This window comes from Anser brachyrhynchus (assembly GCF_964034855.1).
Source record: "Anser brachyrhynchus genome assembly, chromosome: 1".
Taxonomy (NCBI): Eukaryota; Metazoa; Chordata; class Aves; order Anseriformes; family Anatidae; genus Anser; species Anser brachyrhynchus.
The window spans coordinates 163354004-163422227 of NC_137694.1; the positions used below are offsets into that span (position 1 = coordinate 163354004).

Below are 68224 nucleotides of genomic sequence, written 5' to 3' on the forward strand. Positions count from 1 at the left end.
CCCCCTGCTACCAAAACCTTGCCATGTAAACCCACTTCATTATTGCTATTGCTATGCCTATTGCTATTACTCTTACTGTTACTGTATATTACTATTACTATTACTATTACTATATGACTATAACTCTTACTGTTGCTGTTACTGTTTATTACTATTACTATTACTATATTACTGTTACTTTTACTATTACTATTTTTTTGTAAAATAACTTGTGTCCTTTTTCAGTGAGTGAATGACATTCTATTACTTTCTTTTTTTTCATGAAGGGATCTTTTTTTTTTTCCTCCTGTAAAACCATGATTTTGATTCTCTGATAATTAATATGCTGCATGCCTTGAATACTTTTAATAAAGTGTTTGTGTCGTGTGGGTTTTTTGGTTGGTTGGTTGGTTCGTGACATTTTTTGTTGTTGTTGTTTGGTTGTTGATTGGTTGTTTTTGTTTTTTACTGTTAGCTTTACTGTGCATCCTAAAAAGATGATGGACAACTGTGTTTATCAATAAATGAGAGGATCCCTATAAAACATGTGATTCATTACTGAGTGCATGTACTGTTATATTGGGTTATTTAAGAATTTAGGAATCTATTGGATCTTTATTTTTCTATGCTGTGTTTTAAATTTTTTTTCCTTAGGATTCTTCTCTCACTATTAACTTCTTATCATTGGAGCATAACTCTACTAGGATAGAGGTAGATTCATACATACAGGCCAGTTTCTGTAATTATCTTTGAGTAGTATGTACTTCTCTAAGCAATCCCATAATTTCTGTAAGATAACTCGATTTATTCACAGGACTTACTTTAAATTGACCTGAATTATCCTAAGAACAAGCTAAGAGAATGTAAAATGAAACAAATAATAAAAGCAGTACAATAACATAGAATTACTGTATCAGTGCTACTTTTATCTCACTGACTTTATTTTCTGACTCAATTGCCTTGGCTTGTCTGTGCCTCAAGAGCCAGAGTGCTACACCACATACTGTGAAATACACGATGATTCTAAACTTGCTGCTACAGTTGAGTTCTTGTATCATACTCATATTTCCATATATGGTTTGTCTTATTACATTGTATTTTTGTCTTGGGTCATGCACAGTTAAGTTATTCTCGTAAATATCTTCTTCTAATAATCTTTTTCCTGAAGTTTGTTTGCTTGTTTTTGTTTGTTTGTTTGCTTTAATTTTGAAGTTTAGATCTGTGATCAGTCTGAGCAAAGTATGTATCTCATCAAAGCACCATTTCTTTTCTTTGACAGGTGGAAAGTGAGCACTGTGTTAGGTACATTGCTCTCTGTTTTAGATGCTAAATGTGACTGAAGAGGAAGAAATGGCAATAATGCATTAGTAGATAGGACATAGAATTTAGGCAGGTTCCAAAAATCATAGAACATCATCACTACTGCATTTCATAAATAGGCTTTTTGTCATTTTCACTGACTGCCAATTTCCTTTTTATGTTTGCTGTTCATTAACACTTCATACAGCACTACTCATTGTCTTGTCCAGCCACTCCAGAAGACGTATATTCTGGTTCTGCTGAAAAACTATAGAAAAAATGTTGTTCCAGTGAAATGGAATTTCACTTGAGCTTAAAAGCGTAGAGTAGGAAGAAAAGGTAATGATGGTTAAAACAATGAACTATTTCTTTTCAACTTAAAAAAAAAAAAAAAAGGAAAGGAAAGCCAATGAAACTATGACTAAAGAGGTAAATAATCTCTAACAATTTAAACAACTACTATGTTTGGATTCTTGGATTAATAAAATATAGGGTAAAGAAGCTAATTAATGTTAGTAGTGCTAATCCTCATGCAGCCTATGACAGTGATGTATGTCAGATGTACTCTCAGATAGAAAAGCAGAGGAAAAGATGTAGAAAATTGGAATGCAGAGTAAAAGTGACAAAACACAAGCTGCAAAGCATCATAAATTACTCCTATGACAAACAGTGGAAAAGAGATATCTTTTCCTGCTTCTGTCAGAACACTAGCAAGGTTGAACATAACTTCTGGAAACTCATTTGAGATTGTTAAAACATTTTCACTTTTACCAGTTGTGTATTATCTCTGCATACTAGAATACAGACAGCTACTTACTATGATGTAACTTCTTTCACCTTCTAAAGTGTGTTCTAAAGAACTGTAAATATATGTCCTAGACATATCTCTTCTGGGACACAAATGAAAATAGAATGAGACAGATTTCCTCTCTTTGCAAAAATTTCCAAATTGCTTAAGGGAGTAATATTTATGTTTTCAATAGTGTTTCCCTGTGTCTTGCCACAGACGTATTTCCTCAGTGAAGGAGGTATTCTGTAATATATTCTGGATGCCCAATGACAAGACATTTCCTTCAGCAATGGTTCTAGAAAGAAAAAAATAAGTGAGTCATAGAGGCTATGGAAGAGAAGATCCTTCCACTGTACTCAGCACTGGTGAGGCCACACCTGAAGCACTAGGTCTTGGTTCCTCGGTAAAAGAGAGAGATTGAACTACTAGAGAGAGTCTAATGAAGGGCCACCAAGAAATGATTAAGGGACTGGAGCATCTTTTCTATCAGGAAACACTGAGAGAGCTGGGATTATTCAGGCTGAAGGAGAGAAGGCTCAGGGGTGATCTTAGCAACAATGTATATAAATACCTGCAGGGAGAGTACAAACAGGTTGGAGCCAGGCTTTTTTCTTGCCTTGCCCACTGACAGGACAAGAGACAAACAGCACAAGCAGAAACAGAGGAGGTTCTATTTGAACATCCTGGAAACACTTTACAGTGAGCGTGACTGTGCACTGGCACAGGTTGCCCAGAGAGGTTGAGTCTTTTTCCTTGGAAATATCTAAAAGATGTCTGAACATGATTACGGGCAAGCAGGTCTACGTGGTCTCGCTTGAGTAGAGGTGTTGGAGCAGATGACATCCAGAGGTCCCTTTCAGCCTCAGTCATTCTCTGATTCTGTGAAACTGGGAAATCTAGGACTAATTTTGAGCTGCTGAGGCTAGAGGCATCCAGATCTCCTTTTAGTATGAGACCTAAATGTGCATCTTACACCCTCCTTAGATTCAGCTATAAGGAAAGTCAACAGTACAAGCAGGTATGAACTGCAATGCACTAACTGCTGTCCACGTCTAGAGGATCAGGGACACAGATTTTAATAGAGCATTCATGATCCACAGTTAAGATGCAACCAGAGATTTAAAAATAAAATAAAATAAAATAAAAATTATAAATTAAAATAAAAATAATAATAATAAAAATAAAAAATTGAATGCATAAAGGCCTTCAACTCCTTCACATAATGATTGGTACTACTAAGGAATCTAGCCCCAGATGGAATAGGATATTTCAGAAAGCAAATATTCCTACAAGAAGGAAAAATCTACATTTCTATTGTCTGGCATTTACAAGTTTCTATATATGTGAAGGAGGATAATTTCCCATTGCTGGATAATTATCTTAATTAAGTATTTAGAAATACAAATGAGAGCAAATGCACCACAGTATCTTTTTAAGAATACAGATATAGAAAACATCAACTTGTTCTTAATGTGAACCACCCAGCACAATGACTCACTTTATGATTCATGTAGTGCTCATTATGTAAGGCTGTTTATATTCTCTTCCAAACTCTTGCTACTTTTTTTCATGGTCTTCTATTTGGACTTCACTCTTAAGGAAACTACTATAATTTATTATGTAAGACATTCAGATTGGGTGGACCAATTAAAGGTAGAACACTAAATCTCTCTTTGTCTATTTCTTTAGGTAGTGAATGACTAATTCAAAATATATGGAGAGAGTTGTATTGACCCTAGGGCTCCCTGCTCCCAAACAAATATCCTAATCATCAGACAACAGTTAGATGTTGCAATCTCTTCATTCTATATGACTCCTACATTCGTGACTGTAGTGACCCAGCTTCAAATAAATGAAATGGTAGAAATTGTTCCCAGAATATTTTCTAGTCTAATGGCTGAGATATCTCCTGGAGTCGAATGAAGCTGAATATCCATAAGGTTCTAGAGAAAACTGGACCCCAGGTTTTGCATGTCTGAGCACAGCACCCAAGCAGCTTTCTACTATATAAATGATGGTTACCAGTACTGCCTACATTTGATAAATGGATACATTTAGTTCAGTGTCTACTGAAGGTCTCTAATCATTGTTGAGCATTTCCTTTGGCTAGTGCTAGGCAGTGATTATTGAACACATCAACTTTTTTTTTTTTTTTGCCTATGCTTTGGAATAATCTAATGTAATAGATTATCAAGGGAACTCAGGTGCATTCAGCTCACAAGATGTCATGAATCTCACTTGGCCAAATGCTAAAGCTAGGCTAGTTATTCTTTTAAGGATGTTTCCAAATAAGTGTTTAGTGTTCCCTAAAATCAATATCCAAAATAACTAAAGAAATTAACTATTTATAATAACTGTTCCCCTTTTTAGCTACCTAAAATTAACAAGCATGAATTGCAGTTTTTCTTTCTTTTTGGAATTACAATGCCCAACATATGATACAAATTTTGAATCAAAGTGTAACCTTATAACCCTAACATATCTCAAATGTTAAACCAAAAACAATAAAAGGGCAGTAATGATAAGCAAGATCCAATATAATTTCAATCATGAGATAGACATTGACTAATTTACAAAATAAAATACAAATACAGAGTAACAAAGCAATATAGGATAGATATGATTTAATGTAGCTGATTGTTCATAACCTCAGGCAAATCTGGTGAGAGTATTAAGACACAGACCTCCAGTCTTAAGAGTTCCTGCAATTTACAGAGTGTTCAGTACCTGTTTGTCTGTGCTCAGATTTTCTTTATGTTAGTTTTGTCTTCTAAATTGCAATATTAGTGTCCTATTGACTATACTTAAATGCCTTTATTATGAATGAATTAAAGTAAAAGCGTTTGCTTAATTGCTACTTTTCTGATTAAATTCTGAATCTGTGATGTCTTTTCATTGTCTATAGTATCAGCCAGGTCCTCATTTTACATTGTCTCACAACTGCTTAGAGTATCCATCAATAGTAATCAAAGGCCTGATAAAATGTGCATCTCTTTGTTTGAAAATTATTGTTGTTGATGATTAAAAGAGGAGGTTAAGAAAGCAAAAGAATCTACTATGTGATTTTAGCACTTAAGAAAAATGGAGTCTTAAGAGACAAAGTGGGTTTACTTTGTACACTGGAACATATATATATATGTGTGTTTGTGTATACGTGTGTATATGTGTGCATAATTTTATTTTTTTCCGTATTGGGCTTACATGGCAAGGTCTTGGTAGTGGGGAGGTCTGAAGGGTTGTGATTTTGTTTGTGTCTATCACAGTCTCTTTCCAAGCTGTTTGTGGATTTTTTATTTCCTCATGTCCTACTGGAGGTAATTTACATTAACTTATTTTCTTTGTATGTGAGCAAACACCTACCTGTTACTAAAGTTAATTTTGGTTCACAGGATTTTAAAGGAGACTTTTTCATTATTTTATAAATTTTATTTTAGATCTCTTACACCTTTGGATCTGACAGCTCCTATTCACCAGCGAACAGAGCTTAAGCAGCCTTGGTGGTTCTGCTGCTATGCAGTGGTAACTTTTATCTGAAAAAGAAAAGAAAAGAAGAAAAAAAAAACACCATCATTTATATTAATATTAAATTCACTATCTAAGCTAATTGAATCCCCAGGTGTTTAATCTGGTGAAATGAATCCTAGAAAATGACTTTTCCCTTCCCTTCCCTTCCCTTCCCTTCCCTTCCCTTCCCTTCCCTTCCCTTCCCTTCCCTTCCCTTCCCTTCCCTTCCCTTCCCTTCCCTTCCCTTCCCTTCCCTTCCCTTCCCTTCCCTTCCCTTCCCTTCCCTTCCCTTCCCTTCCCTTCCCTTCCCTTCCCTTCCCTTCCCTTCCCTTCCCTTCCCTTCCCTTCCCTTTCCTTTTCCCCACAGATGTTCTGCGAACTGAAGGTTCAAGGAATTTGGGAAGTGGATAAGAAACAAGCAAACTATGGAAAAAAAAAATGGTATCTATTTATCTCATACATTTTCTTTCTGAATAAATTTTTTACTAATTGCATTAAAAACAAACAAAAAACTTTAGGGATGGGATTCATTTTTAAAATTATCCATAGCCTATACTGCTTAAGATATTATTGAGTACCCAAGATACCCATTCAGGATTTGTAGATATGACACAAGACCCAGAAGAGATCCATCCCTTTCTGAAATGACAACTGGCAAAGATGAAACAACTTTAATCATGTAAAACGACATTAGACGTCTATGATTAGACATCTGGGTGAGATGCCTATGTGGAATTCAGCTTGCCCTAATATTAGGTATCTACAATGCAGTTATCTTCATGTGTTGCTTGATCTCTCATTCTTAATCTCCCAACAGATTAAGGGGAGAAATCATATAAATAATTATTACCATTTTAGAGGTTCTAGCTTATGCTAGAATCAGTTGATTTGTGTCACATCTTGTTGACACAGACTTTAAAGGAAAGCCATACCTTCTGAAGTGGAAGAATACTCTAGAACAACTGAAATGGCAATTAGATTGCAGTCATTTGATTAAGTTATTAACGTATATGTACATATATATGTATTTATCTGTGTATATACATGCACATATATGGAAAAACTCTCAGAATAACCTAATATTGTGTGGATCAGCAGAAATATTTATATTTAAGTAAGACAGGAAAAAAGAATTTCAGACTGTGTCCATGTGAGTATATGTTCCGGTATGTTCCTCTATGTATGCAGAAATTTGAGTATTACTAAAAAAAAAGTATGGATGAAGAAAAAATAAAATAAAATAAAATAAAATAAAATAAATAAAATAAAATAAAATAAAATAAAATAAATAAAATAAAATAAAATAAAATAAAATAAAATAAAATAAAATAAAATAAAATAAAATAAAATAAAATAAATAAAATAAAATGTAGCTCAAATTTATATGAAAGATTATTTTTACACTTCTTCCCACCCCCTCTTTTTATTGTTTCCTGATACATTTGAATTCATAAAAAAAAAATAAATTCTCTTGTATACTGTCTCTGTTTCTGCAAAGCAATAATTGTACCCATGGGTAATATAAAACTAATAAATGACAGCCTTCATGGACTTCAGTAGAAAACAGTCATACTGCTAACTATAAAACACTCTGAAGAATGTAATCACAACCATAATTTCTATCACTATAGAAATACTGAAATCCTTTATCATGTTCAGGAAGGACATAAGCTTATGTAAAAGAAAAGACCCAGAAATTCTTTAGGAGCCTTGTAGAATATTGATATGGTTTTGAAACATTCAATGCATCAAATGTGTTTATCAAAGAATTCTAAACAATTATTGCATCCATTCCAAATAATACAAAGATATGGATAAAACATATCAACCGACATTTTTTACTTTGAAGTTACAGACTACTTTCTTGTGCTTCGTGGGCTTGCTATTCATTTATTTTCTTATAAGACATTTTGACAACAAACATTAACTCATCAAGAATAGACCACTGATACTGAAGTAGGAATGGAACACAAATCTTTGCTTCCTCCAGTCTGTGAAGTATGTGTGTGTGTTTATGCATATGTATTTACCTATCTGTAGCTGTGTATTCTCACTTCTGAAATGTATTTTAGCAGTATTATCAATATCAGATTAAATTTACTTTTGTTTCTGTGCTGTGCATTCTACTTTCAGGTCTCGGCAAACACATTTGTCACAGCTGAGATATAGCACACCTCTCAACTTTACCCATGACACTTGTGATGATATCAGCTCTCTGTGGTTACTATACTACTGTTCTGACGAAGCTCTAAGAATGGTCCTCTATGTTCTTATAGTTGCAACAAACAGGTGAAGTCCTCCAAGAGAGGACTATCTATCCCATCAATTATACCCCCAGAGGTTGATCTCCATTCTGCCTCCTTCCAGTATGTTTATTAAAATTTTCCTCTGGCAATTTATCAGTAAAAATGACAGCATTATCTGTAACTTCTAACTACTGGGATGACATCACAAGGAGCACGTTAGAGACATCAGGAAATAAAATGCAGAGCGTGGCATCTGCTAAGCTTTTCATAAGTGGAAATCTAGAAACAATGGAGTCTTTTTTTTTTTTTTTCCAAAGAGATTGTTTAATGCTGGTGGTATGATTTTTACATTTGAACTTCATGGTACTGGTAACACCATTGTATGTTCAGTATAGACCTCTTCTTATGCCATAGATGCTTCCACAATTGCTGCTTAATGAAATCTTTTCATTATTATTATTATTATTTTTAACTAAAAGTAAAGACTTAAGTTCTACAAGATCTTTAACTAAATGCTTTGCTACTTATCCACATTAAAAATTAAATATAAAAACTGAAATTCCTTTCTGTACTGACAAAATGATAGAGGTTATTTTGAAAAACACACTTAGTAGTGTGTTAACAGTATTATTAACAGTAAAGTACCGTTAATAGTAATATATTTCCCCTGTGTTAACTTTCACTTTATTTATGAAATTCTAAAATCCTTCTTCAAGATATTGTATCAATGTTAACCACATAAAAGCTGCAGATTTTTTTGTTTGTTTATTGTTTTATTTTCTTTCTCCCTCAATAATTTCCTCCTTTCTCTGGCAGAAGAGATATTTCTAAGTAGGACTATTACAATTATTAGCTTTAATTTTGATAGCTAATCATATTATTTAATGTTACATTGACAACGTCAAGAGAACTACATAGGTCTAGTGTACAGAACGTATGAGAAATGACTTCAGAATAGCTGACACGTGCAGCACAACAGTTAATACTTTCTCCTTGTCCTCTCATGCTGTAAAAAGTATGTTTCCATATAAATAAATAAATAAATCTATGCATATTAAGGATAAAAAGATGTTCTTCTGCTTTGTGACAGTGGAGTGCAGCTAAAATATTTCTGTTTACAGTTCATGTCATATCAGTGTCTGATGATTCTGCTATGTTAGCAGATATATTTGGAAAACAGAGGAAGGGGACTCCTTTAAGGGAGGTTATCGACATAATAACATGTAAGTTGAATCCTTCTGAGAGGGTTGTGTTTGATTTTTTGTTATTAATAGTTGATCACAATGCCACATAAGCCTTAAGAACAGGGAGGAGAATCAAGCCAAAGGTCAGCAATATTCAGGTCATATAGCAGTAGCCACAGACACTTAGAGGAATGTAAGAACAGAAAAAGCAGATTCGATATCTCCTCCTCCCCCCCTAATATTCCTTTTTCCCATCATTTTCAGCTAAGAGGCTTTCTTAGGCTGGACTTTGTTTTGCATATTTCATCCCCTTAGTATTTTCTTTAGCCCAGTCTGTTGTTTTTGAGACCATATAAATTTTTATATCCACAATACAAAGGAATTCACAGAATTACTGTCTACTGACTGAAGAATCTATTTATTATTATTATTATTATAAATAATATTAATTATTCTAATTAATTATTTTAATTAATTAATAAATTAAATTAATTAATTTAATTTTAATTAATTATTAATAATATTAATCATCATCATCATCATCATCATCAATGTGCATTTAAAGGACACCATACCTTCCTAAAGATTGTAACTGTTTCTGTCCTATATGTTTCTTTGCTTCACCAGCATATGCCATTTCCTGTCATGATATTGTACAGCCATTTCTGAGATAAACTTCTGTAGCTCAGAATGCATACTGTATTTATTATCTGGCACATCTCTGTTGTAGCCTTTTTCGTTATAGCTCCAGGATCTGTTGGTTTCAAAATGTAGTTTAAATAAGTATTTTGGATTTTTTTTTCCATTGTGTTGGGAATGTTTCTGATTTAGTTTCTATTTATTCATTGGCTGTACATTTTAGGTCACTTTTCCAGAGAATATTTAAAATACTTTGTATTATCATGAACTGCTACTGGGGTGGTTGCATTTTTCTTTCTGGAATACTCTCAAAGCTTTGGTTGGCAGATACTCAGAATATATCCTCCTATGCATTCTGAGTCACAGCATGTTTTCTCACATGTGGCTCAGAAGAACCTTAATTTAAAAGAGCGTAAACTTCCAGTAGAAAGTACTCTGTGAGAAAACTTCAGTTCTGAAATAGATTAGAAAACTTATCCTTAGTAATCTTTAGAAAAATTTGTTAGAAAACCTGTTACTACAGGCTTCCATTAAGGTTGAGCTTTGCTAAGAATTGATCTTTGTAGCAAGAACTCAATATTCTGGTGTTCTTTGTTAACTTAATATTCTGGTGTTCTAGATTAACTTCTATTAAGTGCTTTTTGTGTGGATTTTTTTAACCTCATTAAAATAAAGCATTTCGGTGAAGCTTCAAGATTTATAGTCCAGATCCACATTAATTTTAGGCATCTAATTCTCATTACTTCTAACAGGATGAAGGTTTCTCAATCTTTGTCTCACTGTTTGTCTGTGCCTTGCTAAAGCACTTGGTAAAAGTCACTGCTGATGTCTTGCTTTTGAAGGAATTAGCTTTTCTTTTGGTGGAGGAAATATGTACCAATAGTACTTGTGATTTCAGTATTCTAAGTGCAAGCTGTTACAATTTCAACCCAATGGACATCATTAGCTCTAGTAATAAAATTTTTAATGGTAGTCAATAAGATGCTTTAAGAAGTTTTGAAGGGGTAAATGAACTGTAAAATGTGAATATCTGTTAGTGTAGGTTACAGTTTGATTAAGCTGTTTGATTAAGCAATTAATAACTGCTAGTCATTTTGAGGCAAAAAAGAGTATCAGTTTAGGCGCATGAAAAGTCAAAATAAGGCACAGAATTGCTCCAATAAACAGAAGTTATAATAAAGGATCCTAGCTGAGAGGAATTGTGTCTCAGTCTAAATATATATATATATTTTTTTTTTCCATATTGATTAAAAATATTTCTCTTTCTTCTTTTTCTTTTCTGTGTTTCTCCTAAACAATGATACCAATTATAACATCTATGTTCCTCTGTAACAGAGTCTTTCAGCCTCCTTCAGTCTACAGAACTCTATAGAATTTTGACTGGACCCCTTATGAAAATGTTAAACCTAACAACAATTAGATTATAAGATTTTTTTTCTCTCGTCTTTCACAGGCCCATTTTATATATTTCATAAACCCTTACACATTCATGTACCACTGTTTTAAAAAGCACTGTCCATATTGTTGGTAGTCAGATGAACCAAATAACTCAATCCCATTCATTATCAAAATTCATGTCTGGGGACATAGAATGCAACCTGATCCCTTTTGTCTGAGTCACAGTTTAGGATATGGGCCGTTCACCATGTGTACCTCCTATCTATTAGCCATTTACTCTTCATATCATCATCTAGGCTTTCATCATAGCAACATTGCTGTTTAATTTCTTATAGGACTATCAAGTATTAAAGAAAAAAAATAAAGTCTTGGTAGAAGGGTGCCTTATGTACCTAGGCACAAAAATATCTCTATATTAAACAGGAGGTAAAGGTAGATGAAAATAGCTAAAGATCCCAAGATAGCCTTTTCCTGTATGTGATATTTCTGATGATTTATGTTCTGTATGTGGGAGCCAGTGCCAAATGTGGCCCATATACGAATGACACAAGCTCTTACAGGATTTCTTGCTTCCCATTTCCCGATGTTTTCAGGCCTCCATGGAGATTGTGTCACAGCTGCTACCCCAACTCAAATGTAGGGCATCTAAAATGGAACCTGATCAAGCAATTAAAACCTGACACTTGTTCATGCACAAACATTTAAACACAAAAGATTAGCAGCAGGTAATAGGGAAACTGACTAATGTGCTTGAGTGGGAGAATCATAAACATGCTGGTGTCTAGAGGACTGGAAGCAGGCTGATGAGATGATGTGATGGTCCTTTGATCTTTTGTGCAGGCACCTACGCAATCAAAAAAGCTTTCATTTAAATTTTATTGTGCCACGCTATATTGCTTTCTGTTATATTTTCTATTATTTCATTTTATTTTTTGCTTTCCCTCTTTCCTCTCCTTCTCATATTCACTTCCAAACAGTAATTTACCTTCAGAGAAAATAGAAAGAAACAGGTTACTATAAAAGTAATAAAATGTTGAATTGTATGACAAGATTTCTTCTGGAGACAGTTCTTTATTATTAGAAAGAAATAAAGAAAAAATTAACCTTAAATAAATGCACAGAAGATGTCTTAAACCAAAACAGAAGTTTCAGAAACATTGTAATGATAATTTCAAAGCTGCAATGTGAGAAACCCTTACTCATGTGCTGTGTAATTTTGTGTTTGCCTAACTTCTGTATATTTTTTAGGATGAGTAGAAATCAGATATTTCAGCATGTTTCAGTAGTCTGGAATTAGAAGCCGTGACATTCAGTCACTGCGTCAAAGAAGCTTTCGTGTTTTTAATCCCATCTCCATTTCAAACACATACACTTCAACCTTTGTGGGAGCAGAGAAAAGACCTCAGATTTTATATTGTGCAGTACATAATATGTGCTGACTCTATGCCAGTGAACTTTCCAAGGTGACAGATGCATGCTGGTTTACGTTCATTTCTGTAGAGGGTGGAAAAGACCACCGGCTCACCAACTGCCTGCATCAGTGTCCTAACAGCTATCTAAAAAGACTGAGCCTTCTTTTTCAACTCCCTATAAAAGATCTCATCCAATAAAAAAGAAAGAGAGAGAGAGAGAGAGAGAGAGAGAGAGAGAGAGAGAGAGAGAAAGAAAGAAAGAAAGAAAGAAAGAAAGAAAGAAAGAAAGAAAGAAAAAGAAAAAGAAAGAAAGAAAGAAAGAAAGAAAGAAAGAAAGAAAGAAAGAAAGAAAGAAAGAAAGAAAGAAAAAGAAAGAAAGAAAAAGAAAAAGAAAGAAAGAAAGAAAGAAAGAAAGAAAGAAAGAAAGAAAGAAAGAAAGAAAGAAAGAAAGAAAGAAAGAAAGAAAGAAAGAAAAAGAAAAAGAAAGAAAGAAAGAAAGAATTGATCTATCTTAAAGAGAAAAACTAATCTTTGAAGTCTGTGTGAAGAAGATCTAACATCTCCTAGTGAGTTCTTCTATATACTGTTTCTACAGGTGTCTTTATTTCAGGATTTTTTTCACAGTATTCATTATATTTAAAATACCCACAATTTGACACCATCTTAAATCCCGTGCTGAAAAACACCACTCTGAGTAACTCTATTTCTGTATCTTATAAATCAGTGTTACTTACAGTTCTGTCTTCAACTTTGTTAGCCAGGTATCTAACCATGAGATGTTGCAGCAGCTCAGTTTTTACCTAAATCTTATTTGGTATATGGCACTTTCTACCAAACAGATAAAAAATGGGCTCCATTCAGAAGCACATCTTGTCTTTGGAATGCTAGTAGAATTTCCAGACATGGTTTCATATATCCAAGTGCAATACTAATACAGTGAAAATTGACATAGTATACAGTTGATGCAGTTGATGTAACATTAATAGGGAAGGTGAGAGCTTTTTTTTTTTTTTTTTTTTTTTAAGCTTAGCTAACAAATTATGGTCAGGTTTATTCCATTTAGTGCTTTTTTTTTTTCTTTTTTAAGGTAAAAAATAAATTAATTAAAATTAAAAAAAAAAAAAAAAGAAAGAAAAGAAAATTGACAAGGCAAAGAGAAACACAAACATGTTGTGTGTAAAGTACCACACTGCTACTCCTACATAATGTTATAATAATTATATGAGGGAAAATTGTCCTGGGATGTGTAATTTATCTTTTAGGCTCTTATAGTCAAATATGATTTTTATGCTGTTATGTAGTCAGAAACTCCTTCATTATGTTGCATAATAGGATCATGAGAGCTCAGTAGTTTACTCGTGACCCATATGGAGCAAAAGAAGCATTCTTCAGGTATGTTTATCAAAGGTAGCTAAGAAATATATATATATATATATATATATTGTGCATGTCTACATGATCAATAACAGAAAAGTTAAGGTCAATGGTAGTAACCATATTTTACCTGTGATGACTTTGGGATCATCTGATATCTTTCTGCCTAAAGGGAAATTTCAGGTTTCAATTTTTGCTGTACAGTTTTCAAGTTTACTGGATATAAGAACTGTCTGTCACTCATGTTTCACTGCTGCCAAGATGGTCAGAGACAGTATGAATGAGTGTACTGTATGCCTAGTCACCTTTCAAAGTTGCTTATATGGTCTGAAGAAAAGACACAGTGGAAGGAAGTCCATCCTGTAAAATGTTATGTCAATCCAAGCAGGCTGGTAGATTTCCATATACAGCAGTCTGGTATCTTTTGAAAGTGATATAGTGTTGTAATGTTGCAGATATTAAGGAATAGGAATGAGGAAACAAACAAACAAAAAATATCAAACGAAAGCAGCAAAATACCAAAACCACAAAACAAAACAAAACAAACAAACAAAAAAAACCACATTGCCGATACTTTAAGTTATATGATGCATTTGGCTAGGAAGTAGACTTGTCTGTATTCAGCTTAAAACCTGGGAGAAAAAAACTGAAGACAGAAAACAAAAAGCAGTTTAGACAATAGACAACAGAGCCAGAGGCAACTGACAAAAATCTGTGGAGCTCACCATGAGGACAGATGCTATTGCTAGAAGAATAAGCTCCAGAGGCGGAAATGCAAATCCTGCGATGGCTTGGTGAAAAGAAATAGACAAGGTGAAAACAAACAAAAAACAAAGAAAACACACACAAACAAAAAACAGGGGATGTGTTTGTGCTTATTTTTAAACATATATGGCAATGAAATTTTTAGCCTGTGGCCCAGCTTCCACTTGTGGCCCTTTAAGTCAATTCTGATAAAACGACGACAACAAAAAATGTTTCTACTTTGAATGCATTCCTTGAGAATGATGAAGATTTCTTTGCAATCATTAAGCAAAATATTTTATTCTATCTTGCTGTTTGGAAATGAGACAATGAAGGATAAACCTGGACATCTCCAAATGTCTTTCACCAACTCTGTTGGTTTTCCGGTTTTCCAGAAACATCTATTCTGTGATTAAAATCCTGGCAAGTAACACTGGGGGATGGGGGTGGGGGGAGTGTTGTTGATAAATAAGTAAATAAATCGTTCTGGTTGTTCTAGTATTTTTTACTTGTTAGACTGGAAACCACAATTCAGCCTGGGGAAGGACTAGTAAAAGTTTACTTTCCTTCCTCATAGAATCACTGAAGGCAAACTAAAAATGTCATCCCTCTTTTTTTTTTTTTTTGTTTGTTTTTTGCACAGTCCTAATGCAAAATAGAAGGATGAAGGAAAAAGGAATGTTAACCTCACCTTTCAGGTATTAAGCATCATTCCTCATACATCATCTATTCCTCTTTCTTCTAAACGCCCCTCTACACAAGGTTTAAAGATGAAAGTGAAGGAAATATTTATGGTGATTTAGAGCTCTTGTGTGATGACTTTTACTTTCTTTATGTTTTTCGGGAAGCATTCCCAAGGTTCCTGTATATAATGTTTGTGACTTTTTAAAAGTCAGAACTAGATCCACAGACTGACACATCCTGGGACCCTCCATTCTGGAATGTCTTTGCACCACTTTTGAAGCATAATGATTCTTTTGTTGTCCTAGATTGGAAACAGATTTCTCAGATTGTAAAAAGCTGGTGCAGAATGAAATCTGGAAGTAGCCATACCAAAGTTAGCATGTCAACTATATAAGCTTCTTTGATATAGATGTGGATGGATATGTTTTTCTATTGCAATCTCTAAACAACTAGCTGTTCAGAGATATCTCAGCATTTAATCTTCACTTTGGTTTTGCATTCATTGCAGTTACAGGAAAATCACAAAGTCTTTTATTTTTTCTTCTTATTTTAATATAATATCATAGGGACTAAATATGATTTTTTATTTATTTATTTATTTATTTATTTATTTATTTATTTATGGGTGCGGATCCATCTAATGTTAGAACATTTATTTCAGGCTCTGTCTACTGTGGAGCAAATATGATCTCTGGTGTAACTTGAAGGCTCACTCCCAGTTTATCAGATTGTGGAAGTTGTTGGATAATCTGACAGTTTTCATGCAAGGATTTGTTTTTTTCAAAGAACACAAAGTCAAGGTGATAGAATGCTTATTTTTCACTGTTGAACTTCATGTTACACATGAAGATCAATGATCTGCCTAAAGAAATGTGTTTTCTTGTTATCTCTTTGGATTTTAAACTTAAAAGCTTAAAAAAATAAATGATTCCTAAAACAGTCTTTTTAAGACTACTATGTCATAGTCATCACAAGTAACAGACAAATTATTTAGGAAGACCAGCTGATGATATTTTTTCAAATTTTTTTAGAGAGAATTTCAGTGTAGGTGGGTTTTTAATTGTTTTGTTGTTGTTGTTGCTTTGTCGATATTTGTATGTTTATGTTTTAAATATGTAAGAATTATTTCTGTTGGTCTTAATTATAAACTTTATTTTGTGTTAAATACAAGGTCATACCAGCTATATTAAATTAGAAGCAGTGGGTTTCCCAATTACTGAAGCTTGCAAAATATGTGAAATTAAAAAAAAAAATAAAAGTCCACAGGTAACAATCAACCACAGACAGTATTTTGTGTGCCAATATCTATATAATTCATTGCCACAGGGAAGTGTTGTAGTACAGTAGTTATAAATTCTTTAAAATATTGTCTTAATGGCAATTAACTTTTTCCTCTGCTTTGATTAGAAATATGCTTCTGCCACCAACTGAACACTGTTTTGTTAACAAGCTGATTTTTTTTTCTCCTTTTTAGAGAATAATCAGAGATGTAAACACTGGGGATAAGACTGAGCTTTGCATTACAGCTCTTCTGCAGAGAAGTATGTGCACAAGAGAAGCTTGTCAGTATGTTTATTTTCTTAGTGAATGAATGATCACTTTTTCATATTCTCCATCAATAGATTTTAAAATATCTGCCTTAGATGTTTTCATGAAGTTTTTGTTTTTTTCTTGTTTTTTAATTGCCTTTTTATAGGTTTGTGGTCATCTAGACCTCTCATAGCTTTTACAAACATTTGAGCTGATAGCAGTTGTACATATATCATGTGACATTCATCACTGAACTGTTCATTATAGTTGATTTATTGCAGGGAGTATTTCAAGCTATTTAACTAGGAGTTTGCCAACTAAAATGCAAAATTATGTGGTGTCCTGGTGAGGGCAGCAAAACATTCAACATACATGTTTTTAATAAGCCAGTTGCTGTTATATGCAAACCAATTGATAAGAAAGTATGCTTTGGTTCAGAAATAGATCCTAAAGAACTTCTCTCCTTTTTTTTTTTTTCTTTTTATCAGTCACTGTCTGATAGAGATTTCTAATAAGTGACAATTACCTATATGCTTAGAAATTATTCTTCAAGCTTACATCCCAGATTAGAATTGACCTGCAGATGAAAACAGAGGTTTAAACTGAAAACCATTACTGTAATAATCTCAGAGGACAGCGAAAAGCAACCTGGATTCTTGTTTTTCTTAATATGACTTGATATATACTACAAAAATTAATACTGGAATTAGGTTTGGCTCTATTTTGATGGTTTAAAACTTACTGCTAAAATAATTATTTGAAAAAGCAATTCTGATTATCTGAAATTCCTGGAAAATATAAAATGAGAAAGAATATAAAAAGTAAATTTCAACAGCTAAGTAGCAGGGAAAAACAGAACAAAACAAAACAAAACAAAATAACGATAAATTTACTTAGCTTTCCTTCAGGATCAAAATTTTCCTTTTTAGTGATTCTTTGAATAACTCTAACTCACAACTCCTTATTTGTGTTAGAAACAATTACCAAAATGGAAGACTACCACCAAATTGACAAATACTTAGTGTTCTGCAAGACTAAAATGAATGGTTGTTCTTTTTATTTTTCTTTTTTTTCCTTGAAATGAAAAAGTATATTTAAGATATATATATCTGTATATATATATACAGACTCTGTAAATATCGATTCATTTTGCCCATATGTGACTGACTTTGGCTTCTATTTTGCCTGATTGATATCAAAATCTGAAATACATGTGATGGGAAAATGGTTTACTTGATATGTTTTTGTCAAATGGAAAAAAAAAAATGTTATGTTTCATGCTGAGCAATAAGCAGAAAACATTTTTAGACGAAACATGGACTGCAATTATTGTTAAGCATATTTGTTAGGTTTATGCTTGAAACTATTTTCGACATTCAGTTTCAAACTAACCTTGAATATGAATTGCACTTTATATTTCAGATCCATCTGTTGCACAGTATGATGTAAATGTTTTCATTTTGTATGGTGTGTTTTATTTAGAATGAAAGAAAAGCAGTTCAGCTTTTAAAAGGGTTTCTTTTAAAGACTATTGTGAAGCTCTGCTTTCAGAAATTGCACAAACTAGGAAGTTATTTAAAATGATACATATTTTTTCTTAAAATTTCACTGGGTAAGGGATTATTTATCTATTGCAAGTTTTATTTGGGGAGTTGGTTTATCTAACACTAAAAATTAAGTGTTTTTACATGACTCTGCTGAGGCGGTTTTATGAAGCTGTGGAGATGAATAAAGAAAACATATTTTTAACTATAGACAGTTCTGAAATAAATCTTGATACACCCTGGGTTCTTTCAAATTTACTTTTGAAATGCTGCACTACATTCTTCTTAAAGGAGGACATCTATATTATTTGGAGAATTAAGAGATTAACATTATACATATATAAATTAATAAGTAGATAGCCTGATACATACAAGATTGAGTGCTGATTGTTATTTTTTTATGCCAATATACTTTTTTTCTTTCTTTCTTTTTTTTTTTTTTTGAATAAGTGTGAAGTAAACTGCTGCATATTAAGTGTTCTTCAAATTTAAAAAAATGCTATTTTTCTATCTGCATTTCTGGCTGCTTTTCTAATCACTTAATAATTTATCAGAAATTTCAGGGTATATTTCAGGGAAAAAAAATGAAAAATTATCAAATTGTGAATTTTATCCAATTTTATTTTTTATTTACTTAAATTTTATTTGTAATTTTGCCATATACTTTTAAAGTCTCATTCATCCTTCTGTGCAGACTTTGATAACTGTTGGATGTCCCTTAATGCTGATAAAGTAAAGAGCAAATGAATAGATGCAATTTAGGATAACTAGTGAATTCGAATCTCTGTGGAAAGAAAGATGAACACGACAGAGGATTTTTCAAGGTAGTGTTGTCATGAGGTCGTCAGGGGAGAGTTTCAGAGAGGTGCAGGTATGAAAGGGATAAAGTTGTGTTAAGAGGCGAAAGAGTCCTGTCTGATCTGCTCTGATTTTTACAGTCATAGTTGTCAGGCCAAGGATAATAGTGTAAGGAAATATGGAAAGAAAAAGAGAAATAGAAAGAATGAGGAATTCTTCTAATAAAAGAAATGTTTTTATTTGTGAGAAGTAATAAAAGGCAACTTCCAGTGCCTTTTTTTTTCTTTCTTTTTTTTTTCCTTTTTTTTCCCATTAAGGTCATGGTCAAGATAGCAAGCTAGCTTTCTGTATTTTTGAAGGAGATTAGATAAAAGAGAGAAAAGTAAAAGAAAATCAGTCACTGTGGAACCTAAGAGAGAAAAGATATTCATTATTCCTATGCAGCCTAATGGAGAAAGTGAAAAATACAAATAGAAAACAACAAAAAAAAAAGTCTCTAAAATCTTGAAAGGAAAATAAATTCCCTCCTTGGCTATATGATCTGTCTCTGATCGACAATTTCAGAGGGATTTTAGTCAGGCCAATCTGATATTGTGTTGATACATATATCCTTTATTGATAAATATAAGAAATATATTTATTACTGTGAGAATTACATGTATTGCTATCCTATTTCTTGTTCCAAAATGCGAACACATTTTTTTTTTCCCCAAAACTTCTGAAACTGCCTCAGGCTAGGATTTGTGGATGATATGTACAATGTTGGTAGTATTCAGAAGCCCTAACTCTGTAATTTGTGTTGAGATTTTACTTTTTCTCTATTTCCTTCTTGCCAAGGTTAAGCTGAGTATGTTCAACTAGACAGAATAGGAGATAAAGACTAGAGCATAGCAATTATTGTTCTGTGAACAGTATTATAGTAACTAACCTGGCTAACCACAATGGCACATGCTTTTCTTGAAATCTACCAGACAGTGAAGCTGTCACCACAGGAAAATGAAAACACAGGGCTGCACTATATAGATAAATCCTTTCATTAAAATAATCTCCACATTCCTTTACTTCAGCTTCACCTACTAGTATGATATCTATATTTAGGTTTTCATTAGCACCCTTGGGGAAGTAAATATTCTTCCAACTCATTTGATTAATCTCTGCTTGTTTTCTACCTATCTTCTCACTCTATTTTTTAATAAAAAATCCCCATCTTAATTTTGATAGGATTGCATACTTTACACTCCAGTAACTGGTTAATAATAATGAATGACTTTCTCTCCCCTAACCCTCCTATGCTTGAGTTGATGAATGAGTGTTTTATAGGTCTTCTTGCACAGAAAGATAAGAAATTTTAACTTTAAATCTAAATTTATGAATAATCACTTCTTTGCATTTTCTTAGTTTTTTAATATATAAGTATGTGTCGCTATGTATATGAGAAAATGCAATGCATCCAAATCCTAATATGTAAGAGTATAAAGAAAGGGTAAATAAACACTTAAATTTGAGTTCTATAGAGAATGTGTTTAGATTTAGCGATATAAATACCCCATCTTTAAATCACCTGCAAGTAATCCAAATTGTGTAGGATGAACATTTCTACAAAATCAGAAGGGTTAGTTCATAATCCTACAAGAAACACATATATGCATACATGCTATGTTTCCTAGCAACATAGGGCCCTATCTTTTACTTACTCTATTTCTTCAATCTTGTTATAGTAGGTGGGGGAAAAAATGGCACACATTAATTGTACTGAATTATTAATCTCAAGTTCATCAGGTCCAGAAAAAAAATGAAAATGTGTATTTGCATATGTAGTTCTGGATAAATATTATAAAAGGCTTATTCCTCTGCACATGCCAGTCACTCGTCCTTATTATTAGCTAGGCTATCACAGGAGGCATAAATGTGTTAAGTGCTTTACAGATCACAAGAAGAAGAAAATAAAAGCCAAAACAAAACTCGTTTTACAGTTTACAACCCCAAATGTAAGCAAGAAAGTTACTTCAGTTTTTACTGATGTAACACAATGAGACAATGCCATTTATTGTCTTATATATACTAAGTGTTCATAGGGAATACATTTCTAAGAGCTGTTCATGTGCCTAAACATTTAACAATCAGAGCTTTTTACATAGAAAGGTTAGGAAACATGCAGTAGAGTCATCACAGTTACAATTAGGTAAAGATGGCAAATGTGCCTACATTTTTGCATATAAAGATATCTATTTTGTAACCGTACTTCTTACACTGTACACTTTTATTCCTAGCTGAAGATCAATCGTTAACCAGTAAGAAAGAGTGTACAAAATGGTTATGATCCAGAAGTTTTTCAAATAAAATATTTTCTGTTAGTTGGTTAGGGTAGGCTTGGTGTGCAGTTGCAAGAAATTCTTGATTTATACATGTGCCTGTGCCTGTGTCTGTGGGAAATTTCTATATATCATATAATCACAATGACTTTGTGTGCTTATCAGTGTATATGTGTATTTAGGACATGATCTGTCATCCACGTGAATCTTATGCTTAGCACTTTTGGTCTTATATCTATGATTGAACAGAATAGTCCAAAGAGCTACCTACCCGTCCTTCAGATATCATGTAGCATAGCATGCAGATTTATGTCCCTCTTTTGGGCCCTGATGCAGCCAGGTTTAATCAGTACAAGAGTTAAAAACTAATGGCTGTACTGGACTACTAAATGGTCTTTTAATCCTCTGAAAAGAAATACAGTAATCAGTGGTGTATTGTGTGACCTTGTATACAAAAAGTGCAGCAAAACTAATTTGAAGCTCAAGATATATGATTAGGTCCACATGTTCCAGAAAACACTGGGCTCGCTGAATATGAGGACTTGAGGAATAATTCACTGCTGAAATCTGAGAAAGGACAACACAACTCTGTGTCAAAAAGTTTATAGAAACTTAAATAGGAAATCAGAGCAGCTCTGAGACATTGGTAGATGATGTTGAATGTGAAGACAAATGGGGATATGCTTGGGACCAGCAAAAGCATTGAACTAACCCAAGTAATACCCCAAACTGGTTACCTAGCTCATGAAAACAAAGTATATATTTCTGTAAATAAACCCAGTTCAGGTTAAAATGCCAACTTTTAAAATAATTACTTCTTAAAACAAATTCTTCCTCATTTGTAATCTGTTGTATTCCTTTAATTCTTTTATGTGTTTCTATCTGTAATTCAAGCAAAAATGTTTTGGAATGAAAATTTAATCTCTTCCTTGGGAAATGTCAAACTAGAATTTTAAGGTTCGGATTTTATTTCCTCTAAATTAAATATTGACTAAATCAAAATTTTAGTTGATTAATTTTGTTGTTAAGTTAGTATTTTCTCATGGAAGCCTCTTAGACTTTTTATTTCCCAACCAGATCTAGCCATGAGACACTGAGCATCTGGCTGCAGCATAACATTTCCAGGGGACTTCTGGAAGCAGTGTTATTTAATATCTACCACTACTGCTGTCTTGTGAGTGCAAATGCTAACCACTCAACAGTAAGTAAAAATGAATGAAACTACTAAAAATATCTATTACATTCAACAAAGACCTTCATTGACTTACCCTTTAACAGTAATGCCTTCCCTACTCCCTTTCTTCCTTTTTTGTTATAATATCTTACTTCCCTCATCAGTGCAGAAAACAAGGGAGCTAATCCTGCCAGGTACTGAATGCCTTTCATTCACATCAAATTGAGGAGAATGAGATCACACAGCAAATCTCATGAACAGCTGTGCAGTGACATGAAAGTCCTGTGTATTTTGGAGAACCAGGCATTGAAGCAGCTGACTTGCATAGCTCACCTTCTAACAAGCACACGAGTTCAGTTCAGGAAGACTTCACAGAATCACAGAAACACAGAATATTAGGGACTGGAAGGAACCTTGAAAGATCATCTAGTCCAATCCCCCTGCCAAAGCAGGAACACCTAGATCACGTCACACAGGAACACATCCAGGCAGGTTTTGAAGGTCTCCAGAGAAGGAGACTCCACAACACCCCTGGGCAGCCTGTTCCACTGCTCTGTTACCCTCACCATGAAAAAGTTTCTTCTCATATTTAAGCAGAACCTTCTATGTTCTAGCTTGCATCCATTGCCCCTTGTCCTATCATTAGACGTCACCAAGAAGAGCCTGGGTCCGTCCTCCTGATACTCACCCTTTATATATTTATAAAAATTTATAAGGTCACCCCTCAGTCTTCTTTAGCCTTCTCCAGGCTAAAGGGACCCAGCTCCCTCAGCCTTTCCTTGTAAGAGAGATGCTCTACTCCCTTAATCATCCTCGTGGCTCTGCGCTGGACTCTCTCAAGCAGTTCCCTGTCCTTCTTGAACTGAGGGGCCCAGAACTGGATGCAATATTCCAGATGTGGTCTTACTACAGCAGAGTAGAGGGGGAGGAGAACCTCTCTGGACCTACTAACCACACCCTTTCTGATACACCCCAGGATGTCATTGACCTTCTTGGCCACAGGGGCACAGTGCTGGCTCATGGTCATCCTGCTGTCCGCCAGGACTCCCAGGTCCCTTTCCCCTTTGCTGCTCTCCAGCAGGGCAATCTGCAACTTATACTGGTGTCTGGAGTTTTTCTTGCCCAGATGCAAGACTCTATACTTGCCCTCATTATATTTCATGAAATGTCTCCCCACTCAATTCTCCAACCTGTCTAGGCCAAAGACTTGAGAGAGAGTGGTAACAAGCTCTTGCTTTGCTACATCTCTGCAGCTCCACCAATGCCTGCAATCAGGGCCATTTATCAGTGAAAAAAAATAAAGCTAAACCCAATGCTTTGGTTCTTTCCTTTAGTGGAGTTTAGCAGCCCAGAGGATCAAACCCTGCTGTTTCCCTCTATTAATTTCAAAAAGAAACAGCTACACGGTATGTAAAATATGACACAATTTTCTAGTATTACAATGTTTTTCTCTGGTACATTTGAAGCAATAGTAATCTTTCATTTATTATTATTATTATTGTATTAATATCAGTATTTTATTAATTCTCTCTCCTTTTTCTTAAGCATTCTGGATTACAGTTGCAAAAATGCCTTCTGTAGAATATTACTAATCAGCAGCCCATGGTAACTGTAAGAAGCAGATTAACAAAAGCAATCAAAATTCCTGTAATCCAGGAAGTAGAAGAGAAAAGAACCCCCAAACAAATACATTTAGCGTATCCATAGAGGCTATTAGAGAACATGGCAATAAAAGGCAACAACAATGTATATCCGTATCACTGTAGGAGGCCTAAATTTTCATCAGCTGTTCTGATATATTTTCAAATTTTCAGCTAAACACTTTTATAAATTCTTAGTACATTAAAAGAATAGGCTCTGTTGGAAGGTCTTTTTCTTTTGCAATTGCTTTGCAAAGAGACTGTCATGTAGAGTGGACTTAATTAAATATTTTGTTGGAAATTTTATTTAATTCTCAGGAATCATGAAATTAACAGACAAAATAGGCTCTGGTTATTTTAGAGAAATTGAGTCAAATGCTACCCTCTGTTAAAATAACACAGTCAGTTCTTCTAATTTATAGATGAATTTTCATTTATAAGTTTCAGATAAGATTAAACTTTTTTTTTTTTTTTTTTAATTAAAGGTACAATTTAACTGAGCAATGGGGCCAGGGGTGGGGGGGCGGGTTGGAACAAAACAAAACAAACAGAAGATAGTATTTTTTCTACAGATCACTGGGAGAAGTTGGGAGATGAGCCTGTATTCACCCCTGGCCAGTGAAGAAAATCTTTTGTGAATATTACCTTCTTACAACTTCTGTTACCAATATTGATCCCAGCTAACCACTGAAGTACACTGAAATCAATCCAGCTACATTATTTTGAGACACCTAAAACTAGAGCGCTCCATTGTTGAATCAAGCCCATTGACTTGAAATAGCTTTATTTGCACTGGAATGTTAACAAAACACAGAGATAAATGGAGGCATTCTTCCCTCTCTAGTGATTCAGAAGCCCGCACAAAGCAATCTGGTGGGGGTTGTGCTGAAAATAATAGGATCTGCAGGTAAATATTTTGTTTGTTTGTTTGTTGTTTTGTTTATTTTTTTTCCTACAGGTAGTTTACTTTCTACACTGGAAAACACACAAGATGTTTTAATGCATAATACCCATATTGACTAATTTAACTTAACATCAGTAATTAGTGGTGTACCCCAGGCCAAAACTGGGTCCAGTCCTGTTTAACATCTTCATTGATGATGAAGGATGAAGGATGATGGCGCAGAATGTACCCTTAGCAAGTTTGCAGACAACACAAAACTGAGGGAGGGGAGTGGCTGACTCACCAGGGGGTTGTGCTGCTATCCAGAGAGACCTGAACAGGCTGGAGAAACAGGTTGACAGGAACCTCATGAAATTCAGAAAGGAGAAGTGCAAAGTCCTGCACCTGGGGATGAACAACTCCAGGCACCTGTACTTGCTGGGGGTGACACAACTGAAAAGCAGTTTATCAGAAAAGGACTTTGGGGTCCTGGTAGACACCCAGCTGAGCACAAGACAGCAATGTGCCCATGCCACTAAGAAAGTTAACAATATCCAGGGCTGCATTAGGCAAAGTATCACCAGCAGGTTGAGGGAGGTGATCCTTCCCCTTAACTTAGCACGGGGTAGGCCACATCTGGGGTACTGTGTCCAGTTCTGTGCTACCCAGTACAAGAGGGATATGGACTACTGGAGAGAGTTCAAAGGAGGGCCACAGAGATAAGGTATTAAATCATTTCTCTTATAAGGAAAGTTTGAAAGAGCTGGAATTGTTCAGCCTAAAGAATAGGAGGTTCAGTGGGGATCCTAACAATATGTATAAATACTTGGAGTGAGATGCAGAGAGGATGGAGCCAGACTTCTTGCAGTGGTGTCCAGTGACAAGACAAGAAACAATGGGCAAAAACGAAAGACAGGATGTTCCCTCCAAATATTAGGAAACAATTCCTTACTGTAAGGGTGATAGATCACTGGCACAGGTTGCCCAGAGAGGTGTCTCCCTCCTTGGAGATATTCGAAAGTCATCTGGACATGGTCCTGGGCCAGCAGCTCTAAGTGTCCCTGGCTGAGGACTGGGTTGGGCCAGATGACCTCCAGAGATTCTTTTCAACCTAAATAATTATGTAAATCTGTGATCATTAACCTTAACTAAACCTGACTGTTTTGTTTTTGTTCTTTCTTTGGTTGTTTTGGATGTTTTGTTTTGTTTTGTTTTGTTTTGTTTTGTTTTTCAGTGCAACTTGCTTGGCAGAGATGTGATATTTTAGTTAAGATGGCTTGTAAGCAAACAGAGAATATTTCATAGATGAAGACCTAAAGTCACCCACTGCATGAGCTTCCAGGAATTATGTATTGCCATCAAGATAGAACATCAATCCTGACTTCTGTATGTCCCATCTGTTCGTTAGTACAGATTAAATATTTCTGCTGATTTGGGGGTTTACCAGCAGTGAGGGTGGTGAGCATTAATAAATCCTTGAAAAATAAGTTTGCCTTGGATTTGTTTAGCTGTTAGATAATGGTACATATGATTCTGTATACTGTCTTTTATATTTCTGTAGCTGAATCAAACTGCTAAATAAAAAGGTAGGAGAGCCCTAAAACCGTACACATAGGTCAGAAATTAACCTCTTATATTTAATCCTAGTAAAGCAACAGAGACCTCTCTCCAGTAAAATGTTATGGTTATGTGGTTGATTTTCATTAATATCTCCCTAAAGAAAATATACTATTTTGGCAGCTAGGATTTAGTTTAAGGTAAAATTCAGTGACTATTATTTATGTTATTTTATTTTATTGACTTAGAGATTTGTTTCACATTTTTCATTCTTATGAATTTGCATGTAGAAGCTGTTTGAATGTATGTGCATATACATATGTACATATAAATAAGTACAGATGTATGTGTCTATATTTATGCATTTATGCAAAAGATAATCTGATGAGCTGCTGTCTGGCCTGCTAACAAATATCCAATGTTTGCCTTCTTCCCCTAACAGCAGAATTTCATTTGTTCTGCTATACCAAGATCCTACTCCTTCCCTTGTTGACTAATGAATCTTTATTTTATGTGTAGAATCCAGCAAGATGCACAGAATAATGTACCAAGAATCATGCAGATTAGACGTTTAGACTAATAAAAAAAAAGGAAATTCTGCCTTCATGGATGTGTGTAATTATTTTGATTTGTCTTATTTTGTGTGGCTCCTAAATATATTCAATACAGATCCTGTATTTGATGTATTAAATTAGTGAATACTTTGTAATAGGATCTCTAATCTTTCAAAGCCTGAAAACACAGCAAACTCACATTTTTCTTGGACAAAATATACATAAAAGATGGCAAAGCACCTTCCATTCTTAGGGTGGGTTTAATTACAATTTAAAGCAAAGAGGGTCCCTTTCTATTAATGCCCCTAATCTGCATAAGGGTATCCACTACCACTAAATGGATGGAATACCCTGACACAAAATTTTTTCCCAGAATAAAAGTCAAGTGTTCAGCATGTCACTGTGTGGCAAAACATTAAATAAAATTCAAAGTGATTTCAAATTCTAGTTTGATTGCATCAAAATGTGATATATTGCTTGTTTCTTGCAAGTGATAAACCTTTATTAACTTGTTTATTGATAATTGCCAACCTGTTCTATTACATCTGATGACATAATGTTGTTTAGCCCTGATATTTATATATTTATTTAAACCACAGGCATCAAAGTTATTCCCTATCATTTACCAAAATAAGAGGATGACAAGCTTTTTTCCAGGCAGATAAACAGGCAGGTTTCTTATACTGTACCGTTACTACTCTTGTGTATTATTCCCAGATGACATTGATACTAAGAATTAATTTGAAAATACATTCCTTTTACACAGTTTAGTCTTCCAAAGAATTACATTAATTTTTGAGGCAGTGAATATAGTCAATTTCTATCTGTACAAAAAAAAATAGCATTAGTACAGACAAAAAGCTATTTATTTCTAGTATTGTTCAACTAGTCAATCTAATTATTGACCTCAAGACACTACTGCCTAAGCTATACCTCAGTTGCCTTACATGTTTGAGCAAAGCCATAATTAATTTATTGAAATTAATTTATTTAATATATTTAATTGAATTTATTTATTAGTTTATTGAAAGGCTTCCTTCCTTCCTTCCTTCCCTCCCTCCTTCCTTCCTTCCTTCCTTCCATCCTTCCTTCCCTCCTTCCTTCCCTCCTTCCTTCCTTCCTTCCTTCCCTCCTTCCTTCCCTCCTTCCCTCCTTCCCTCCTTCCTTCCTTCCTTCCTTCCTTCCTTCCTTCCTTCCTTCCTTCCTTCCTTCCTTCCTTCCTTCCTTCCTTCCTTCCTTCCTTCCTTCCTTCCTTCCTTCCTTCCTTCCTTCCTTCCTTCCTTCCTTCCTTTCCTTCCTTCCTTCCTTCCCCCTCCTAGCCCCCTCTCCCTCCTTTCCCCTCTTCCTCTTTCTGTTGGTTCCTCTCTCTTCTCTTGTTTCTTTTCTCAGTAGACAGAAGATTACAGCAAAGGGAAGAGCACAAAATAAAATAACGCCACCTCCGAGCCAAAGTCTTTCTCTTGTGACTTAATTTGAGTTTATCTTTCATACAATCAGTATTGTTTAAGAAAGTGAAGAAGGAATAATTTTGCAGTATTTTACATCTCCAATTTAACTTGTTTATCTTTGGATTATGGGACAAGGAACATGTCTCAGTATTAGAGTGTATTATCTCTACATCTGAAATCCAAAAAGAAAATAGAGTGTGGGCCAACAGCGGGTTCTTAAATGCCGTACCAGATGTTCAGAAAACAAGTATCAAATTAACAATTTATGAAACAAACTCATAAAGGCCAAACATTATGCATTTCTGTCAGAAAAGTGCTGTTTTAGCAATTATTCTGGCTTTAATTTTCAAACTCAGTGTCTGAACTGAAGATGATATCATCAAACCAAAAAAAAGTCCTACAGACCTTTCTGCATATTGTGCAAAAATTCTAGGGGAAAAAACAGTTTTATGTTGGTCTGATTCTGCAAAGTACTAAACATCCACATTTTATCAAAAAGTCACTGGGAGCTGTAGACACTGTATGTCTTTTGGGATCAGCTTCTGTATCACTAATGCAATAATATGAGAGAAAAAACAAGCAAGCAAGCAAACAAAAAACATAAATCTGTTCTAAGGCTTGTAAACAGTTATAAGAAACACTGCGGGTTTTTCTGTGTGTGTGTGGTTTTTTTTCCCCCACTTATAGAGCCTGGAGTACATGACATATAAATTTTGTGGTTATATATATATATTTACAAGTACAATGTTTTGATAGTATTACTAGATTTAATATTTCAGCAGCAATGCTTCTGTACCATTTGTGATATCAAGATAACTTGTTCAAAGATACTTAATGCTACTAAAGTGTTTTACAAATAAAATATATTATACTATTGCCTTAATCTACTATAATTTTCAACAAAAGATCACAAAACACTTTTTAAATGTCAGTAAAAAAATCACATAATTTCTCCTGATTTAACACCTGGGGCTGTGAACATGTATGAGTAAATGGTAAAAGTTCACCGCTCTTTCTCTAGTTCCTTGTTTTTCTCCCTACCAACTGCATAGATAGTAAGTGGCAAAGCTTGGAGCAAATGTACATGGTAATAACATTTCTTTATTTTGTAAGAATCATTACTTTTTCTTGGCTCTTTTTAAGATTCATGTTAGCTCTAACAATATAACATGGTTTTGGTAGCTGTTTAAACCTTTGACAAACTGAACCTATGAAGCTTATATTTTTTTATCACTAAGTTGTTCTGGATATTTGGAAAAGAAATGTTTAAGTTAAAATAGTTCAGTTATTTATCTCACCGTGTTGTTAAATTATGTTTAAGAACATGTTAAAAGAACATTGAGAATTTCTAGTCTGTTGCAGGAAAACTTGAAAATTGCCAAGGAGGTCTTGAGAAATGTTGTGCTTTTTATCTTCTTTGTGAAACTATGAGAGTTTCTAAGCTACAACAAAATTCCATTATGTTTACTGAGCTAGGTGGTGATAAACAAATTAATTATAGTTTTGAATTATACACAAGCTGAACAACAGACCATAATAATCATTGTACTATATTGGGCAAATTGTCCATCTAACTATACATCCCATTTCTTGTCCATCTAACCATATATCCCATTCCTCACTAGTTGACCAATAAGTGGTTGGTTTTTGCACCAGGAAAGTGTAGCTTGGCAGCTAAAGGACTAAATGGAAGTGTGCTCTTCCTTTTGTTTCTTGCCTTCTGTGAGAATAGTTTGCTTTGAAGATTACTATTTATTTATTATTTTTAATCATATGATAAGTTGGAAGCTTTTACACAAATTTATTACAATATTGAGGGGCTGTGGTTTTTTTTTCCTTTTTTTGTATGTTTATGTATTCATCAACCATTTTTAAAAATTTAAAAAGAAAGAGAGAAAACACATTCATGTTATAAACAGTAGCTGAAATTTCCTAGCAACAAAAATGCCAATCAGATATAGCTTTTTTTATTATTATTATTATCATTACTATTTCAAATATACTTAACTCTTCAAAGTTTTTGTGAATTTAAGTGCTACTTTTGTATAACTTTGAGAACCTTGATTTCAAGGAAAGAGGTTAATTTCCTTGATATCAAGCAAAAGATGTGGATTTTCTTGGTTTCAACAAGGTAATGATAAATTAAAAGACAGATAATCAAAATGTTAGTGATGGTGCTAGTGTAGGGAAGAAAATATTCATAAGTACCAACAGAAAGTCATAAAATCAAGGAGTGTTTGTAATAATTAGGAAAACTGCTTCCAAGCAGTTTTATGTGTCAAAAATGAGAACTATAAGCTACCAATACACATAATATAAAATCCAGCTTTTATGACACTTATCACCATAGCACTCTTTATTTTCACCTCTCATTTCTTTCTGATATGTTAGTAGAGATGTAAGAGAAAATAAAATAACATCCCTCTGTAATATTGAAAGGTAAGAAATAACATCAGGATATGTCTTTTCCATATTAATCCTTTCAAAAGAATTTTATAAGACACAACATGATGTCTTTTTTTTTCTGTTCAGTCTGCTTTGAAAAATAATTCCCTCTTTTTGTATTGAATATCTGACTCCATCTAAAAGACAATTTTCTATTTAGATTTTTTTTGAAATGCATAAATAAACCAAAACATATATTTCACACACTTCATTCCTTTAAAAAAGAAAATAAAAAAAAGACTACAAAAAAAAATTGTGTCAATATTTTTCAGTAAAGTATTAATTCTTGAAAACACCTCCCACACAATCCTTTTGGATGCTATTAACCACATCCAGAATTAGTGATCTAAAAGTAATTTAGATGTACTGTAAGATAATGTAAAATTTAAGGCCTTTAATAAAAAAAGCCTTAGAGGCCTTTAATACAAAAGGCCAACACAATTCATTCTTCTTGTTTTGTATGTATTTCAGTATAAACTGAATGGCTAAATTTCTCTCCAGTGTCTGCAAGGATGCCTGAATTCATGTCTCAGACTAGATGTTAAAAGCTAAAGCTACCCCATGCTGCTGAATTTACAGATATGCTTAGTAGATAGCATACTATCTACTTAATAGAAACAGATATGCTTCAGTTTCACTTTTAAAAACTAGGTTTAAAAACAGCAAAATATTTTATTTAAATATTTAATTAAAACCAAATAATTTTGAGTTCCCGCTTTCCTTTCTTAAAATAGAAATAAAATAGTAATAATTAATTAAGGGTAAAGGATAAAATACTTTAACCCTAAAACCAATGTTTGTTTGTTTTTTAATTATTCCAACAGTGACCTAATAATAATAATGATAATAATAACCTATTGAATCAATTGGTTAGAAAAATATAAGTGCCCTGCAACCATTTTATATTTTGAGAAATCAACCCAAAAGTGAGCTGTTACTGTGAACCCTCAGACAAATCTCTTTTTAGTCGTTAGATAATTTCTTTTTTACTTGGTTTTAGTTTTGCTTTACCTTTAGTTGACCTTTCACTGTTACATGAAGGTACACAAGTCATTGAGTCAGTCCTCAATAACTTGAACTTTCATGATGACTGTTATGGGGAAGGAAAATGACAAAGAATGTCAGTGAGAAGTGAAGTGGGTTATTCAGCATTGACCCTGTGTGTCCTCGTGCAGGTATTTACCACTTGTGGCCCTGGAGTTCTTTAGCAATCTGGTATGCACCCAGAGAGAGGGCAGCACATTTCAGTGATTCTACTTATGACCAGAGACCAAAGAAAAAAATGTGTTGCATTTCTACTGCAGGAAGGGACTGTGGTTGGTCAGTCTTCATATAAGGGTTAGGCCATGCTTATTGCAAGAAAGGAAGGAATATACTGTTGCATAGATTCAACAGATCTCTCGTATCAGACTGCCCTGAATTTGTGCAACATAGCAGGTTCATCTGAGGCTCCCTTGTGAGGTTCTGTAGTGTAAACGCTGCACCCTGTGCACCAAACAAATTATCTGTTCAAGAAGCAAGCACATTAACCACAGATCACATGCATCCTACAGGACCATATAATGTGGACCTGGTCTATAATTTATGAATATTCTTTTCTAGTTATGAACATAAAACTCTAGAATGTAAATAAGTATTCATGTCAAAGAAGGTAAAGAAGTAAAAGTGTCAGTTATTTGAGTCACATGATTTACTCAATCACTATCCTAACTTTCCCTGATCTATTCAACTGAGAACATGCCTAAGAAGCCTTCTACCTGACACTAAGCAAGCAGCTTCCAGTCAAAGGAGAAAGAGCACAAGCTTACTTAATTAATGAGGGTGCAATTCTTATGACAAGTATTTAAAAGTACAAAGTAATATAAAAGCATAAAGTATTATAAAAGTATATACCAAGTATTCTATGATTCTAAAAACAAATCTGAAGTAAATTACTATCAAGTATCTTCAGCAAAATTTATGTCACATTTATTAAATCTAAATATCCATGCAGTTTATGTAGTAACTTATTGAGTAAATATTTATGTTGCTTAAATAGAAGTATTGTGGAAAAATACAGAGGCCTTCAGCACCCATAAATAGAATGAGACTGAGAAGGGAAAAAGGTATTTGCTTGCCTAGAACCTAAACATAAATACACTGAAACACCTAAACAACAACACTGTATAATTATTTCTGAGACTGTAATGTTAGTAATGGCATAACCAGAAACAATGCCTGAGTGATCTGACATAGTTAAATGTAAATATAAAGGTGATATATAACAGCAAGGAACAAGAGGAGACTTGTGATGTAATTGCATAAATAGGGTACCATGAAAATCATAAGACATAAACTCTGCACTGTAAGACCAGTGGATGTAGAACAGACAGGAAGCATGACTGGGGAAACAAACAAGTCCTGATCCTGAAATCCGTGTTGGGAGCAAATGAGATGAACCTTTCTTCTTAGGGAGGTTGTGAGGAATGTAAAAATACCATGGATGCATGAGAAAAAGAGAAAGAAAGATGACTCTTGACTTCAGTCCTAGCTTCCCTCATCAAAGGTATCTGAAACCTGATCCTCAAACAGGATGACCAGGCTGACCACAGCCATCCCAGCTAACTACATGACATTAGCTATGTGATATTGAATAATTAATGTATGAAATGGCAATTAAGGACTATTTGAATATGCAGTAATAATAATTGTGTAAGAACTTACCATTGGAAATGCATGTTGTTAATGAATGTCAGTGTAGTAAAGCACTGCTTTGTCAGTGGTCTTATTTCAGTCTGTTAAATACTCCCATCACAGTGATGTCTAACTCCCGTATGTCTATATACATCTGTATCTGTATACATACATGTATATTCATTTGTAAGAGTCTTATATTAAGTTGCATTTAATACTCTGTATATTTTACATAATAATTTAAAGATAATTAGACCCAGATTCACTCCAGCTAAATTGTGGGTGCTGAATCCTAGACTTTAGTATGTATCTATCCTCTCTGGGTATAAGGATGCTGCCTTAGCTACCTCAGCAGCAATACTGATTTCATCCTGTCATCAGCTCAGTAGGAAAAAGTTGTAGACCATAATTTGAACCAGATCAATAAAATACTCTTGGTTAAATAAAAAGCCTCAAGGAGCTAGAGTTAGTGACTAGAGGCTAGCGGAGGCAGTAAGGGATTTCTTAGATCATCTTTGCCAATGGAGAAAAAAATAACAAACTACATCCTGAGTGACCACTGCAATACTCTAGCTTTACATCAGAGTAATACATTTGAAATAATTTGGGATTATGTGATGCAAAATCAAGTAGTACAACTATTAATTGGGTCACCAACCTCTTTTCCTTTATGTATATGAAATGTTATTTAATTTAAACTAAAATGTCATGTGGGATTGGTTCCAGGATACTGTTTATAGGCACTGCATAATTAGGCAGAAGATATTATTTTATTGTTAACAGCATTTCATTTATTCAATATTCTCACAGTTTGCTGATGTCTAGCAATTGTCTTTTTAATGTTCAGAGAACACAGGGTGCTCTCACAATGGATGTTTTCAGAAGACTGTGTAGAAATTTTCTGTCAGTAAATTACAATTACAATTAATCAAAGCAAAATAAAAAAAAATAATCTGGACAAAATAAATTTTGAAAAAAGAAAAAGAAACAATAAAAAAGGACGGTATCAAATTCTGATTTCCTTGTATTCCACTGTGATTTTCTGTTTCAAAATGTGTTTTGTCTTACACCAGAAAACAAAAATAACAAAAAACAGAACAAACCAGTTCAATCAACTCAAACACTTCAGGTTTCTGTTTTGAACTGCACTGAAAATTATTAATTTATTTTGCATCTTTACCTGGTTGCCTGCTTTTGTTTTCCTTCTATTTGGTAGCAGAAAAAAGGAAATGATGGATTTCCAGAATATAAAACCACTTCTTCACAGTCCTTGTATTTAAACAGGGAATTCTTATGTGTTTTTTTTTCTTTTTTTTTTTTTTTTAATTAAGTGAGAGGCACTTTGTGTTTCAAACAGTTTATTGTTTTTCTCTGAAATCTATTCTTTTTGGAGTCTGAGTCAGAAAAAGATTGAGGAAATAAAATATACCTTTTTTTTTCCCCAGTTAATATAATTAAATTATGGTGAATTCAGATGTGAATTAATAAGAAAACCAAGGCTTGGTGTTACTGTCACAACGCATAACTACATTAGGCCTCCAGAAAGAAAATGACTGGCATATGCAACCTTTGATGCATAAAATCAAGTCTGAGAGAGGTGGTAGACGAGACAGGAGGCCTTTAGCTTTTACTTTGGAACAGACTTATTTATATAAGTCCATAGTTCTTTATCTTTAAAATACTGGGATAGAAGGCAGTGCTAAGCCTTCTGAGAATTTGGTCTGTTTCTAGCACTACCAACAGCTTGACGTGTGACCTTCCCAAGGTCACTGCTTCCGTTTTCCAATCTGTTGAGCAAATAAAATTATATTATATTCCATTGTAAAAGCTTTAGGATCAGTTGATAAGAAGTGGGTATTATTCTTATGTAAGATTTGACTTTTCACATTGCACCCTTGAATAACGATCATAATTACCTCAGTCACCAGTTTTGCTCATCACAGATTCCAAAGTACCTTTGGGCTGTATAATTCCTTCTACTTCTGCGGAATGAGAAACTGAGTCATGGGGAAAAGAAATGAGTTTCTTGGAGTTATGTCAGCAAGATATTTGTAAAGATAGAAATAGGGTAGTCTTTGTCTTAGGGTCATGTTCTGCACTTTTAGAAGCATTTGCCTCTCCATTATTAAACAACAGAAATACATTGTAGTTACAGAGAAAAGAGACAAACTCTTACCTACTTTTGTATATTTAAATAATCCTTATGTTGCTCTGAGACTGCACCATGAAAATGGATAAGAAAATAATTAATTATTGAGAACACATTATAGATCTATTATTTAAGTTGATGTGATTCAGTGGTATTAGTTGTGTAAGCAATAAATTGAATGACTGATTTCTTAGATATTTCTTAGACTGATTTCTCAGAATTTCAATAGATTGTTTTTTTTGTTGTTGTTTTGTTTGAGATAATTAATTTTCAGTGTTTAGCGTATATCTAAATTACACTGATTTCTGTTGCATAAGTTAACTTCTGCTCTTTCTATCGCAGAACATGAGTTTTCATAAGAGGTTGAAAGTCATTTTTAACTACCTTTAAAATGTATAAATGCACGTAACTACTTCAGTTAGTTAAACGCGTTGCAGAATGACCAACTATTTCAACCTTTTGTTTTTTGCAATCTCTAATACTTCAGGAAAGAATGGAATAAGCAAACAAACTACAAAATGGTAACATTAGAAAAAGTACAGTACTATATCATGTATTAATCACTCTACATGGGAGCCAAGTCTTGCAGGTTGTTGAGAATTGTTGTTACAAGTGCTTAAAATGATAACACTGGAATCCATTAAAAAATAAATAAAAATGCTGAGGTTAGAATACGGAGCAAATGTTATCACTCCTTTATTAAGGGCTATAGCATTACACTCATCCTTTCCCTGCTGTGTCTGACCAAAATAATAAATGTTTGTCACAGCTCCAGTTAATTGCACTGTAATATTTATCCCCAGTCTAAATGTGTGTTTTATCACAAAGGAAAAAAAATAAAAATAAAAATCTGTGTACTTCAGTACTGCAGTGCTGAACACTGCAATGCCAAATTGAGGAAGGAGAAACCTGGAGTGGAATTCCAATCCCTGAATCAGGCAACCAACCATCTCACACAATAAACTGGGAAAGGCAGAGAATCAGGCGCCCACACCAAGATCATGAACATCAAAGATGCAGTTCAGAGGAAATTTAAGAAAACTTAAAAGTAAAAACCTTTTTACTTAAAAGTAAAAAGTAAAAAGGTAAAAGTAGAATCTCAGTTCACATTCTGGGGTCAGAGCTACAGCAAAACCATTTCCATCCATCTGGGATCTACAATTTGAAATTCTCTCCTTAAAACACATAACCCATTTCTGTTGTATCAAACTTTTTATGTGTGTATGTATGTTCATATGAGTGTGTGTTTTGGGAAGAGAAGGAGATGGGTGGCTCAGCTCCTTACCTCTCTCCTTCTAACCAACAGCGTAGTGAGCAATACATACTTTCCCAAAGAAAGCTCAGGGTCAATTCACTAAGTTGGAAGAAGCTCAGGTCTGTCCCTTGACTTCCCTACAGTACCCTTTTCCTTTGAAAGCATGTCATTCCAGCAGACTATGTCACAGGCTGCAGAGAAAATAATTAATTAAATAATAATAATAATAATAAATAAAGTAATTAGCAGGGAGAGAAAAGAAAGTAACAGGGAAAGAAAGTTAAAATATAAATATGTATGTGAGGATTTGATACTTTACTAAACAGCTATTCCGGAGACTCTTGGCAGCAAGAGCAGTAGTTCTGGGGCTCTGTCCTGTCCTAAGAACTGCTCAGGTATTTTAATGCAAGCAATCAACGTGGAAACTAGGCCAGAAACTCAGATCAATATATACAGTTTAAATAAGGATTCTGGTCAGGACCCTGGCCTGGCCTACTCAGTAAATACCCCTCTTGCTTCCACAGCATCAGAATTTTTAAGTGATATGACTACATGGCTTTTATGGAAGACTATACTGGATATAAAACCTGTCTACTTTTGTGGCACCCGTTCACGTATCTGACACCCACTGTATGAAGCTTTTAAGAAAAAACTTGTGACTTCTTCAGGCCAATGTTTCCAGCCTAAAATTATTGCAATGTCTGATGAGTAAGTGTACTGGAGAAAGGAAGTCTATGGGTTTTAGTACAGGCTCCACAATCTAAATATCTGATGTGTGAAGTCTACCAGGTCAAGCTCAGTCTCATATGAAACCACAATGCAAGCAAGTTCTCCCAGGGCTCTTCACACTCTTGTGCATGCTGTAAGCAGTAGGTTGTCAACTCAACTCAACTCTCCCATCAAAATTTCTCTCGTTCAAGGAATATCTTTTTTTTTTTTTTTTTTTATAAAGTAGAACAGCTGCAGCAAGAGGGCTTGTAGTCTGCTGGTTGAGGTTTGGAGCCAAGAAAGAGGAACATGTGGGTCGTAATGCTGTTACACTGCAGAAGATAAAAAATTTTGATTTTCTAATCCAGAGCCAGTCTCCTACCCACTAGATGGAAGCAGGAAAACTACTTCTCCAACTTTCCTTTCTTTATACTTTTTTTTTTAGTTTAGTTTTGTTTTTTTATCATCATTCACTACTGTATCATTTTGCAGAGCTCCATCTGGTGAACATATCGCTACCCTAAGTTAAAACTGGATGATTTGAACTCGTTTAAAGTCATTGTATACTTCAAGGGAACATAGTTTCTAGAGGGGCTGCATCAACATATAACCTGTGTTAACTTTCCTTCCCAGAATAGCCAAAGCCTGAATAAAGACGTAATATCAAATGAAATAATGATCCTATGACTTTTCTATTAGCTGCATACATCATTGCTTGTAGTATGTGCACATATACATGTATATACATATGTATGTATATGTTTATGTATGCTTACACACACACATATATATCTCCCACAGAAAAAGTGGTTATCTCCCATAGAAACAGAGAAGTTGATTTTACTGTACATAGCACAAGTACATAGCGAGCAAAGTATCTACTGTAATAATTTTTGTTGTGTAGAGACTTCACAGATACTCTGAGTTCTGTTTTGCAAAATCTGAAATGTTAGATGTGGTAACTGTTTTTTTGTTTGTTTGCTTGTTTTTTAAACATGGCTTGATATGATATAAATACACCCTTAACCAGTGCTACTTGCGTAGTCATAACAGGGAGGTGGGAGATTACCAGTTGGGAAAATTTAAAAGTAGCCCAGTACTTTTGCCTATTTGGAGGTATTTTCCATGTTAGGAATAAAAACATACCCATTTAGAAGGCAAGTGTGAAGTCTAGCCAAATTGCTTGTGTTTGGCTAAGTACAGGACTTTAATCACAAAATAAAGGTATAAGTGGGAAGCTTGTTTCTTTAGATTTCTAGAATCTGCAGACAGAAGCAGGAGGCAAAAGGAATCAGATAAAGAAAGGAGTCAAGGAAGATAGAACAGAACTCTTCATTGGTGCTCTTTCCCCTGTCTGATCCACTGGATAATTTGGAGTGGATAATGTAAGCTCTGGTTGTTCAGCCTGTGTATGGGTTTTAAAATAGGATGCTTATACTGAATTTTAAAGAACCAGATTCACTGGCACTTCAGTGCTGCGTGATCTCTAACTTTACCACACTACATAAAAGAGTAAAAAATCTTATCCAGAGGGATTCTGATCAACCTCATCCAGGAGCAGGTATTTCATTAAAACAATTAGAGACAAGCCCCTTCTCCAAAGATACGTATTTCCATACATTATTCAAGAAGATCAGAAAATCTGGAAATTTAGGATTATGGCACTGGATAGGTTTAGAAACAGAATTATTTCCTGGTACTGACACACCTTTCCTGTGTAACTTGACTTAAAGAACCAAAACTTCAGATATCAAATCTAAAATGGATATTTTTTTCTTCTTCCCTGACTTGTCTTCTAGATGCTAACCTTTACATGGCAGATGATCTCTCAGTACACATATGACATATATAAGTCTCTATAGTTCCAAAGTATACAGCTGCAAGTACAACAGGCTCCTTATCTAAATATTCTCTCTTGGAAGTTACATATTACCCATAAATACTGTTACATCTTCTGGCAAATTTTTACCTTCTTTTTCCACTTTGAAATTCCAGGGCCCCAGATGGCTTCCACTACTTCCCACCTCTCAGCACATCCCTTGGAAGAAGAAGGCTATTTGTCCTTCATGCTTCAACAACAGGTCATTGTCTCCTTCCTTTTATTTGATTCGTATTTATTTATTTCAGATCTTGTTAATGTTCAGCTTCTCTGGTTGCATTTTGATTGTTTTTATGGTTTCTGGGCAATTTTAATAACACGAAGGTAAAGATGCTAAGAAGCTTTATTCTCGGGCAGGAGGAGAACAAGCTCTTTGGTCCTCCTGCCCCACATCCCTCTGAGCATTCAACACTCCAGAATTTCAGCATTTCCTCCCCCGTGCCTTTACTCACGGAGATCGGGTTGCTGCTGCTAACACCTGCCCCGACCCCCTCCCGCCCCTTGTCCATGCCCTTAAGCCTACTCCTGCTCCTTTCCCCTGACTCTCCCACCTCCGTCCACGGAATTTCATGGTAGCTTTCCTGCCTCCGGCTTCCCCTGCACTTTGACGCTGCAATTCTTGATCCACGGAACGTTTCCAGCCAGCCTAGATCCCTCCCACCCCCCGGCATGCACCGAGAGACAAAGTCAAAGAAACCGACAGGAGAAATGAATTAATGCGCCTCAACGTGGCGCCAAGTCTCCTTTCCCTCTTTTTTTCTCCTAATGAAACCACTAATATATTTCTTGTGGTGCTTTCTCTCTCAGTGGCATTTTATCTCTTCTGTCCTGTTAGTAATTTATTGGGCAGGCGTTTTCAGAGCCAGAATTTGTCTCTTTCTCTCTTTTTGTCTGTTTCGTTTCTCTCTCCTGTCCCGTTTCCTCCCCCAGCTTACCCCTCCCTCCGCAGTCCCTGCCCACCACAAAGGCCAAATCTTCATTCCGGGGACCCGAAACGGCCACGGCAACTGTTGTAACTTGTCCGCGTTCTAATTGCATTAATTTGATAAGATCATCGTCGGCAGGATGTCTAATTCACTTGGAAGCAGCAGCCAGGGAAAAAAAAAAAAAAAAAAAGCTTTGACCAAATTAGCATGCCGCCGGGACCAGGGGTGCAGTCTCCATATGGCTCTCTGGCTTTCCCTATAAATAACCCTCCTCCGGCCCACCCCCGCGGTTGCATCCTCCCCTACCAGTATGCCGCAAAGTTCACCGGCGGCGCCGGACAGGAGAGGCGCAGCCCCGGGCTGCAGGAGGCACCCGGCGGCTGCCGCCCCCGCCGCCACCCCCGCCGCCACCCCTGCCTCCTCTGACAAGGCAGGGGAAAGGCAGCTTTCTACTTGCACCACCGGAAGGAGGTGCAACTGGTTCTTTGGCATCTGAAACACGTCCAAATGATGCAGAAACTTTTGAGTGCCTGGCTCCTTTCTTTAAGGCCAGGCACCGATTTTTTCCGCTGTGTAATCTCTTTTGTCAGAAGGGTGGGAGCTGGAAAGGGCGGCGGGGGGTGGAGGTGGGAGTTGGGGGTGGGGAGCAGCTTTTGTATTTCCACACAGCGGGTATTAGTGTATCCCTAGAGAAATATATATGCGTGCACATACATGCCTATCTGGGATTATATGTATGTAGATAAGAATGTCAAAATGCACAGCTGTCAGTATCAGCCTTCTCCTCCCCTCCTTAAGGGAGACACTGTACTCTGTAGGTACCGTGAATTGCTAACAGTGCAGTAATCCCCTCCTCCTCCCTCTCCCCTTTCTTCTCCGTGCTCATCTAAATTATAAATATATATATATAATGCAATAATCCACGGTTCTACATTGTATAGAGAACGCCAGAAAGAGACTAAATCCAGCATGAAACACTATAGACTGCAGGGAGGAAGAAATGCAGTTAAAGCAACGATAAAAATGGCGTGCAGGATAATTACCTCAAATTGCTATTCGCTTGACACCCTGACACTAATTCTGTTCAAGCCATTGGGGCACACAGTAAGGCAAATACACCTTCCTTGCCTCCTTGTGCAGGTATGAGCATGTGTGAAGAGGGGCAATAGGGATCTGGTCGGGAGGAGGGGAACACTAAACTTTCCATCTTAAAAAAAAAAAGGAATAAATTAATTAATCTATTTAAGAGAAAGCATCTAAATAGATCGACAGTTTATAATGCCAGCGTTTTTAACACTTTCCCTGTATGTGAATCGATTATTTTTTTCTCCAGCATTCCCTCAGCAGTCGGATTTTTGCCACTGCAGCTCAGCAGAGGGTGTCAGATCTTTCAGAGTGCACCAGGTTGAAACGAGCAGAGCCTCTTAGCAACTCTCCCCCTGCATGCCTGTGAGTGTGTGCGAGCTTAGCGTGCGGCTCGGCAGCAGCGGAAGAAAACGGAAAGAAGAGCGAGCGAGGGCGCGGGCGACGAGGGGAGGCAGCACGGCCGGCAGGGCGAGGCGAGGCGCGGCGCGGTCGCTCGGTCGCTCGGTCGGTCCGTCGGTCCGTCGTTCTGTCGGGGAGCCCCGACCCCGACGCAGGCTCCCGCCGCCGGCATCATGGGCAGCGGCGCAGCGCAGCGGGGGCAGGGGGCGCCGCGCAGCGCCGGGGGCTCGGCGGCCAGCGCCTAGGCAGCGCCTTCAGCACCGGCAGCCCGGACAGCGCCCGGCGGGCGGCCCCGCGGCTCCGCGCCACAAGGTCAGCCCGGCGCCGAGCCCGAGCCCGAGCCCGAGCCGGAGCCGGAGCCGCGCACACGCGCAGCCTCCGCGCGCACCGCGGCGCGCTCCGCCCGCTCCTCTCCGGCATGCGGCGGCTGCCGGCGGCCGGCACCGTTCCCCTGACGGTGAGACAACCCGGCCGGCAGATCTCCGCTTAGCTTCTTGCCCGGGAAGCGTCAGGGAGTGAGGGGGGGTGCGGTGGGGAATCGAGGAGGGGGATTATTTTTTTTTTTCCTCCTTCTACGTTTTTTTTTTTTTGCGTGCCTTGCAGTACGTGCCTGGATAGTTTGTGGATATAATTATTGATTGGAATCCAGGCTGTTGCAATTCTATGTGTGTGTTGAGGGTGGGGGGGGCGGAGAGAGAGGAGAAAAGAAAGAGCCCCCCCCGCTCCTCCGCCGACCCTTCCTGCTCCCTCTCCCCGCATTTCCCACCACCACCACCACCCCCCCCCCCCCCCCCCGCCGTTGGTGGTGTTTTGGACATTTCATGTATTGAATGGACTGGAATTGCTTTCCGTGTGAGGAGGATGGTTGCTGTTACTTTGTGATGAAATCGGGAATGAATTGCTCGGTTTAAAAATGCTGCTTTGGATTCTGTTGCTGGAGACGTCTCTTTGTTTTGCTGCTGGAAACGTTACAGGGGACGTTTGCAAAGAGAAGATCTGTGCCTGCAACGAGATAGAAGGGGATTTGCACGTAGACTGTGAGAAAAAGGGATTTACCAGCCTGCAACATTTCACCGCCCCAACTTCCCAGTTTTACCATTTATTTCTGCATGGAAATTCCCTGACTCGACTTTTCCCTAATGAGTTTGCTAACTTTTACAATGCAGTCAGTTTGCACATGGAAAACAATGGTTTGCATGAGATTGTTCCTGGGGCTTTTCTTGGGCTGCAGCTGGTGAAACGCTTGCACATAAACAACAACAAGATCAAATCGTTCAGGAAGCAGACTTTCCTGGGGCTGGACGATCTGGAATACCTCCAGGCAGATTTTAATCTATTGCGGGATATTGACCCGGGAGCATTTAGGGACTTAAACAAACTAGAGGTGCTGATTTTAAATGACAATCTCATTAGCACCTTGCCCCCCAACGTGTTTCAGTATGTGCCGATCACCCACCTCGACCTCCGGGGAAACCGTCTCAAAACCTTGCCTTATGAGGAAGTCCTGGAGCAGATCCCAGGCATTGCTGAAATCCTGCTAGAGGATAACCCCTGGGACTGTACTTGCGATCTGTTGTCGTTGAAGGAATGGCTGGAAAATATACCCAAAAACGCTTTGATCGGCAGAGTGATTTGTGAAGCTCCCACTAGGTTGCAGGGCAAAGATTTAAATGAGACTACAGAGCAAGAGCTGTGCAAAAAGAACAGAGTGGATTCTAGTCTAGCTGCTCCCCCTGCCGAAGAAGAAACCTGTGATCCTGGTCCCATTCCAACCCCCTTTAAAATACATGGCAAGGAAGACCCTGCCACACCAGGATCTGTTCCAAACGGAGGTACAAAAATTCCTGTCAACTGGCAAATCAAGACTAGACCCACTGCTGCTGTGTCGACAGTTAGCGCAAAGAGCAAGTTGCTGACTACCTTGTCCTGCCCTCAGATCTGCAGCTGTGATCAGATCCCTGGCTCAGGTTTAAAGGTTAATTGCAATGACAGGAATGTGAGCAGCTTAGTGGATTTGAAGCCTAAGCCATCCAATGTGCAGGAGCTGTTTCTGAGAGACAACAAAATACACACCATCAGGAAATCCCACTTTCTGGATTACCGGAAACTTAATTTACTTGATCTGGGCAACAACAACATAGCCACCATTGAGAACAACACCTTCAAGAACCTCTTCGATCTCCGATGGCTGTATATGGATAGCAACTACCTAGACACCCTGTCCCGGGAGAAATTTACTGGGCTGCAAAACCTGGAGTACCTGAATGTGGAGTTTAATGGGATCCAGCTGATCATGCCTGGCACCTTCAATGCAATGCCCAAACTGAGAGTCCTCATCCTCAACAACAACCTACTGAGGTCTCTCCCAGTTGACGTCTTCGCCGGGGTCTCACTTTCCAAACTGAGCATACACAACAATTATTTCATGTACCTTCCCGTGGCGGGGGTGCTGGACCAGCTCACCTCCATCACCCAGATCGATCTGCATGGCAACCCGTGGGACTGTACTTGCCCTATCGTGCCTTTCAAACAGTGGGCGGAGATGTTGCGCCCCAAGGTGATTATGAGCGATCTGAGGTGTGAGTCCCCAGAAGATTTCTTCAAGGAGGATTTTGAGTCTCTCTCCAATGACGTGATTTGCCCTCAGCTGAAAATATCACCCACACTAAGTTCTACCAACAAAAACAGCACCGGATTTGCAGAGACAGGTACTCACTCCAACTCCTACTTGGAGACCAGCCGGGTCTCCATTTCGGTGCTGGTGCCAGGGCTCCTGCTGGTTTTTGTGACCTCTGCTTTCACGGTGGTTGGCATGCTGGTGTTCATCCTGAGGAACAGAAAGCGGTCCAAGAGGAGGGACGCCAACTCGTCTGCATCTGAAATCAACTCCTTGCAGACAGTCTGCGACTCATCCTACTGGCACAACGGGCCCTACAGCACCGACGGGGCCCACAGGGTTTACGACTGCGGCTCCCACTCCCTGTCGGACTGAGGTGGGGTCGGGGGCAGCCACCACCCGGGGACCGGCCCTGCGCTGCTGGGGAGGCACACGCCAGCCAGGAACGGCTCTGCACCTCGGCTTCCTTCTGTGAGAAATAAAACACACTCGCGCGCACTCGCCCTCGTCCCCCACTGCAAGCGCTGTGCCCGGTGCTCGCTGGGGGGAGCCCGGCGCCGGGGCGCAACCCCCCCAGCTCGGCGCAGCCCCCCCGCGACTGGAGCATCCCCCGCCCGTGCTCCCCCGGAGCGGCAATGGACGAGCGAGGACACCCTTCCTGCGGACCCGGCAGGGAAAACCACGGCTGTTGGTTTTATCGGGCTTTTGTTCTGTTGTGCTGGGGGTCGTTTTGCTTTTCTGCCCTCTTCCCTTTTGGACGCACCCTTCTCCGAAAGGCGAGGAAGAGGAGAGGGGAGGAGGAAAGGCTGCTGTCAGCCTCCTCCTGACAGCAAAGCAGAAGTGGAAAGTTGCACGAAGGCATGAATGTAATGTAAATAAATGACTCCGACTCCGAAACAGACAAATGAACAAAAAGTAAAATAATAATAATAACTAAAAACAAAAACAGTCAAACAATCAAACAAACAAAAAAAACCAAGTGCTGCATGGCTCGCATGGATACAACGCACCCCAGGGACGCTCCAGCCCCCGACTGGAAGCAGCGTCTAGTTCACACCATCATCCCTCTTACCTGATAAGTCCCTTCGTATCAAACCTTCTATATAAGAAATACAGTATAATAATAAAAGTGCCATTTCCCCATTTTTGTGTGATCAATAGGCAGTAGAAATCGTACTTTTACTGTGGAAAAATGTAAAGGTTTTATTTAAGACATAGTTGCATGAATATTCTCATCTGATTTTTTTTTTTTCGTTGAGGAGGGGATGACTTTATTGGGAAATATCTGTTTTCTTGATGGTGGGTTTCATTTCTTTTTTGGGGGGGATGGGGGAGGCTTTGATTTTGTTTTCTCTCTCTTCTTTTTCAATATACATATTCAGTATTGCCTTTCCATCTGAATGTAAAAATTAGTACCCTTGATTTATATTACGGTAACAGTGTAAACATTCAAAACAAAGCAAAACAAAAAAAAACCAAGGCAGTTAAGCATGACCAATTAATGTCACTCTAGTGCTTAGGCTGCAAAGTTTAATGGTAGAAAATTCTGTGCTGTTGTAAATCTTACTATAACTTGAGGAAATCAGAACTGAGGAAGCAAGTGAAACTTACTAATTCTATTCGAGGATTTTATAATGGCATATTTTTTCAGTATTAAAGTGAAAATGTTTTCAACTCCGGGTCCTTACCATTTTTCCAGTACCAGCTCTTGCAAGTGGGTTATTTGGGTTTAGACAGAGCCTCCTTTCAGTGCTCTCTGTGTGTGCCTCTCCCTCCCTCCCCCTCCCTGCTTCCCTCTCTCTCTTTCCCTTCCTCTCATTCATTCACACGCAGAGGCATAAACACTATTCCCCAATGTAAATAACACACAGAAGTTTCCTGCCTTCTCTTCCTGGCCTCTCCCTCTCTCTCTCTCTTTTGTAATGCGGCAGTGAATCCCTTTATTAATAATGTGAATCTCTTGTTGCTGCTGCTGCTGCCACCCCTTCTGCACACACTGCAGATATATTAGGGATGTTAGCGGGAATTTGATTTAATTAACTCTGCCTACCTCGTTCTCATTAAGCCAGAGATGGCTTTCACTGGTCAGCACTTCAGGCCTGTATGCAGCTTGCCGGAATGCTGGCGAGGTGAGGTTGCTGCATGCGGCTGAGCTCCAGCAGCTACTGAAAGTGGGAAAACTAATTAGTGAAAGGACTTTCCCATCCCTGCTCTGGATTCCTGCACCTTTAATACTAGATGCTGAAACAAACACAGTGCAGGGTTGTGGTTAGACTCCAGGCAACTTGCATTTGATCCTGTTCCTGTATGGGAAAGTGCCCCTAAACCCTGTAATACCTGTAAAGGCAAAAGCCCTTGCAAATCACTTGTAACTCAGAGCTTGAGTCCCAGTGGAGATACAGAGAATTTCAGTCACGTTGCTTCTGGCTTTCTCCAGGCAGAGAATCCTTCTAAAGAGTAAAACACCATAAGGGACTTGCTAAACTTCAAATACTGATTCAGTTTGCTTTATAGAAAATACCCACCTTTGGGATATACAATGAGAAAACAGACATACATACACAGACACTGCAATTGATACACTCTTGAAAACGAGGCAGAAGCCTGATCCCAGGTGTTACTGAAGTATTAAACGTGAGGAAAAGATCATTCTTACAGAATCCTTTATCATTATGGACAAGTCTGCAATCTCCTAGAAAATACCTTGAAGTTTGTGCAGCTCTGGAAACAGAATGCCCTGTTTAATTATATAAATCATTCCTATTTCAAGGACCCTTCTTTATTTCCTCCTGCTTCTTTGTTAGACTGATTGTTCCACAAGGGCATACTGTGTAAGACAAAGTGACGGCAGTAGAGCCACTAGTTTGCTATTGTGCTTGAGAAGAAAAAGAAAATGCATTTACCTATAAGGCAGTATTTCTGCCCTGAAGAGGCCATCAGCTTTAATTTAAGCATAGCCCCCCCAAAATATTTAAGAATAAGAAAATACACTGGACTACCACTTAAGTCATGCTGCCTTTTCCATGATATTGCAGTAGTAAAATTGAAGAAGTGAGAGCAGTATGAATATACCCCATGCTAAAAATCATTATTATGTTACAGCCACTGTTATGGAAGTTAAAATAAAAGATATAGTACATTAAATATGCCAAGTCACTGGCTGAGGCCAGACATACATGCAATCCAGATCGTATAATACTAAATATATATGATTATGATTCATCATTGAGATATAGCATAAGCTTGTAACTTTGGTCCTCCACTTTCCTTAAAGTGCTAGTTCATTGGCACACTTTCACAGAAATGTTGGTTCAACTGGGATATTGAAGCCATGCATTTATGAACGCTTCTGTGTTGCGGGTGGGGGAAAATAACAAAACAACCCTTTTTATTTCTGTGACACTTTCTGATTTTAACACTCCCATGTGTTTATTCAATCTCTCAGATACTCTCCCTTAAGACACATAGATCATCTTACTCTCTGAGACCATATCATTATCAGGTTTTGAATTACAATGTTTATCTTATTTGTAAAATTGGCACTTCCAAGGTCATTTTATAAAACAAAAACAAAAGCAAACAACAACAAAAAAAACTCTCCCCCAAACGAAAGAGAGAAAGAGAGAAAGAGAGAAAGAGAGAAAGAGAGAAAGAGAGAAAGAGAGAAAGAGAGAAAGAGAGAAAGAGAGAAAGAGAGAAAGAAAGAAAGAAAGAAAGAAAGAAAGAAAGAAAGAAAGAAAGAAAGAAAGAAAGAAAGAAAGAGAAAGAAAGAAAAAGAAAGAAAGAAAGAAATGAAAGAGGAAGCATTAAAGGATGAGGAAGTGCAAATATGTGAAATATGTATAGTTAGCTGTCTGTCTTTAAAAACAACAACAACAACTGTATATGTTTTAATTTATATCAAGCGTGTTTTATTAATACTTTTAACATTAGAAGCCTGAATAATATGCTTCTCAATACATGATTTTTCTTTTAGGCTAATTTAAGAAGAATCTCATAAGTTCCGGCATAACATATATCACATCAAGTTACTTCTCACTTGTTTCGTTCATCACAACAGATTTCTTTTGTTTCAGAAAGGGCATAGATGAAAGAAACAGATAATTAGTTAGTTAGTTGAAACAGATAGTTAGTTAGCTGAAACAAAACAGAACACAGCAAAATATGTTTTTGTTGTTGTTGTTGTTTTGTTTTTTTCCTCTGAAAACACTTCATCTAAGAGTAGCCTAGATTTTAAACTGTTGCCATAGAAATATTTCTGTATGCATGGTAGCCTCTTGCATGCCATTGAAGAAGACTGAATGGAACTTTAGTAGCAAATTGATAAAGTTTTAAATTAGGTGTTACATATCTTTTTGAGCATAAGTGTACAGATGAAACTGCAGAGGTGTGTGTTATTACATTGCTTTACTAACTTTTTTGGTTGTGCCAGGTTATTTTATAACTTTAGAACAATTCCATTGAATATACAATCTTTCAGATCTACTAGGAAACTGAGATGATACAAACTGTAGCAAGAGTGGGATCAGATTTTGTCTAATGGAAAAGAAAGGGATTTGTGTACTTTATTCAGGTAGAAAAGACATAAAGTCTAGAAAAAAGGTAGAAAAAGACATAAAGGTAGAAAGATAACATTTCACTGTTTCTTAAGCTGGTGGCAAGACTCATTAGGGTAACATTAGGGCAGCAAGAAACCACAGTCTCTAGCCTCCATTAACCATGAGCTGTTTTCTAGGTCTCCCACATATAAAAGTTTCTTCTCAAAGAGAGGTAGCTCTTAGTAAAGAGGCAAACCCTTTCTCTTTTTGTTGTTGATGTTACTGTTTTGTTGTTGTCGTTGTTTTGTTTGTTTGTTTTATTTTGTTTTGTTTTGGTCAGTGGCTTGTTCAGTTGCAAAGCAAAGCAAGATTTTGTTCAAGAGCTTAGTATAGTTGTTTATACCATTTTGATCAGCCAGAGCAAGTTTTGCTATATTTTTATGCATGTGCGGTCCAGAATGAGCATTTCTAGATGATTATGGACTTCCTCAAATATATGTTTTTGTATTTAGAAAAGTTTCTGTAGGTATATACACAAAGTAGGACAATTTCTTTGGCTGAAACTTATTCCATGTGTATGTTCAGCTCAGATTTGTGTGACTTTTGTGATTTATGGTACAGGAATTTCAGTGCAATGGGCAGGACTTCTGAACTGGCTACTGCACAAGTACTTATTTTTTCACTATTTGGGAACAAGTCAGAAAGTGAAGAATTCACAGTATATATTGGTAAAATACCATTGCGCTAAATCACCCAGATATTTGTTTAATGTTTAAAATGCTCTGAACTGTATTAGCTGTATGGAAATGGCCAATGAAAATTACAGGAATCTTTTTATTATTATCCTCAGTTTTTCCCAAACATGGAAATATTATCATTGGAGAAAATGCGGACTGAAAAGTGTTTCAAATATTGTGTTATATATTCATTCTGATTATGTATATCAGTGGTAACTTAATGGGTAAACTTGTAACAGATTATATTCAACATAATTGTCTATAGTTTCAGAAACTGTTGTCTTATTATCTTGTAGTTGGAGAAATATAAATGAGACTCTTCAGTATTACTTCTTCACGATTAATTGCCAGGTCAGGTCAATCAACATATCATCATGCTGAATGGTTTCATTTACCCGATAAAGTTTTTGAATCAATTTCTGTTTATACTTCTTAAATGCATTCTTCAGTTATGTGAGAGAGGAACAAACTCAGAAGAAATATCCCTGAAGAAAATAGCAGTCTCCTACATCAGTCACTTGAAAGCTAAGACTGAAAATGTATAGTGAAGGAAGGACAGAAATAACCCATTGTAGAAGACACAGTTGACTCTAAGGGAATGACCTGCTTTGAGTACCATTGTTTTAACGTTATTGATGGGACAAAGTGCTTTACAATACTGTTGGTTGTATCAGAACTCCTTCTCCATCTTTCTCCCTTTCTGTTAGGTTGAAATATTGATAATTTCCAGAAAGTTTCCAACTAAGCCAATAGAAAAAATAATCTTAGCTTTTAATGACTTTTGTTGATATCATGGCTGTTCAGACAGAGCCCTCACGCTTTGATCTCAAAGCAGCTTTGTATAAGCATGGCTTGTCGTGTTTGCTTTGTGTTACTTTATCATTCCTGAATCAATTGCAACTGTCTTGCAAATGGACAGTTTAGCAAAGTTCATCAAAATGTGGCTTTTTGGAAAAAAAAAGTAAAAAAAAAAAAAAGAATAGGAAGATAGCTTTTTTTAATTTATTTTTATTTTCCTTTTAAATGAGAGTTCTGGAGAAGGGTGAAAAAGGTAGTGCAGATGAGCTATGAAAAAATTAAGAAGTGGTGGAAAAAAATATGTTATGTGTTTCACTTTCTGGATCACTATATAACCTAGAGCGTAGGTGGTATCTGTCTCACCTAGGTTGATGGGTTTGATTGAGATGCTTGTGCACAAACCAGCAGTGTCCTCAGAAAAGGATTATCTGACACATAAGCATAAGGCTGGTAGATACAGTATAAGGACTAGGGTACACTCATGTTTTTGGAGTGTGACTAGAGCCTAGGTGGGATACATTAGAACATTTCAAATTCCCACTCATGTGGGAAGAATTGAATTGAATCATGGATATACACCAAGAGGCTGGTGACTTGGTTCACTTGGCCCACATAATTGATTTGAATTACTTTTGTATTTGAGCTGTCTGCATGGAGTTGAAAGAAAAGACTCAAGGCTAGAAAAAGATATGGTCAGCTAGTGATCACGCAAGATACTTTAAGATACCACAAATAGCACTGTGTGTCTATGAGTGGGCAAAGGATTTAAACCCTAAATGTAATTAAGTTATATACACCTGAACCGTAAATGATTAAATGCAGTTTAGAACTAAATCAAATCCTTGAAATCATACAGAATGAACCATGTCAAAGATGGTTAACTGAGACATGGCATTTCATTTTTAAAAGATGACTTAAATTTAGAGAGTATCAGTTGGGTCAAATGTACCCCACACATTTTTTTTCCATCTGTTTTCTTAACTTGGATTTTATTTTTGTCTTTAAAAATTGCTAGTTCTTTGACTTGGAGATTGTACCCTAATGATTGCTTTTGGATGGGATGGACTCCTATTTCAGCCACTGCTTTTAGAAATTGACATAGTACATAATAACTATAATAGAAACATCATAACATATTAGAACACTCAGGAAGAAAAAAAAAAAAAAGTAACAACAACAACAAACCCAGACAATTATTGCTTCTCCCTTAGTAGCAAATAAATGATTCTTGGGTCAAGCTTGAAATATAAATGAGGAATACAATTCTCCAGTTGAAGTCATTAAGAGGATCACAATGAGAGATAAATGCTAGCAAAGGATGAGAAAATATAGGAATAAGTGTTTTAGAAAAAAATATCTTTTATGAAAAGAAAGTGCCAAACCGTAAATGGTTTTTCACAGGAGGATTGAAAAGGGAAAAATATAATTTAATTATGGACACACTGTAACAACCTATTCATATGAGATATCTTAAAGAGAAGACAGATGGTAGGAAAGATTTAAGTGCAGGATGTAGAAGATGTGGCTAGACCCCAGAGTCTATTAGTCATATTATAAGTGGATGTATCAATTTGCCCAAGTCGTATATGGCATGACGAAGTTGGTGGTATTGTGGGCACTCTGAAAACAATGTGAACTTTTAAAGGGAAGTGTTAACACTTAGATTGGGTATAAATGGGGAGAATGAAAACAAAAACAGTATAAGATTATTTTTTTCCACAGTTACAGCTTGGGAAGTGAATAATTCAAAAGCAGTTACTGGGGTTATAAAGACTGTTTTATTGTGTGCCTTTATTATAGAATTTTATCTGTTTTAGTTAACTTGTTAGGAATTTTGATAAACACGATCTACTCAAAACACACACATGATGTTGATTCTCTTATGTGTCATGGCAGTTGACCTTGACCTTGACTTGAAGTGGAAGTAAAAGGATAACCTACTGAAATAGTCTTTTTTTTTTTTTTTTTTTCCTAAATGTTTATGCGGGTGCATTTTAACTGTGGTATTAATCTTAAATAACTATCACAAATTTTATTCTACCCTATGACACTAAACATGGTGGAGAATTATATTAATAATGGTAAAAATAATATCTTTTAGGTTAAAGGGTTCTCTCTTTTCTTTCTTTATACAGTAAATTAAGATGCATATGTCCAATAGGCAGAAAACAACCCAAATATATTTTCTCTGTCTCTCTCTTTTTTTTTTTTTTTGGTAATGGCTTTTGTCATTTTTATGCTTTAACTTATGTACGTATAAGTAAGAAGATGATGCACAAAAAAAAGATGGCAAGAGCAAGAAAGAAGAGGAATGCACAGGATGAAATTATTCAGGAAGAAGAACTGTAGGCCTGAACAGCACACTGAAAAAAGCTACTGGTATTGACTTAAAGGTTCTTTGAGGAGCAGGAGGCAACAAGTTTTTGAAAGATTTTTCAATGACCATGCTGTTATTAATAAACAATTATATTAACTAACTAAAATTTTAGTTTAAGACAATAGTCTTCAAGAACAGAATAAATTATATTTAAGATAATTATTTGATAGTTTATTTTGACCTTAGAATAAGACATTATTGAAATTAAACAGTGAAAAAAAAAAAAAGTGGTTCTTACTACAGATTCTTAAATTACTAATTTGTCCAAATTTATTAGCTTAGTTACATGTGTATGTACTAAATAAGACTCAACTGTATTTTAAACAAATTCATAGTATTCATAGGTTGCAATCTGAATAATAAATGTAAGGATTCTTAGTTGATTTTTGCATTGCATCTGAGCATGTCTGTTATGTTATGGATATTGAGAATTCAATAAATGTGAAGCAAAAAAAATGCTAATAAGATTTAAAAATAGGTTTCACATTTTAGAGGATACATTATAGCTACCAGTGTTACATCATTAGCAGAGTATTAGTCAGGTAATTCTGTAATATAATTTATATATATGGATATAGTTGGTTATTTGAAAGCTATAAATTTCTGATTATGAGGCAACAAATAATAATAAAGACATTTAACAAAGACTTAAATTTAAGATAATTGCTGTGGAAGAATTGAGAGTACTCAATCATAACCAATATGATAATAAAAAAATTACAGACTTTTTCAACCTATATACTTAATCCAAACTTTTTTTTTTTAAACTAAATCCCATCCACAGATAAACATGTGAAGTTTTCACTCAATTTTTTTTTTCCCTAAATGTTGGAGTTTACAAATTCATTTAAAAACAGTTTTTGGTGTAGAGATCAAAAAGTCAGTTGCAAATACCTGCTCTATCTTGATCAGGAATATCAGTCTTAAATTCTCATATAAAACCAAATTGTCAAGCAGTCATTTCAAACAGAAAACTTAGAAAACAACTGTGTGACATATATCCTTTAGTCCTTTTGGACTGAGTGCTCCATACCTCTTTGGCTGGAACAGGATCCTATATCTTACTAAACTAATAAAACTAGACCTTAAGTGAACCTAAGCACTGGAGCCATATCCATAATAGATAATCCATAATGGTTAATCCATCCTGAATAAATGTTCTTTTTATTTTATTTTATTTTATTTTATTTTATTTTATTTTATTTTATTTTATTTTATTTTATTTTATTTTATTTTATTTTATTTTATTTTATTTTATTTTATTTTATTTATTTTATTTTATTTTATTTTATTTTATTTTATTTTATTTTATTTTATTTTATTTTATTTTATTTTATTTTATTTTATTTTATTTATTTTATTTTATTTTATTTTATTTTATTTTATTTTATTTTACTTTACTTTACTTTACTTTATTATTTTATTTTATTTTATTTTACTTTATTTTACTTTATTTTACTTTATTTTATTATTTTATTTTTTTTTGAATTCTGTACTAGCTCTGCCCAAGACAAAATTGCTACAGAGCAGGCTAGCCTTTCACAAGTGGACACAATCAAATTTGTACTTACAATTTGAATGTAAGATTTAATTCTACTTGTTCATTTGGAAGTGTGAATATGCATGGTGTGGGCTCAACGTTTGACTCAGAAATTCATTAATGGTCTTAAAAGTTCATTTTAATTTTTGTTGGGCTTTGGTTGGTTGGTTGATTGTGGTTTTGTTGTTTTTGTTTTCACTTCCAGTTTCCCAGGGTTTAATTACAAATTTCCTTCTCATAAATCCCATAGTATATCTGTAACTGCCTCTGATGTCTCTGCTTTTGGCTTTGCCTGACATTGCTTGACTGGACAAGCATATGAGAATACATCAGCAAGAATTTTTGTTTAATTAAAGCATAAAGAAATAGGAGCGAGTTTAGTTTGTCATGTGGGATAATATTTTATATTAAAACTACTAGAATAAATTGGCAGGATTAACTTAAATTGCGGTAGTTATGTCCAACAGCATAATACATAATTCTTTTTGAACTCAGGTTAGACATATAGGACTGGATTTTAGAAGGATCTTAAAGCCTTTGAGTTGTCCGTGGTTAGATACTTGACAGTTTTACGGAATCCTAGGGTACCTGAGATACTTGTACAGGTTTAAAACATTTTATTTTTCCTGACTGGCAACTGTATTCGTAGCAAGATGCTTTAGCATACATTAAGTGGATGATTACGTTAAGGCATCTCAAGTGTTCCCTGGCTGGAATGCAAGAGCCATACTGTGAGCATATGAATTTAAAGATCTCGGTCAGTAACCAAGCAGCTCCTAAGGTTGGGTGAGCTAAATCATCACTTTTATCATCACTACTTAACTTCTATATTGCTAAAGTTAAGTGTGATAAATGTCACGCTTATGAATAACATCTTCAGGATGAAACTTTTGATTAACAATAAGAATGTATACATATAAAAAGGGAGCCAAAGACTATTCTTCATATATTCATATCTTTTTTTCCTGTCAAATCACAGCTTACTATAAACAAAACAAAACATTGCAGATACTTACAATTGATGATCTTTGGTGAACTTTTTTTTTTTTTTTTCAATGTTATGACACAGACAGGTATATATTTGCTTGTAAAATAAAAATAACAACAGCAACAATAAAAATGAGGCTTTTTGTGAAGTCTTTTATTTTACTTTCATTTTTTCAAAGGAGTCCCCCTGTTGGCTTCAGGAGAACATCCCTATATTAATTCAATACTAATGAGATCAGAATAAGGCTTTATCATGGACAAAGAATATCACCCAACTAGCCTTTATAGCAAAATTTATGCTTAATTTTTTGATAACTACAAAATATTTTATGTAATATTGCCCCAAATAAACATAGAAAAAACTTGTTTATTTTACTAAATTTGGTCCAATTAAACAATAAAAGCTACAACAACAACAACAACAACAACAACAAACAAAACCGCCACCTATATATAGGTATGTATATATATATAAGTCAATAAAAGGGAAAGATGAAAATAGCTTAAGTCCAACTCCTTGCTTCTTAGAAAACTAAGCTAAGTACTTATGTCAGTAGTGACTGACAGTTACCAATCACGGACTTCTCCATCATCTCTGAATCTGTAGAATGAGTATAATTCTAGGTAAAATCCATAATGCACATATTTATTATGTTTATAACCACAACTATATAACCACAATTGGCACTAACTGACAAGCCAGATTGAAGGTATCAGGTCAGAGGTCAAGATACTAGATTTTTTTCTCTTCTTCTGTTTATGAAACCATGATTCTGACAAAAGGTCTAAGCTTCCTTAAATCAGTTTTGATTATGTTTTCTTGGACTGTAGATTATATACATCAGATTGATAGATGTGACTATTAAGACTTTTTGTTTGTCATAAGCTCTGAAGCTGAGTTTTTGTATACTCTGATGAATTTCTCATATTTGCCTCCTACTGAGCAAGTCACCTTTGGCTTTCTGAACAGTCAATGGACAGAAGTGGGAGCTTTAAGGCTCAACATGATATTTGGGGATGTCAAGAGCTGTTCAACTGCAGACTAAGACACCAAATAAAGGTTCCTAAATACTCTCATATGGATATGAATTGAGTGCTTAAACTCTTGTTACAGACAGTGAAGGTTTAGTCAGTACAGTCAATGGAAAATAGAAATAGTTACAACTCAGTTTATATAGACACTTAACAAGGAACTCATTTTTTAAACATTTAATATCATTTGGGTTTCTGGGGGTATCCCATCTGGCCTCTAGCTGTCACTAGACTGCAATTCTTTTATTGGCCGTGTGTCGTATCTATGAGCCCCATGGGTGTGCTGCATGTCCAAGGTATCCTAAGGCATCTCAAGTGGTACCAGTCATTTACATTTCAGCAAAGACTATGTTTCTCATTGTATCTGGAACTTAGATACTTTGTTCACCTTGGGACAGCTATGTTTGGAAGTCTTAATCTCTAGATAAACCCTATCCATATACAGAAAGAAATAAAGTATGTTTAAAAAGTTTTATTTCTTTCCATTGACTTTAACAGGAATATGAGGCACCTAGTCTCAATATATATCTATAACTATAGATAGCTGCATTTCCTCAAATTAATTCCACACTTTGAGTCTTTCATACTCCTTTGCTGTAAAATGGCATATTTTCATTAATCATCCTGCATAGAGACATGAGGATTCAGGTATCTAGCCTCCCCCTCTTCCCCCTTGCACTAGCATGACAGGATAACTGGAAAATACTGGCTCTACACTTCATCTGAGCTCCCAGTTTCCACAGTCACTTTCCACCACATCTGAGACTCTGATTCCATGAGGAAAGGGTTCTACTCAGCATAGACATATTTGATTCTTGGATTATGTCTTGTTTTGAGTGGTAGTAGTGGTGAAATATGGAAGTTTTAGCTCTTAATCTCTCAGGGGCATTAAAAGCACAAGTGAAATTTGAAAATATGAAAATACGTGGAAATTGTTTCCTATCTCAGAAATATCACATATATGCAGAAATGTTATGTCAATTCAAAATAAGTCATGCTGATGGCTGTTAATGAAAGCAGTATTTTCCTCCATTCATACATTCATGTTGTATTTATTGTAGAAAATTACATGCTATTACATAAAAATCCATGTTAAAGATAAGTTTATACTTTCCTCCTGAAAATAATTTTGAAGTTATGAGTAGGATTAGTGGAGACCTTGACCGGATAAAACACAAAATGTTAAGAATTTAACTATTTTAAAAGTTCTCTTACATGCTTCAGAAACAAGGTGTAAAATTCATTTCCAAGTTAAAGTTACTAGAATTATTTTTGAATTTATAGTAATTAACTATATGGCCTGTTATCTTCAGTCAGATTTAAAAGATTACAGAAAACAGCATTAAAGCAAAAATGAATTGGCCTGAATTACTTAGTTTCAGAACCATCAGCAATGGTTTTAAATCAAATAAATGTTGTCATCTGGCTTCTGTCTCTCATGAAAAAGACTGTACTACATAACAACCATACATAATTCATAAAAGATAGTTTTGGGAAAAAAAATACTTCCCAAAAGCCTGTATTGAAATAGAATTATCACTTGAAGAGAAATCCAAGGAGGGTGAAGCAGAATGAGGAATTTCATGCTGTATTTTTCACTACATTAGGCAGCCTGTGTGTGACAAACAAAAACAGATCAAGTTTTCCTTCCTAATTAACTATGAACCTCGCAAATTATGCATATGAACACAATTCTGTGAGCAAGTTTTAATTATTTTTCATGTTAATATAGTACTTCAAACTACATATTGTACATGACTATTATGTTCATCACCACACTGTCTTGCTCATCAGGTTCAGCATGTTATTAAAATTTTCACTGAATTGCCCTACAGAATGGTAGAATAGTTTCAGTTCATTAACTTTTCTCTCATTTTACCATCTATCAAAGTAAAGTTTCAAGCTTGAATTCTATCATATAATTTGTGTAACAAACCATTTGTAAATGACCGCGTAGATCTTGGAGACATTTTTTAAAATCGAGTTATATATTTTTTAGCAGTTTCACAGTATTTTTAAATAGTCACATGGAAAATCAATTGCGATATATAGATAAGTCTTCAGAATTATGAAGGAAGACTTTTGCCTTTTCAATTCAACAGCAATTATGATAATAATGCATTAGTCATGGTGGAAAATCTAGAGCTGCCTTACAAAATTGGAACAATTGTTTTGCATTCCAAGTTTGAGGTATTTCAAAACTTTCAGACCACATGCATAGACAAGACTAAAATAAAAGCTGTCTCACTTCTTCATCCCTTTATTTTGATAATATATAATAGAAAAGCATCTCAAATAAATATAGAAATTAAGTTTAAAAACAGTAATAATGTACCAAAAGAAAGGAAAGAGGTGAATAAATAGTATTGTAGTCAATTTTATAAACAAATAAATAAGCAGACAAAAAAACTTCATAAATTGTAAGATACATGGAAGATTTTTCTCTTTCCTTTCACAACCTCTTTCTTCCTACTGATCTCTACATAAGAACCCTGTTAACATCTTTAACATATCGCTTACCCACCCACCCGTATATAAAATATGATAACCTTATTTTAATTTGAAATATACTTCCATGAGCTGACATTCAAATCAAGGAGTGTGAGACTATCTAATAGTAGAATCATTATATTCCTATTCATAGTCTTTTACACTGAAGTAAAAAATCAACATAAACAAGGCCTAATCAAAGTTGATATTATATTTGCTTGGTTTTGTGAATGCTGTATTTCACTATATCTTACAAATCAAAAAATCAATGTATTCAATGAAAATAATGTAGTAATGGTTGGCAAATCTTTGACCACTAGATTCTGTTCTTAGGTCCCTGTATTGACTTGTAACAACATAATATCTAGAATATCTATTTTTTAATATAATATCTAAAACATATGTTTGAATTGGAGCAAATACAGGTATGAATATGCTGGTGAGCATATTCATAAATGGAGTGTTAATCAGAAACCAATTCTTTCTTTATAATTTGGGCACTGAATAAACAGCTACTGAAGAAAACTTTTTCATATTGATGTTAAAAGAGTGAATAAAGCAAGTAAATTAGAATCTTAATGTATATATCATTTAAGCCACCTTAAAGTATCTGAGAAATCTGTATGGTGATGGTAGATGTGACACAGTATGTATAAGAACCTTCTGGAGAGACAGCTGGAGACCATATACTGTAGTCTAGGAAACCTGAAATGTTGCTGACACCTCTGTTAAGGCAATTGAATAAGGAGGAGAAAAGTAATAAATAACACTAATATCAGTTGGCTCAAGATTCCTACCCAGGACTCTTCTTAATCTGTTAAAAAGTCATACTGCTTCATATTTTTCTTTTCTTTGTCATGAATTATGCTTTTATTTACAGTTAAACTGCACACAGGAATTTTCTTTCCACCTCATGTAATGTAAATTATATATGAATTTCAAGTATCTTCTTGTTTCAAGTGTTATAACTGCTGGTAGAACACAGGCTTTATGTTGAAAGCTTCTAAACAGGTAACAGTATCAGTGGTTCTCTATTAACTCAGAAAGGCAAGTCTTTTTACCAAAAAAAAAAAAAAAAAGTAAAACTGAATAGCATTAGTTAAAGCAAATATGAAAGAAAAATGTTTATAGTTCTATAAAAAAAAAAAAAAGGAATGAATTTTCTTTTTTCATTGATGAAATATACAAACCAAGTAAAGAAAAATAAATGTCTTAGAAGTAGCAGTGTCTGTCATTTTAAAATTCATCATCAGGCCTTAGTATAAGTGAAAGACTTTACTTAATCTTTTTATACCCTTGGGCTGGGTTCATATCAAATAAATTATGGCAGCTATCAAAAGTACCTAAACTAAAAATCAAACCATTTATAGATATTTCTACAGTCAGTCAAGAGTGAGAGAGGTACTGCTAAAGACTGTTCTTAATACAGGTGTATCTTAAGTAAGATGAAGTGCCTAACATTAAGTTGGATGAATCAATGACCTGGAATTTAAAAGAAAGTTCAGACTTTTTTGCTTAATTATATGATTTAAAATGCCCTTTTTTTTTGGAAATATCAGCTTCTTTTACTGTCACTGAAACTACATATATATGTGAGGGTTCAATTCTTTTAAATATTAGGGTCCACTCACAAAAACATATCTAAAAGTATAACATGAAACACTCTGTTTGAAAGAGATGGCTTTCCACTTTCACTGATACCTGTGCAGGATTTATAATATTTTTTTTTTTTTTTGACTCCAGGAAGTTTTGCCTTATTAAACTATTACATAATATTCTTAGTAAATTATTGGTTACACTAAACATTTTTTCATGATGATGTATATTGTGTATTCAGTTGAAGTAATTCTACTTTTTCATTTCCAGACCCTATTTATTCATTCATTAGCTGGATTTGCCATATTTCTGTGCAATACTTCTTATGTCTTACGTATCTTCTGTGTACTTGTAATATAGATGAGTTCTTAACATTGGCATAGTCTAATTTATATGTTTTGGTATAGATTCAGAGGTATGTATAAGAAATATATTATCAACAGAGAATAAAAATCTTATAATGTTTCTTTTCAAGATATGCAAAAATTATTTCAGACAGGAAAAAAAAAAAAGTATCTCTCAATGTCGATAAAGTTCCTGAAACAATTAATGACTAAGTCTTGAATGCCATGCTCTATCTTTATTCTGAATCCTTTCAGAAGCATTTCAGTTGTATACTGTGTGGCATTTGAGATGGTACAGTGTAAATTTAAGTCTTCTTAAAGCAAAAAATGAAAATTCTCCTTATAAGAAACTATTGAAATATGAGCTGTTGTAAATCTCATTCATTCACTCATTCATGATCTTCATGAAATATAACAGATCCACCAGAGTGAAAGGAAATATGAGTAATGAGCCCTCAGTATTGTCTGAGAGCTCATTAAATATTTCAAAAGACATTAGCTATTTCATGTGAGAGTTAGGAGAGAGGAGGGAAAAGATAGGCTTTAACTAATCAGGCATCTTCTTCCAAGGTCCTGCACCTGGGGCACAACAACCCCAAGCAGAGCTACAGGCTGGGAGATGAGTGGTTAGAAAGTTGCCTGGCGGAGAAGGACCTTGGAGTATTGGTTCATATTCGGCTGAATATGAGCCAGCAGTGTGCCCAGGTGGCCAAGAAGGCCAACAGCATCCTGGCTTGTATAAGAAGCAGTGTGGCCAGCAGGGTTAGAGAAGTGATTGTCCCCCCTGTACTTGGCTCTGTTGAGGCCTTACCTCGAGTACTGTGTTCAGTTTTGGGCCCCTCACTACAAGAAGGACATCGAGGTGCTCGAGAGAGTCCAGAGAAGGGCAACGAAGCTGCTGAGGGGTCTGGAGAACAGGTCTTATGAGGAGCGGCTGAGGGAGCTGGGCTTGTTCAGCCTGGAGAAGAGGAGGCTCGGGGACGACATTGTTGCACTCTATAGGTACCTTAAAGGAGGCTGTAGCAAGGTGGGGGTTGGTCTATTCTCCCACGTGCCTGGTGACAGGACGAGGGGGAATGGGCTAAAATTGCGCCAGGGGAGATTTAGGCTGGATGTTAGGAAGAACTTCTTTACTGAAAGGGTTGTTAGGCATTGGAATAGGCTGCCCAGGGAAGTGGTTGAGTCACCATCCCTAGAGGTCTTTAAAAGATGTTTAGATGTTGAGCTTAGTGATATGGTTTAGTGGAATTCTTGTTAGTGTTAGGTCAGAGGTTGGACTAGGTGATCTTGGAGGTCTCTTCCAACCTAGATGATTCTGTGATTCTGTCAAGATATTTGGACAAAGTAAACTCTCACCTGTGAATATTGTTGCTGAGGCTGACACCTGCTTCTGTTTCTAATTTTGAAAGTAGGAAAAGATGTCTTAATTACATGTATTGAGGATCAGCTCCTAAAGTTGTTCAAGTAAAGAAATAGTTATCTTACTTGATGGGTCATAATTATTATGTTTTATCATGAATATTCCAATTAGAAATAATGTAGGTATCCTGTCTGCAACAGGAGAAACAGTACCTTGATTTTATTTTTATTTTTTTAAGACATCCCTCTGATCCCCCAAATCCTTTTTATTTAGTATAAGAACATTTTTTTAAACAAGTTTAAAAATACAAAGAAATATAATGGACTGTATTGTTTCATACTTACGAATGCAGGATATTTTATAGAAATTGTACAGTTCTTTGCAAAGGGAAAGAGACCGTCTCTTTTAACTTCGACTAGGAGGAAGATCTAGGCTGAATTTTAGCTGAGGAATGAATAGCAGACTACCATGCACGCTCTTGTTCATACAATCACAGAGTCACAGAATCGTAAAATCATAGAGTCATAGAATCATTACGGTTGGAAAAGACCTTCAAGATCATTTGGTCCAACCATTACCCTACTACCAAATGTGCACTAAATGTGGATGCACTAAACCATGTCCCTAAGCACCAAGTCCAACCCCCAGGGGACTTAAACACCCCCAAGGACAATGACGCCACCACTTCCCTGGGCTACCCATTCCAATGCCTGACTACTCTTTCTGAGAAGAAATGTCTCCTCATTTCCAAAGTAAACCTGCCCTGGCACAACCTGAGGCCATTTCCTCTAGTTCTGTTGCTCGTCTGTGAGAAGAGGCTGAGCCCCATCTCCCCACACCTTCCTTTCAGCAATAAGGTCTCCCCTGAACCTCCTCTTCTCCAGGCTAAACAATCCCAGTTGCCTCAGCTGCTCCTCATAAGACTTGTGTTCCAGACCCTTTACCATCTTCATAGCCATGCTTCGTAGCCCTGCTTCACCATCTTCATAGCCCGTAGCACATCTTATTAAATCACAGGTATTGAGGATCAGAAGGCAAGCAACTACAGTTGCCTGTTCAAATCATCTGTGCATTTCTGCAGATTAAAAAACAACCAACCAAACAAACAAAAGGATAATTAAAAAGGATGTTTTAGCTTATATTACTAGGTGCAATGGGCAAGTATATTCCCTTACTATGCTTCATAAGACATTACTCAATGCAATGTCAGTCACTCAATGCAATATCCTAGCATTCCATGTTAGCTCTTCAAAGAGATGTTGGCACTTCTGCATGGATACAAAAAGCATGGAATGGTAGTATATCAAGAAAAACATCCACATTAATCTTCTAAATATTTAAAGTAGTTCTCTCAAGGTAACACTAGCAATGAATAAATGAAAAAAAATAATTATAGCAAATGTAGCATTCCATTTTTATTGGACACATTTACTTAATCTCATAGTGAGCATATTTAAAAAAAAAAAAAGTCAGTAAAATTAGAGCTTGGATAAGTTAATTCAAATAGATATCAAACATTTAACATACTTTTCAAAGTTTCAACAAAATTGTAGTCATTACTTTTGTTGCAAGTAAATGACCAGATTTAAATTCAAACTATTTGTCTCAGAAAACTTTTCTCCAGGCTAAAACTCAGCATATGTCTCAATGCTAAGCAACAGTAGGTTTTTTTTTTTCCTTTTTTTTTTCTTTCTTTTTTTTTTTGGGGGGGGGGGCATGGTGGTGATGGTTGGTTGGTTGGTTTGCTTGCTTGTTTTTAGTTTTAAAAAATGTACAAACAAGAGAAAATTACAGTTTCAGACGGATTTCTGAATTCAGCTAACTAGAAAATATCATTTTATAATACGGATTATAAATCGTGCTGCCAATTAATCTGTAATGTGGCCTAATCCTTTTTATTATCTTAATAAAAAGTAAAATGTGTTTCACATCCTCAGTGAAAAAGCTTTTCAGGAGTTTTTAGCACAGGGACTCAGCATGCTCATGTGCATTCTCCTGCACTTATCTACAAGTTAATACCTTGATCTTGCAATAAATGTCATGCAGGCTGAATACAGCTTTTAATCCCTCTATAAAACTGAAAATTTATATCAGTGGGGGCTTATTTTAAAGACAAGTACTTTATTTGACTGCTTTACCAAAGAGAAAATAAGCAAGAAAAATATATATATATATCACTGTAATGAACTTTTAAAAGTCATCCTTTCGTTTTTCCTTTTTTTTTTTTTTTTTGGTTACATGGAAAAGACTGTCAAGAAAAACAAGATACTTTCTGAGTATCTTAATGATTTAAGCTATTAAAGTAGGCAAAAAATGCTCCTGTCCTTCTAGTGCTTCCTTCGTATTCCTGGCAACAGCACAACTGAAAAATCAGCAAAACAAATAATTATTTGGCTAATATTTGAGTTGGTTTATATATATATATATAAATATAAGTTACTTATGTTATTTTATGCTTTAAAAATATATTTTATCACAGATATCTGAATTGAAATCAACTAAATAATAACAGAAGCCAAAATGTTGATAAAATAATTGCTTAAAAAAAATAAAAGTATGTATGGCTTTGTTAGCTACTAGAAGCAGCTCTTGAGTAAGCATTATGGTAAAGCTGTGGAAACCTTACAGATGAGTATAATATTTCAGTAAATATGTTGACTTCCGGGAAAACCCTGGAAGCTTTTCTCAGTTTAATTAAATCTCTTTCTGAAAATTGGAACACATTGAAATGTTTTTAATATTTTGGTTTAAATTTACATTTGGATTCTTTATTAAGTAATTGAATACCTTTGGTTTTTGATTAAAAACAACCTCTTCTAGTAGGACACACAAATAGATATTCACATACTATTTTCCTACAATACAGGAAGGATGTCCTACAAGTTATTCTTATATGAAGGACTATAATAATTTCTAAATGAAAAAATAAATGAATAAATAAAATCTTCTTTTCTTTTCTTTTCTTTCTTTTCTTTCTTTTCTTTTCTTTTCTTTTCTTTTCTTTTCTTTTCTTTTCTTTTCTTTTCTTTTCTTTTCTTTTCTTTTCTTTTCTTTTCTTTTCTTTTCTTTTCTTTTCTTTTCTTTTCTTTTCTTTTCTTTTCTTTTCTTTTCTTTTCTTTTCTTTTCTTTTCTTTTCTTTTCTTTTCTTTTCTTTTCTTTTCTTTTCTTTTCTTTTCTTTTCTTTTCTTTTCTTTTCTTTTCTTTTCTTTTCTTTTCTTTTCTTTTCTTTTCTTTTCTTTTCTTTTCTTTTCTTTTCTTTTCTTTTCTTTTCTTTTCTTTTCTTTTCTTTTCTTTTCTTTTCTTTTCTTTTCTTTTCTTTTCTTTTCTTTTCTTTTCTTTTCTTTTCTTTTCTTTTCTTTTCTTTTCTTTTCCTTTCTTTTCCTTTCTTTTCCTTTCTTTTCCTTTCTTTTCCTTTCTTTTCCTTTCTTTTCCTTTCTTTTCCTTTCTTTTCCTTTCTTTTCTTTTCTTTTCCTTTCTTTTCTTTTCTTTTCTTTTCTTTTCTTTTCTTTTCCTTTCTTTTCTTTTCTTTTCTTTTCTTTTCTTTTCTTTTCTTTTCTTTTCTTTTCTTTTCTTTTCTTTTCTTTTCTTTTCTTTTCTTTTCTTTTCTTTTCTTTTCTTTTCTTTTCTTTTCTTTTCTTTTCTTTTCTTTTCTTTTCTTTTCTTTTCTTTTCTTTTCTTTTCTTTTCTTTTCTTTTCTTTTCTTTTCTTTTCTTTTCTTTTCTTTTCTTTTCTTTTCTTTTCTTTTCTTTTCTTTTCTTTTCCTTTTCTTTTCTTTTCCTTTCTTTTCCTTTCTTTTCCTTTCTTTTCCTTTCTTTTCCTTTCTTTTCCTTTCTTTTCCTTTCTTTTCCTTTCTTTTCCTTTCCTTTCCTTTCCTTTCCTTTCCTTTCCTTTCCTTTCCTTTCCTTTCCTTTCCTTTCCTTTCCTTTCCTTTCCTTTCCTTTCCTTTCCTTTCCTTTCCTTTCCTTTCCTTTCCTTTCCTTTCCTTTCCTTTCCTTTCCTTTCCTTTCCTTTCCTTTCCTTTCCTTTCCTTTCCTTTCCTTTCCTTTCCTTTCCTTTCCTTTCCTTTCCTTTCCTTTCCTTTCCTTTCCTTTCCTTTCCTTTCCTTTCCTTTCCTTTCCTTTCCTTTCCTTTCCTTTCCTTTCCTTTCCTTTCCTTTCCTTTCCTTTCCTTTCCTTTCCTTTCCTTTCCTTTCCTTTCCTTTCCTTTCCTTTCCTTTCTTTCCTTTCCTTTCCTTTCCTTTCCTTTCCTTTCCTTTCCTTTCCTTTCCTTTCCTTTCCTTTCCTTTCGGTTTACGTAATGAGAAAATATTTTAGGTGCGCATACTTAAATAAGCAGGTGTATTTCCAGATCATTTAATGAGCTAACTTGTGAGAAAACTAGATATTTTTAAAACTATGTATGTTTTTGCGGTTTTCTCTGTAAGTAACAAAAAGTTAGCATGCTCTGCTCTCATTATTGGCCATAGAGCTTCAAATCATCAAAGCACACTGGAGTGAAAATGTTTACAGATATGTTTGCTGTTTTCAGAATACTGTGATTTTAGGTGTAAGTACCTCCATACTAACTGTTTCTTAGTAGATAACACAAGATGTTTATGTGTAATTTAATTCTACTTTTTATTCAGTGTACTCAAGAATACTTAGCTTAGAACATTGCCCTAACTCTGCTGCTGCCTAGACACTTACATCATGAAAAATGAATGTAAGCTATCAAGTTACCAGATTACTCAAAGCTTATTTTTCATGCATTTTCTAAGTTGAAATTCTTATAATACTCTGTAGCTACTATCTGCTATTACTTCAGCATAACATATTTAATTTGACATAACTCACTTGAAAAGTTTATATACTTGCAGTAAATCATAGAATCATAGAACAGCTTGGGTTGGAAAGGACCTTAAAGATCGTATAGTTCCAACCCTCTTGCCAGGGACAGAGATGCCACCCCCTTGATCAGGTTGCCCAGGACCTAGTCCAACCTGGAAAACCTGGGCACATCTGGGATTTGATGCTTAAAATCCTTTCAGATACCATCATTTGCTTTTGTTTTGTCCGTAATATTTACAAATGTAATTAACTTACTTTGTTCACAGGAAAAAGTTGAAATATATTGAATAAATATTGGTAGCTGCTGATAACACAACCTCTCGGCTAACTGTAGCTTGTATATCTTTTTTCCATTCATCATTATACCAAGTTGCAGGAATAGAATAGGAATTGACTAAAGACTCCCCCCTCCTCTTGCCTCCTCTCAAATAAATAAATAAATAAATTCTCCATTGGAAACAGTAATTTTCCCTTCTCACCTGACCATATTCACTTTCAGAGTAATTTTATTATTTGATGAGTCCTTTTTACACCTAGTTAATTTTTTTGGGGGGGGAGGGGGGGGATGTTTGGTTTCACATTCTTTCATGAATATTTTAAGTCATATTTTAGATAAGCCATCAAAATGGAACTTATAGTTTTTAGTAGCTGATGCATCTTCATTTCATCCTTCCTGGACAGTGATGATACCCTGCTATTTCCAAATTGTAATGTATTTACAACACTTTTCTATAACCTGAATTTCTAACAGAGGAAAAAAAATGCAAAC

At 35.4% G+C, this 68224-nt stretch overlaps 1 protein-coding gene across 1 annotated transcript; it reads left to right on the forward strand.

The window, feature by feature from the left end:
• Nucleotides 1–42587: 42587 nt before the first annotated feature.
• SLITRK1 (SLIT and NTRK like family member 1) lies at nt 42588–60451 on the forward strand. The gene has a single exon (XM_080565228.1). The coding sequence runs from the start codon at nt 43127–43129 to the stop codon at nt 45203–45205; it is 2079 nt and encodes a 692-aa protein (XP_080421354.1). The 5' UTR covers nt 42588–43126; the 3' UTR covers nt 45206–60451.
• The last annotated feature ends 7773 nt before the right edge of the window (nt 60452–68224 follow it).

What these genes read in the sequence shown, in the direction of transcription:
- SLITRK1 (XM_080565228.1), top strand. Translation starts at nt 43,127, where the DNA reads ATGCTGCTTTGGATTCTGTTGCTGGAGACGTCTCTTTGTTTTGCTGCT.